Source organism: Nicotiana tabacum, chromosome 15, assembly GCF_000715075.1.
Source record: "Nicotiana tabacum cultivar K326 chromosome 15, ASM71507v2, whole genome shotgun sequence".
In the NCBI taxonomy this organism is placed as follows: domain Eukaryota; kingdom Viridiplantae; phylum Streptophyta; class Magnoliopsida; order Solanales; family Solanaceae; genus Nicotiana; species Nicotiana tabacum.
The window spans coordinates 122,951,201-123,021,430 of NC_134094.1; the positions used below are offsets into that span (position 1 = coordinate 122,951,201).

The 70,230-nt window shown below is 40.3% G+C and overlaps 3 protein-coding genes across 3 annotated transcripts; all 3 read left to right on the plus strand.

Annotated features, from left to right (window-relative positions):
• Nucleotides 1-9,070: 9,070 nt before the first annotated feature.
• Nucleotides 9,071-9,856, plus strand: LOC142169842 (uncharacterized). Its single transcript, XM_075231763.1, has one exon. It carries the CDS (start codon nt 9,071-9,073, stop codon nt 9,854-9,856), a length of 786 nt encoding a protein of 261 aa, XP_075087864.1.
• Nucleotides 9,857-28,651: 18,795 nt separating this feature from the next.
• On the plus strand, nt 28,652-29,412 carry LOC107807367 (uncharacterized). Its single transcript, XM_016631724.1, has 2 exons — nt 28,652-28,703; nt 29,027-29,412. Exons 1-2 carry the CDS (start codon nt 28,652-28,654, stop codon nt 29,410-29,412), a joined length of 438 nt encoding a protein of 145 aa, XP_016487210.1.
• A 27,356-nt stretch (nt 29,413-56,768) lies between these two features.
• On the plus strand, nt 56,769-57,944 carry LOC142169843 (uncharacterized). The gene is made up of 2 exons (XM_075231764.1): nt 56,769-56,830; nt 56,951-57,944. Exons 1-2 carry the CDS (start codon nt 56,769-56,771, stop codon nt 57,942-57,944), a joined length of 1,056 nt encoding a protein of 351 aa, XP_075087865.1.
• The last annotated feature ends 12,286 nt before the right edge of the window (nt 57,945-70,230 follow it).

A 70,230-nucleotide genomic window follows, 5' to 3' on the forward strand; every position in this document is an offset into this window, starting at 1 on the left:
CGTTTATATCATGAATCCGTGAATTTATGGATGAAAAATCAAATTTTTATAAAATCTTCCAAAAACTAAAATTTAAGATTTGAAGGCCTATTTGATATCGGAATTGGATAATTTTTGTATGGTTGAACTCGTAGCGGAGCGAGTGTTTGAATTTCATGAGTTTTTTCGGGATTTGAGACGTGGGTCCCACTGTCAAATATTTAAATGAATTTTGAATTTTTATCCGAAAAATTAATAAATTCATATGGAATTAATTCTTATGATTCGTATTGAGTATATCGAATTGTTTGTGAATAGATTTGAAGCTTTTGGAGATAAATTTAAAAGGAAAAGTTGTGGTCGAGTAATTGATTGGAAATTGCAAAGTGAGATAAGTGTCGTGATTAACCTTGACTTGAGGGAATAGAACCCTTAAATTATTTGTTATGTGAAATGCATGTGAACGACGTATAGGTGAGGTGACGAGTGTCTATACGTTCTCAAATTAATTGTTTGCCTACTTACTTGGAAAATCATAAATTATTTTAAATCATGAATTAATTATTATAATAATTATTTCTCTCCTATTCTTTGTCAAATATTAATCCTTGAATTCTTGCATTAATTGTTACATACTATTTGAATTATGTGTCTTAATTATTATTTGACATTTAGCATATTAAATATTAAACTGCCTATTTTCTCTCTGATTTCCATAATAACTTGCTATTTGTCATTGTTTATTTCATAATTAAATCATAATTATTGTATGCTTGTTGTCTTATAATTTTATATTAATTGTTGCATTTATTGAGGAAATTTTTTCTATAAGAATTGGTAAATGAATATATTGGAGGAACGGGTTGTACGCTGCAACAACATTGAATTGGTAATGTGTGTATATATATATATATATATTGGAGGAGCGGGTTGCACGCCGCAACAGAATTGATCGAAATGAATATATTGGAGGATCGGGTTGCACGCCGCAATAGACTTATTAAAAAGTCCATATTGGAGGATCGAGTTGCACGCCACAACAGACTTATTAAAAGTCAATATTTGGGGGATCGGATTGCACGCAGCAACAGACTTATTAAAAGTCAATATTTGGGGGATCGGATTGCACGCCGCAATAGACTTATTTAAAAGTCAATATTGGAGGATCGGATTGCACGCCGCAACAGACTTATTTAAAAGTCTATATATACTTGATTGAAATAAATATATGACAAACTTGATTAAAAGGAATATATTGGGAGAGCGGGTTGCACGCTGCAACAGAATTGAATGTGAATATATTGTGAGAGCGGGTTGCACGCTGCAACAGAATTGATGGAAATGATAATTGGTTATGACTGCTGAATTGGCTTCAATTATTATAAATGAGTTACCTGATTTATTTCTATTATTTGTTATTGTTACTAATATTGCGTACATGTTAATGTAAGTGAACCGCCTTAGCCTCGTCACTACTTCGTCGAGGTTAGGCTCAGCACTTACCAGTACATGGGGTCGGTTGTACTAATACTACACTCTGTATTCCTTGTGCAGATTTCGGAGTTGGTCCTAGCGGCGTACCATAGACTTGCTCGGATTTCAGCTACTCAGAGGAGACTTGAGGTATAATTGCACGGCGTTCGCAGTTCTGAAGTCCCCGTCTACTTTACTTTAGCTGTGTGTTTGTTTTCAGATAGGTTTATTTTATTCAGACCTTTATTTGTATTATTCTAGAAGCTCGTGCACTTGCGACACCAATTCTGGGATGGTATTTAGACACCGTTGTTTTTAAGGATTATTCACTACATTTCATACTTTACTTTCGCATTTGTTCTTTGTTATTAATAAATTTAAAAAAATTATTTTAAAAATAGATAATATTATTCTAACGTTGGCTTGCCTAGCAAGTGAAATGTTATGTGCTATCACGGTCCGAAGGTGGGAATTTCGGGTCGTGACAATTGCCCTCCAGAAATGCGAATTAAACTTAAGGCCTCTATCTGATATAATGGAGTGAGGCACATCATGCAACCAAACAATCTCTTGAATGTAAATCTGGGCCAACCTCTCTGAAGAATACGTAGTCACAACCGGAAAGAAGTGTGCCGACTTGGTCAACCTATCGACAATGACCCAAACTGTATCAAACTTCCGCAAGGTCCGCGACAACCCAACTACGAAATCCACAGTAATGCGCCCCCATTTTCACTCAGGTATAACCAACTGCTGGAGTAGGACACCCGGCCTCGGATGCTCGTACTTAAACTGCTGGCAATTAAGGCACCTCTCTACATACTCAACTATGTCATTCATCCGCTACCAATAGTGCTGCCTCAGGTCGCGATACATCTTCGTAGCACCTGGATGAATAGAATATCGAGAACTGTGTGTCTCCTCTAGAATCATTTCCCTCAATCCATCAACATTAGGAACACATAGGCGACCCTGGAGTCGCAGAACACCATCCTCACCGATAGTGACCTCCTTGGAACCACCCTGCAGTACCGTCTCAGATCTTTGAGAACCAACAAGTGCGGATCGTCATACTGGCGAGCCTTGATCTGCTCGAATAGTGAAGACTAGGCGACGACGCATGCAAGAACTTGGCTGGGTTCTGAAATATCCAACATCACAAGTCTGTTAGCTAGGGACTGAATGTCCAAAGCTAATGGCCTCTCCTCTGCTGAAATAAATGCCAAACTACCCATACACTCCGCCTTTCTGCTCAAGGCATCCGCGACCACATTCGCCTTGCCCGGATGATAAAGGATGGTAATATCATAATCTTTTAGTAACTCAAGCCACCTGCGCTGCCTCAAATTGAGATCCCTCTGCTTGAATAAATGCTACAAGCTGTGCTGATCGGTGTCAACCTCACAAAACACCTCATAAAGATAATGCCTCAAGATCTTAAGATTATCAACAATCGCTACCAACCCCAAATATTTACATCTTCCAATTTCTTATTCAGCCATGGGGAAATAAAAGCAACCAAAAATAATACATGCCCAATTTTATTGTCCGAAGGAGTTATTATGCTAGCAGCTTGAACGGCATATTAGAGATGCCAAGTCACCTTCTCCAGTCCCTCAATTATATATATATATATATATATATATATATATATATATATATATATATATATATATATACACGCACACATTTTGTGTATAATTCATAAAAGCTAAACTTGATGAAAGACAAAGCTTAAGAGCTTGCTTGTTGTTCAACATCATCGTGCACCTCATAACACCTCTCAAAATCTCCACTGGTTGATCACTGGTTACTCAAGTCGCCAATGATTTTAGTAAGCGACGGGAGTAAAATCGGTGTATTAAAACTAAGTTCGCTAGTCAAAGATAGTATATATTATTTATCATCTTTACGGGGAATAGATTAAACAATGTTCAAATAAATATCTGGCTTGTCGTTATTTAGGATGAATCAAAATAATTACTAACTACGATTAACTATTCAATTTAAAGTAATTAACAAATTCGATCACAAAGAACTAGAGAGTTGCGCTGAACGGGTTGTGATTAATATGAAAATTAAGGGTCATGATATGATAGGTCCAAGACTGCTATCCTGGATCTGACATTATTAAGTTTCACTCTGAAAGTTCTATTGATTCTCACGAATTCAACAAGTTATTAGCTTATTCTTCTGATTCAGATTCCTCGTTCGATTAAACCTAAACCTTTCAAATAAATAATATGAAGTATGGTAAAAATATGCAAGAATCTGTTAGTAGGAATGGATTAAGAGAAACTTCTTGCGAATATTTCTCGATCTTAATTCAAACAGTAGATCACAAAACTCTTTCGATTACTTAAAGAACCGCCAAAAAGAACTAAGACATCATTGCAATAATATTCAATATAATGTTTCTCTTCCGACTAAACAAGATAACGAATAAACTCACAACTAGAATTAAAGTTCTTCCAATAAATTCAAACAATTAAACAATAATCAAATTTACAAATAACAACTAAGTCACTAAATCATGTCAAATCCTAAGACAAACTACTCTATAGTCATAGACAAAGTCAACACCAATAAAGTTATAGAATAAGAAAATATTAATCAAACGTTACAATTCAAACTCTCGTATTGAATTAAAGGAAGGATGATGAATTCTTGTGTCTTCGAGCCTCTAATGCTCTCTAAATTCTCCGTAGGTAAAGAGTCCTTTAAAAATGTGTTTTGAACTAAAATAATCTTAATGGGGCGGAATAAAACTAGAGATCTTTACACAAATAGCCGGTCATACTTAATATTTACTTTTTTTAAACATATACATAAATTATATATTGTTTATATATAATTATACATATATAATACATAAAATATGTATATATTGTACTTTTACCGATTAATTTTTGTTTAAGCGGTTGGGTAAGCTGATACACGTGTCAATGGAAAAGTTCTGCTTCTTTACATTTTGCTGCCTAACAGTAGCAATTCGGCAGCCCACCACGTGAGCCACGTCGACACCCACTGCGTGTCAATGAAATTCTGCAAAAGCCTTGGAATTTTGGATGCCTTAGGCAAACACCTCCTAGCTCACTACGGGCCACACTAGGTGTTAGGGCAAATTCTGTCTTTGGATATTTTTCTTCACTTTTTCACTTGCATACTCGATCCTCGACCTCCTAGAATAGGAATAAGGTCTGCGTAAACATTATCCTTCTCAAACTCCACTTATGAAACTTTACTAGATTGTTGTTGTTATACTCGATCCTCGACCTCTAAACTTGATCCCGACTTAACTTTTGAACTTTTACTCAGATTTTAAAATTGTCTTTTTATGCAATTTATCTTCATAAATTTGTCTTACTCCGGATTTTCAACATATACAACAGAAAATATGTAATGAGTATAAGTTATTTGTATGGGTCAAAATTCGCCTAAGAGCACTCGACGCGAAGTGGTGTTGTTAAAAGTAATTTGGCCGAGGTCAACTAGTAACTAATGGGACTCATCGTCGAGGAGCCAATCATGGCCGAGGTCAAGTATCAGAAAAAGCAGTAATGGCTAGTCCAGTAATAGGACCTTTAAGAGAATATTCCGTTGGATATTCTTTATACTTGTATTTTTAGGGTTAATTGGGGGCATGTCCCTATAAATAGAAAGGGAGAATCCATGATAAGGGCATTGGGAAGAAAGCAGGCTCTCTCTAGATAAATACAAATACTACCTTTCAAAAGGGATTCGAGGGTTGATGACTCTACACCTTTTACATCAGATCCAAGATAGACCCTGATATTTTAATATGTGCCGGTCATTTACCATTGTCAAAAGGAGGAATCATCCACCTCATTTAATGTTGGGTGAATCATTCTTCTTATGGAATGATTGACGTTCCTTTTCCATTATTAGTATTGGAACATTAAACGTACATCGTATTTAATTATGTTTCAACGCCGTTTAAACATTATCCACATAGATCGATTATAGATATGAAGTTATTATTATTAACTAGGCTTAACCCCTCATCACCTAAAATTAATCAGTCTTACCAAAGGTTTATAATTAGTCGATTATATTTTTTGGTCAGACAGTTTGGCGCCATATGTGAGGATTGTCTAGTTAAGTTTTTAATTTCTTCTAGATCTATAACTGACATAGTTCACAAAGAAAAAACAAAGCTCCTACTTCCTTGTACACACGGATCTGACATGGCATGTAATGGAGAAGAAAGGATGAAGGCAGTGGCCGATCTCACCACCAACCTCTTAAACACCATCAATGAGGTTTCTAAAATAGAGGGTGAAGATGTAACGCCAAGTGCCTCTCCCAGGCGAAGTGGCTCACCCCTTCCTCATGGTAGTATCACAACGTCCCACGGTAAGGGAGCTTCCACTTTCGCAATAGAAGAGGCGCCACCGGCAGTGAAGAAACTGCTCGAGGCTTGGCTGACAAATACGTTGACCAGCATCCTCGACAAACCCGCCCAAAAGGCGGTCAGAGAAAATGCAAGAACTTGCGTTTCACCAATAACGGTCGAGCAACACGACCCTCGAACTCCCATAACAAGTATTACTCACAATGTTAATAAGGCAGATGGCGATACCTTCATAGCCATTCTGAGGAAGATGGAAGAAATGGAAAACGAAAACAAAATGCTTCTAGACCAAATGAAAGAGCATCAAGAAAGGGTAGACAAAATATCGGGCGCCCCAAAACTCTTACCAAAAAGAGATGCGGTCGGTTCGTTGAACAACTATACAGTAATGAAGCCGCCCCACATGCCATACCCAAAACCTTCAAAATGCCGCCATACCTGAAAATATACGACGGTACAACCGATCCTGAGGATCATATGACTCTTTATGTCACCGTAGTAAAAGACAACGACCTCGTTGCGCCGAGGTCCGTGCTGACGAAGACGACATAAATGGACCAACCCAACGGTTGACTTCAGCACAGGCCGGGTCCAGAAAAGATCGAAGAAACGACACCAGAAGGGATCTAGCAGTTCCACGTCCCAACCGAGAAAGGCATCAGCCATATATCAGAAGCGCCATCATGCCGCCCTCCCGTCACGAAGAAGGCCCGTCTAAACCAAGGGCAGGGACTCTTCGGAGCGATAGAGGTATACCCCCTTTACTATCTGCTCACAATTTTTATGTATCACCTTCAGAAATAGTCTACACATTGGAGAAGCTCGGCCCAAAAGTGAAGTGGCCACAGAAGATAAGGTTTGACCCAAACACCAGGAAGTCGAATGCCCTCTGCGAATTCCACCAGGAACGAGGTCATAAAACCGAGGATTGCATCGCCCTAAGGCAGGAGGTCGTGAACATCTTCACCAATGGCACTTGAAAGAGTTGCTGAGAGACCGAGGAAGGTCTAACTTCGCCCGAGGACGTGAACAACACTAGGGGCCGCCAAAACCACCTTCACCAACTCGCATCATTCAAATGATCATCGGGGGTGGCGATAACGTATCGATCAACATCGTAAAATTCACCACAACCCGCAAACTCAAACGGTCGATCACTCATGAATGGTATGACGAACTCAAAGAATGTATCATCTTCGATACATCAGACACCCACGGTTTGGTTTTCCCTCACTATGATGCTCTAGTTATCACGTTACAAATATTAAATACAGATATGAGATGCATTATGGTGGACGATGGGAGCGGCGCGTGCATTATCCACCCTCGAGTGCTTGCACAGATGAAACTCGAGGATAAGATAGTGCAACACTGCATCACACTAATCGGTTTTAACAACGCAGTTGAACGAACATCTAGGGAAATCACACTCCCTGTCCTGGCTGACGGCATCACTCTGGAAATGACATTCCACATTATGGACCAGGATACGGCGTACAATGCCATAATAGGTCGACCTTGGATACACGCCATGAGGGCTATCCCCTCCAGCTTGTACCAAATTATCAAATTTCCAACCCCATAGGGAGTATTCATCATACGAAGAGAACAACGCACATATCAAGAATGCTATCGCATCTCTCAGGATTGTACATATACCTAACAAATGAAGGGCAAAGCAGAGGATGCATAGCAATTAATAGGGTCGAGGTCGAGCAGTGATGAAAATGTGGACGCCATCAGAGATCCCGAAACAATAGATGCCACGGGATCAACTGTAGAAGACCTTGACCCCGTCTAATTTGATGATAACGACCACAGCAAGAAAGCCTACGTCGGCCGCAAGCTTCAAGAACCAGGTAAATTCCGTCAATTCTTAACTGCTAACGCAGATTTGTTTGTTTTTTCCCATACAGACATGCCATATATCCCGAAAGAGGTCTCCACACACAAGTTAAACGTCGGCCCATTCTACCCCCCGGTAAGGCAGGTTAGGCAGAAGTTCAATTCAGCAATAAATGATGCAGTCCACGAGGAGGTTGAAAAATTGTTAGAAAGCGGCTCCATCAGGGAATCAAAATATCCCCAATGGGTCGCCAATGTGGTCATGGTAAAATAGAAAAATGAGAAATGGCGGATGTGCATAGACTTCACAGATTTGAACAAGGCATGCCTGAAGGACTCATTCCCACTACCCCATATCGACCAACTCATCAACGCAACAGCCATGCACGAATTGCTGAGCTTCTTAGATGCATACTCGAGCTATAACCAGATCCTCATAGAAGAGGAGGACCAAGAGTAGACCATTTTCATCACCCACCAAGGAACGTATTGCTACAAGGTGATGCTTTCGGATTGAAAAACGCGGTGGGCAATATACCAAAGGTTGGTAACAAGAATGTTCAAGGACCAGCTCGGCAAGACCATGGAGGTCTACATAGACGATATGTTGGTCAAGTCAAAAAGGAAAGAATATCACATCGACCACCTGAAAGAGGCCTTCAACATACTCAGGCGATATGAGATAAAACTGAACCCTGAGAAGTGTGCGTTCGACGTAACCTCAGGAAAGTTCTTGGGCTTCCTGGTATCACAAAGAGGCATCGAGGTCAATCCCAACCAAATCAAAGCCATAGAGGGAATACCAAAACACTTAACCAGCAAGAATCAGGTTCAGAAGCCGGCCAGCTGCATCGCCGCCTTGTCGAGATTCATCTTGCGATCATCTGATAGATGTCACAAGTTTTTCGACATGCTCAAGAAGGAGAAGGGCCTCCTATGGACATCTGAGTGTGTTCAAGCCCTGAAGGAGTTAAAAGCCTATCTATCATCGCCGCCGTTGCTCGCTAAAGCAGAACTGGGAAACGCCTACTCGTCTACCTTGCCATATCCGAAGTAGCGGTGAGTGCAGTCCTGGTCCAAGAAAACAAAGGTACGCAATCTCCCGTCTATTACATTAACAAAACCCTAATAGACGCCGAGACGAGGTACCCCCACCTCAAAAAATTGGCCTTGGCCTTGGTCATAGCTTCACAAAAGCTTAAACCCTACTTTCAGTGCCATCCGATCTCGGTAGTCATAACTTTCCCCGTGAGAAGTATCTTGCATAAGCCCGAGTTATCGGGAAGATTAGCTAAGTGGGCCATAGAATTAAGTGAGCATGATATTACATACCAACCACGGACGGCGATAAAATCACAAGTCCTCACCGACTTCGTCGCCGACTTGAGCGCAAAAATAATGCCTGAAGTCAAAGAAGAGGTCGCCAACGCTTCTCCGCAAGCACAAGATCTATGGATTTTGTACACCGACGACGCTTCCAACGCATCAGGGTCCGGACTAGGACTCGTGCTCGAAGTCCCAACAGGCGAAGTGATTCGCCAGTCCATAAAATGCCCAGACATGACTAACAATGAGGCCGAGTATAAGGTTGCGATTGCAGGATTAAGGCTAGCACTCAAGTACGGAGCGAGGAGAGTTAACCTACGCTGCAATTCTCAGCTCGTCGTCAACCAAGTCATCGAGACTTTCCAAATCAAAGAACAAAGGTTGCAAAAAGACCAGGCCAAAATCCGTAAGATATTTCTCGAGTTTGATGAATGCCAGCTCGACCAAATCCCTCGGGTGCAAAACACCAAAGCCGATGGCCTCGCCAAATTAGCGGCAACCACTAAAACCATAACTGGGGAAGGGAATGTGGTCACCCTCCTCCACTCATCGATAGATCAAATCGAGGTAAGGACTATAAATCTAACTTGGGACTGGCGCAACCGTATTGTTACATACTTGCAGAATGGCGTACTCCCAGATGATAAAAAAGAAGCCAAGAAACTTCGGATGCAATCAGCCAGGTATAACATCATCCAGAATGATCTGTACAAGAGGACGTATGGCAGCCCCCTAGCAAAATTCTTAGGCCCGAATCAAACTTGGCGTGTCCTAGAAGAAGTCCACGAAGGCGACTGCGGGGCTCATTCCAGCAACCGAGCCCTGGTCAGATGCCTCATACGAGCAAGATACTACTAGCCTACTATGAAAAAAGAGGCCGCGGACTTCGTAAAAAGATGCGAGCAATGCCAAAAATACGGCACAATGATCCACCAAGAAGGCGAGCAACTCCACTCGGTGCTTGCTGCGGTATTCAGCTCATACCGGATAGCTTGGAAATTTCCACTCTCGCTGAACTGCCTATAGATCTCACGGTGCTTGCTGCGGTATTCACGGTACTTCTTCTCCATTTTATTGAAAATAGTTTTATGCCTCTCCTCTCGGCGATCACTCTCAATCTCCAAGATAATGGTCTAAAAAAAGAGAAGAAAAAGAGGAAGAAAATCAACCTATCCAAAATAATGTGCAAGGCATAGAAACTAGAAAGGTCGGAAGATTTACCCTAAGGGCGAGGCCGGCTATGCTCGACAAACAGGGTGGAATCATTTAGCGATTTGAGGGTCATGCCCTCCGCATCGGAGCAAAGGAGACCCAAGGAAAGGACCACATCTTCAGTGTTCACCAGCAGGTCGTGATCCATGGGGACCACGATGGTACGAGTGGACCCTTCCAACCTCACTTCCACCCGAAGGAACCCCTCGCTCAGCATCCGCACCTCATTAGGGTCAATATCAGAGCCGATTTCATAGCCGTCCTCGGCAATACCTTTTCCTCTTACCTCGGCCAATGAGGTAACATCAACCGGTACAGAGGATGATGGCTCACTCCTCAATACACTGTCACCGACCTCCACGGACGGCCCTCCAACTTCAACCCCTATTTCAGGAAAGGGCGCACCTTCCACTACTCCAGTTGATAGTGGAACTCCACATGATGAATTCGCGTCACTTTCAGGTGCAGCAATGGTCGGCTCATAGTCGTCCCTTGTAGAGTCTACTGCTCGAACTGTACCGCCGCCAACATCCACCGATCTCCTTTTTCGTGGATTCAAGTCTTCCCCGCTCGGTGACAACTCATCTACTAAATGCAGCATAGGAAAAGCCGACATCCCAGATGCTGAGGCTGCCGATGGCTGAGCTGATCTTGCCAAAACCGGAGGTCGAACGGAGGAAGATGATCGGGCAGGCTTGATCGCGGTTGCAGCTGGAACAGATTCCGTTGCGGCGATTGCCTGGCAAAATACATGAGTAAGAGCTCTCGGGTTCCTTGGACCTCCCCGTGCTGACAACAAAGGAGAGAAAAAAGGTCGGGTTCAACCCCCGCAAAGATAAAAGGCGACCTAAAAGACGACCTATCAGAAAAGTTCAACGACGAAGACAAGCAAACTTATCAAGAAGCTTCGGCCCGAATTTATTGCGGAAGGCCGACCATTCGTGAATCTCTACTGTATGAGGAAGGACTCGGCTAACCCACTCGTGAATATCCTCGACCAAAGGAGGGGGTACAGCTTCCGCTACGTAAAAAGAGAAATAAGATACAGTACAACCAAGGTCGACCGGTACGAAGTGCAACAGAAGAAAAAGGAAGGTGCTTACGAGCATAGTTCCAAAGCTCGGGAAACCCGTTTGCATTTGCCACCACGTCTTCAGTTCTGACGAAGAAGTAGTTGAGTCAAAACTGGCGGTTGGCTATGTCATCCAGTTTTACCACAAGACACTTGCCGCCCCGATAGCGAAGATGTAAAATCGTCCCCCTGTGAAAACTGGGGGCGAAGAGATGCATTAAGTGACGGATGGTCACCTCAACCCCGGCCAACTCCGCAAACTTCGAAATCATACGGATGAGCTTGTAGATATAGGGGAGAGTTGAGCCGGGCACACCCGGTAGTAGCGGCAAAACTCTTCGGCCAGGGGAAGGATAGGAAAAGAATAACCTACGTGGAAGGGGTATGCATAGAAGGCGCAGTACCCAGGTCGATGTATTTACACCACGTTGTGCCCCGTAGGGATGAGGTCTATGTGGGCGAAGATTTTGAATTTAGCCCTAAACTCAACGATTATATTTTTTGGTCAGACATTCTTCATATTTCTAGCTCAAACACATTAATAGGTGTAATATTGCCAAAAATTTATATTTTTAGCCTACAATCGGCAAGCAGTTAAAGTCAAGATGCAACGTGTTTTGTCTGATGTTTGCCAAAATTAGATATAGATTAAATAATTTTAAAAAAGTAGATGCGGTGTAAATAACCAAGTCTAAATAGGCACACCATGATTTGTTTATCGTGACAACTTTTGGTAAAATTTTCAAGGAAATTTACCTAAATATAGAAAATTAGAAGTCTAATGTCATTATTTGGGATATTTTCACTTAATTACCTAACATAGCGAAATTTTCAAAACATTACAACTCTTTAATTTTAAGCTCCAATTTTTCTCATTTTCTCTCTCATCAACTTGGGTTTCTGTTTTATATTAGATCCAATCGTTTGGCAATTAAATAGGAAAAATGACACTTTTTCGGCTACCAAATACATCTAATTTTTGACGCATGCTAAAAGTAATAATACCCCAATTAAATACTTCGGTAACAATTGAAGACTCTTTTATCTTTACCCCTAATGCCCAAAGTGAAGATCATTATGGTCCTCAAGCATTAAGGCCAATTTTCATGCCCGAAAATTATTTATATTTAAAAAAAGTAGATAAGATAAATTTTAGAATTGTTTTACATTGAGAATATTTGAAGTACTCATTGCTCAATTGGTGACGGGTATGGTATTTTTTCTAGTGGTGGTTCGGTAGTGAAATAGTTGTAAGTTTGATGTATAGCAAATATATGTTACTTGTATGTCCAAATATCATTGGACATTGGACATACAATGACATCCAAACTTCTTTGGGACTGAGGAGTGCGAAGTGTGCTAATGTTCTTTGAAAAATGGTTAGGAAGTAAAATGTGGAAAGGAACTTTTAGCTGAAATTTCTTTTCAGCCTGGAAATATTCCACCTTCTTATTTTTTTTGATTCTCTTTAGTAAATGAGAGGGGTGTATCTTGTATACTATAATAGTTATTATTTTCTGCAGCTATCTTGTACTCTTCAGTTTTGATGGTGCTTCGAAGGGAAACCCTGGACAAGCTGGTGCAGGAAGTATTATATGGACATGACAGAAGTTTGGTAATAATCACAAACTTTGGAATTTTACTTTTATTTTTGAATCTTACTTGTATTTACCACCTCCCTATTAATAGACCTACAGGCTACATGCGGGTTTAGGAGTGGCAATGTCACGACCCAAAATCTCACCCGTCGTGATAGTGCCTATCTCAATACTAGGTAAGCCGAAAAGCACAATAAACCACAATTTCTCTCAAGATTAAAAATATAATATTTAAATACAATACAAACACTCCCCAAAACCTGGTGTCACTGAGTACATGAGCATCTAATATGAATATAAGTCTGAAAAATATAGTCTATATTAGTCTGAGACCAAATACAGTGAACAAAGAGATAGAGAAGGAGAGACAAGGTCTGCGAAACATGACAGCTACCTCAAAATCTCCTGAAAATCAACCGCACGAAAGGATCAACACCCGCTATGTCCGGAAATACCTGGATCTGCACACGAAGTGCAGGGTGTAGTATGAGTACAACCAACTCAGCAAGTAACAATAATAAATAAGGAACTGAAGATAGTAACGAGCTACACAGTTATGGTTCATTTCCAGTAATTCCAGCAAAAGAATAGACATGCTATCAAATCTGGCAGTTTAATGTCAAATCAATTTTTTTATACAGTTCTTGTTCATGTAATCCGTATATCAACAATCTTTCAGAGATTTCACAATAATGACAGATAGCAACTAAGTGCAACAACAAATGAAAATCAAGTACAACCTCTTAGGACAACAATCACTCACTAGGGCTCCCAGCCCTCCTCACTCACTGGGCTCCCAGCCCTCATCACTCATTCTCAATGGGTACCCGCGCTCACTGGGGGTGTACAGACTCATGAGGGGCTCCTACAACCCAAATGCTATAAGCACGGACAACTCACGTGCTGCACGGACAACTCACGTGCCATAATATAATTGTCTGGATCCGCACGGCCAACTCACGTGCTGCACGGCCAACTCACGTACAATAATAATATAAGGATCCGCATGGCCAACTCACGTGCTGCACAGCCAACTCACGTGCAATAATAAGCCAATAAGGCCTGCTGCAGGCGGGCAGCCCCGATCCATAAAATATCCACACAATCAGGCCCTCGGCCTCCCTCAGTCATAAATATCTCCAGTCTCTCGGGCTCTCAATAATCATGAAATCAGCCCAAACAATAATGATATGATGTATCAATAATAATAACAGAGACTCAGATAAAATGTGCAAGTAAAAATTGAGACTGAGTAAATATAGCATTTAGCAGGCAATTCAACATGTACACGACCTATGTGGGTCCCAACAGTACCATCACATAGCCTAAGCATGATTTCTAACATGATTTACAGTCAAATTTTATCAACACATAGAGGGCATATAGCTAACAACAAATTATTCAACTTTACAGTTTCCCGGGACGAACCAAGTCACAATCCCCTCGGTGCACGCCCACATGCTCGTCACCTAGCATGTGCGTCACCTCCAAAATAATCACATGATACCAAAATCCGAGGTTTAATACCCTCAGGACCAGATTTAAAACTGTTACTTACCTCAACCCGTGTAATTATTTATTCCGCTATGCCCTTGCCACGAGAATTGGTCTCTGAAAGCCTCGTATCTAGCTATAATTAATTCAAATCAATCAATATAAATTATTGTAATTAATTCCATAAGGAAATACTAATATTTCCAATAAAATCCGAAATTAACTTCAAAAATTGTCCGTAGGGCCCACATCTCGGAACCCGACAAAAGTTATGGAATATGAACGCCCATCCAACCACGAGTCCAACCATATTAATTTAACCAAAATCCGACACCAACTCGACCCTCAACTCTTCAATTAAAGTTTATGAAGATTTCTACCATTTTCAACCCAATCCTTACCCATTTGAACTTAACAATCTTTCCACAACCTTATTGGTATGTATATATGATACTCTACACCCAAGAATCATACTATTAATCACCCATCTTTACTCCAAACCCGAAATTGAAGAACTAGAGAAAGAATTTCTTACCTCTTTGAAGCCCTAGCAAGATCCTTGTGAAATCTTCAAACCTTGAACAAGAATTGATGAATACATGACCAAGTCTTCACTTTCTCTCTCTAAAATGCTCTCACCTCTCTCTAAAATATCAGATTTTGGCTAAAAAATGAGCTTCAAGGGCTATAAATCGAAGTTGGGTCGGGTCAAATATTATAAAGAATGGAAGCTCCGACGCAGTTATGCGGTCGCATATGCGATCGCATAACAGGTATGCGGTCTGCATACCAATCGCATAATTTGGCCTCCAAAGCTGGGCGTTATTGACCTGTTCTGCGGTCATTATGCGGTCCGCATACTTATTCTGCGATCGCATAATGTACCGCAAAACAGGTCTGAGGTCGCATAGTGCGCCGCAGATTTTCCTCAAATCTAGCCCTCCTCTTGTTCCACTTTGCGACCATTATGCGGTCCGCAGAGTGATTCTGCGACCGCATAGTGGTCGCATAAATGACCATTTTTCGATAAAAATTTTCTTTATATTTCGGTGCATTGTTCAACCAATAAAGTCCGAGCCAATCTTTGTACTAATTGATCTACCTCAGCACCACCAAAACTTAATTTCCTTAACAAAATTTCTCCGAGGTCATTACATATAAGTTAGCATCCGGTCAACCTTTTCAACTTAAATTCTAAACTTTGTAACTAAGCGCTCCAAATCATTTCAAAACCTCACCGAACCCAAACCAATTACCCCGGCAAGCCAAATAACAACTGTAATTCATAATATGAGCAGTAAATGGGGGAACGGAATTGCAATAGTCAAAATGATCGGCCAGGTCGTTACAATCTCCCCCTCTTAAACAAACGTTCGACCTCGAACGGGCTTAGAATCATACCCAGAGTCTCAAATAGATGCGGATATTTGCTCTGCATCTCCTCCTCAATCTCCCAAGTAGCTTCTCTGACTGGCTGGCCTCTCCACTGCACCTTCACTGAAGCTATGTTCTTTGATCTCAACTTTTGAACCTGCCGATCTAAAATAGTTACCGGCTCCACATCATAAGTCAAATTACCGTCCAACTGCACTGTACTGAAATCCAGAATATGATACGGATCCCCGACATACTTTCGGAGCATGGATACATGGAACACTGGATGAATACCTGATATACTAGGTGGCAAGGCAAGTTCATAAGCCACATCTCCAATTTTCTTAAGTATCTCAAAAGGGCCAATATACCGAGGGCTTAACTTGTCTTTCTTCCCGAACCTCAACACACCCTTCATGGGTGAAATCGTGAGTAGAACCTTCTCCCCAACCATGTGAACAACATCACGAACCTTCCTGTCGGCATAACTCTTCTGTCTAGACTGTGCCGTGCGAAGCCGTTCCTGAATTACTTTAACCTTCTCTAACGCATCCTGAACCAAGTCAGTACCCAATAGTCTAACCTCACCCGGCTCAAACCAACCCACCAGAGACTGACATCGTCTCCCATATAAAGCTTCATACGGAGCCATCTGAATGCTTGACTAGTAGCTATTATTGTAAGCAAACTCCGCGAGTGGCAGAAATTGATCCCAAGAACCCCAAAAATCAATGACACAAGCGCGTAGCATATCCTCCAATATCTGAATAGTGCGCTCGAATTGTCCGTCCATCTGAGGGTGAAATGTTGTACTCAACTGAACCTGTGAGCCCAATTTTTGCTGTACTGCCCTCCAAAACTGTGAGGTAAACTGCGTACCCCGATCTGAAATAATAGACACCGGCACGCCGTGTAGGCGAACAATCTCGCGAATATAAATCCCAGCCAACCGCTCCGAAGAATAATTAGTACCAACTAGAATAAAATGCGCAGATTTGGTTAGTCGATCTACAATCACCCAAACAACATCAAACCTTCTCAAGGTCTGTGGGAGCCCAACTACGAAGTCCATGGTAATACGCTCCCATTTCCACTCCGGAATTTCAAGTCTCTGTAGCAATCCGCCAGGTCTCTGATGCTCGTACTTTACCTGTTGACAATTTAAACACCGAGATACAAACCCAACTATATCTTTCTTCATCCGCCTCCACCAATAGTGCTGTCTTAAATCCTGAAACATCTTCGCGGTGCCTGGATGAATAGAGTATCGCGAACTGTGAGATTCTTGGAGAATCAGCTCATGCAAACCATCTACATTAGGCACACATAGCCTGCCCTGCATCCGTAATACACCATCATCTCCAATAGTGACTTCATTGGCATCACCGTGCTGAACCGTGTCCTTAAGGACAAGCAGATATGGATCATCATACTGGCGCTCTCTGATGCGATTAAATAAAGAATACCGAGAAATTACACAGGCCAAAACTCGATTCGGCTCGGAAACATCCAATCTAACAAACTGATTAGCCAAGGCCTGAACATCCAAGTCTAAAGGCCTCTCTGCTACCGGTAAGTATGCTAAGCTGCCCAAACTCTGCGCCTTACGACTCAAGGCATCAGCCACCATATTGGCCTTTCCGGGATGATAGAGAATGGTGATATCGCAATCCTTTAGCAACTCCAACCACCTTCACTGCCGCAAGTTAAGATCCTTCTGTTTAAACAAATGTTGTAGACTCCGATGATCGGTATACCCCTCACACTGGACACCGTACAAGTAATGCCGTCAAATTTTCAAGGCATGAACAATATCTGCTAACTCAAGATCGTGGACTGAATAATTCTTATCATGTACCTTTAGCTGTCTGGACGCATAGGCAATTACCCTACCGTCTTGCATCAGCACTACGCCGAGACCAATACGTGATGCGTCACAATACACAGTATAAGACTCCGAACCTGTAGGCAACACCAATACTGGAGCTGTAGTCAAAGCTGTCTTAAGCTTCTGAAAGATCTTTTTGCATTCATCCGACCACCTGAACTGAGTACCTTTCTGGGTCAATTTAGTCATAGGAGATGCAATAGATGAGAAACCCTCCACGAAGCGACAATAATAACCGGCCAAGACGAGAAAACTCTGAATCTCAGTAACTGAAGATGGCCTGGGCCAACTCTGAACTGCCTCTATTTTCTTTGGATCCACCTTAGTTCCTTCACTGGACACTATATGTCCCAAGAATGTCACCGAACTAAGCCAGAACTCACACTTAGAGAATTTGGCATAAAGTTTCTCCTCTCTCAACCTCTGCAATACAATACCCAAGTGTTGTGCATGCTCCTCCTAGCTATGTGAGTATACCAGGATATTATCAATAAATACCATGACAAATGAGTCAAGATACGGTTGAAATACACTATTCATCAAATGCATAAATGTTGCTGGGGCATTGGTTAGCCCAAAAGACATCACAAGAAATTCATAGTGGCCATAACGAGTTCTGAATGCCGTCTTCAGTATATCCGAATCCCGAATTTTCAATTGGTGATACCTAGATCTCAAATCAATTTTGGAGAACACCATCGCTCCCTGAAGCTGGTCAAATAAATCATCAATACGTGGCAAGGGATATTTATTTTTGATTGTAACTTTGTTCAACTGCCTATAATCGATTCACATCCGCATAGTACCATCTTTCTTTTTCACAAACAGAACCGGTGCACCCCAAGGTGACACACTAGGCCTAATAAAACCCCTTTAAAGGAGTTCCTAAAGTTGCTCTTTCAATTCTTTTAACTCAGCTGGTGCCATACGATACGGAGGAATAGAAATGGGTTGAGTGCCCTGCGCCAAGTCAATACCAAAATCAATATCCCTGTCGGGCGGCATACCCGGCAGGTCTGTAGAAAATACATCAGGAAAGTCTCTCACTACCGGTACTGAATCAATAGTAGGAGTATCTACATCAACATCTCTCACAAAAGCCAAGTATGAAAAACACCCCTTCCCAACCATACGTTGGGTTTTCAAATAAGAAATTACCTTGCTAGGAACAAAATCTAGAGAACCTCTCCACTCAACCTTTGGCAACCCCGGTATGGTCAACGTCACGGTTTTTGCATGACAGTCCAGAATAGCATAACAAGGAGACAACCAATCCATACCCAGGATTACATCGAAATCAACTATACCGAGTAATAAAAGATCAACCCTAGTCTCCAGTTCCCCAATAGTTACCACACATGATCGATACACACGGTCCACATTAATAACATCACCCATCGGTGTAGATACACTAACATGTGAAACTAAGGACTCACAGGGCATATCCAGATAATGAGCAAAATATGATAATACATATGAATAAGTAGAACCAGGGTCAAATAATATAGAAGCCTCCCTGTGGCACACTGAAACAATACTTGTGATCACTGCATTTAGAGCAACAGCATCTCGCCTGGCAGGAAAAGCATAGAATCGGGCCTGACCGCCACCTGATCGGCCTCCCCCTATTGGGCGACCCCTAGCTGCCTGACCCCCACCCTGAGTTGGTTGGACGGGTGGTGTAACTGCTGGTGCTGGTGCCGTTGGTCGAGAACTCTGCTGTGGAGCCTCACTCAACAGCCTAGGACAATCTCACTTGAAATGACCCAATTCTCCGCACTCAAAACAACCCCTCCTCTGACGGAACTGCTGCTCCTGATAACCCGAAGAATTACCTGTAGAAGCCTGAGCAGACAAGGCATGATGAGAACTCTGCGCTGGTATTGCACTAAATGAAGACTGACATGAGTGAGTACTGTAAGAACCGTGGCTAGCTGATGCACTACGATGAACTGGACGACCTGCCTGAGCGTGTCTGTAAGAACGGCCCCTACCACGGTAAAACTGACCCCCTGAAGGAACACCACTGTAATCACCTGTACCACGAGGCTTCTTAGCCTCTCTCTCTCCACGTTCCTGGCTACGAACTATCTCTATCTGCCGAGCAATGTCCACTACCTCATCAACAGTAGCACCAGATACTCTCTCCCTAGTCATAAGTAATCGCAGCTGATATGTGAGGCCATCAATGAACCTCCCAATCCTCTCCCTATCAGTAGGAACCAACCAGACTATATGATGAACCAACTTAGAAAATCTCATCTCGTATCGCATCACGGACATATCACCCTGGCGAAGCTGCTCAAACTGTCTTCGCAGCTCTTCTCTATGGGACTGAGTTACAAACTTCTCCAAAAAGACCACGGAGAACTGATGCCAAGTAAGGGGTGCTGCGCCAAAAGTCCTACGTCTCTCGTAAGTCTCCCACCATCTGAGTGCCGACCCAGAAAACTGAAAAGTAGTGAATGAGACCCCACTGGTCTCCAGAATACCCGCTGTCTGAAGCATCCGTTGACACCTATCCAGAAAATCCTAAGCATCCTCTGACTCAGTACCGTTAAATGGTGGAGGTCAAAGCCTCTCAAATCTCTCAAGCCTCCTCTGCTCATCATCTGCCATAACAGGAACTACCGGGGCCTGAGCAGCTACAGCCGGTTGGGCTGGTAGCGCTCCTGGTATCTGAAGTCCCTATACTACCTAGTCTGGAGTACGGGCAATAGGGGTGTGAGTACCTCCCCCGGCCTGAGAAGTGGCAGGTGAGTCCTGAGCCGAACCAGTGCAGGCTGCCAATATCTGGGCCAAAGTCTCCTGAATGCCTGCAATCCCAATGGGCACAGCTGGTGCCTGAGCTGATCCTGTCGGCTCAACTATATTTGGAATCTACTCCTGAGCTGGAATAACTGGTGGTACTACAGGTGCTGTTCCAACTGTGGTACGAGCTACGACCTCTACCTCGGCCCCGGCCTCTACCACGGCCCCGACCTCTCGCAGCCCTAACTGGTGGCACTGATGGTTGACCGTCGATCCAGTAGTACGTGTCCTCACCATCTGTGAGAGAATAGATTAACATAAATTTAGTTTCCGGAATCAACAAATTCGCACGACGGAATACACGAAAGTGAAGTTTTCCTACGGTTTCTGCAACCTCTCGAAGATAAGTACAGACGTCTCTGTACCGATCTGCAAGACTCTACTAAACCTGCTCATGACTCATGAGACCTATGTAACCTAGGCTCTAATACCAACTTTTCACGACCCAAAATCTCACCCGTCGTGATGACGCCTTCTCAATACTAGGCAAGTCGAAAATCTCAATAAACCACAATTTCTCTCAAGATTGAAAATATAATATTTAAATACAATACAAACACTCCCCAAAACTTGGTGTCACTGAGTACATGAGCATCTAATATGAATACAAGTCTGAAAAATATAGTCTATATTAGTCTGAGACCAAATACAGTGAACAAAGAGATAGAGAAGGAGAGACAAGGTCTGCGGAACAAGGCAGCTACCTCAAAATCTCCTGAAAATCAACTGCGCGACAGGATTAACACTCACTATGTCCGGGAACACCTGGATCTGCATTCGAAGTGCAGGGTGTTGTATGAGTATAACCAACTCAGCAAGTAACAATAATAAATAAAGAACTGAAGATAGTAATGAGCTACACAGTTATGGTTCATTTCCAGTAATTCCAGCAAAAGAATAGACATGCTATCAAATCTGGCAGTTTAATGTCAAATCAATTTTTTTATACAGTTCCTGTTCATGTACTCCGTATATCAACAATCTTTCAGAGATTTCACAACAATGACAGATAGCAACTAAGTGCAACAACAAATGGAAATCAAGTACAACCTCTTAGGACAACAATCAATTACTGGGCTCCCAGCCCTCATCACTCACTCTTAATGGGTACCCGCGCTCATTGGGGGTGTACAGACTCATGAGGGGCTCCTACAGCCCAAGCGCTATAAGCACGGACAACTCACGTGTTGTACGGACAACTCACGTGCCATAATATAACTGTCTGGATCCGCACGGCCAACTCACGTACAATAATAATATAAGGATCCGCACGGCCAACTCACGTGCTGCACAGCCAACTCACGTGCAATAATAAGCCAATAAGGCCTGTTGTAGGCGGGCAGCCCCGATCCATAAAATATCCTCACAATCAGGCCCTCGACTCCCTCAGTCATAAATCTCTCCAGTCTCTCGGGCTCTCAATAATCATGAAATCAGCCCAAACAACAATGATATGATGTATCAATAATAATAACAGAGACTGAGATAAAATGTGCATGTAAAAATTGAGACTGAGTAAATATAGCATTTAGCAGGCAATTCAACATGTACACGACCTCTGTGGGTCCCAACAGTACCATCACATAGCCTAAGCATGATTTCTAACATGATTTACAGTCAAATTTTATCAACACATAGAGGGCATATAGCTAACAACAAATTATTCAACTTTACAGTTTCTCGGGACGGACCAAGTCACAATCCCCTCGGTGCACGCCCACACGCTTGTCACCTAGCATGTGCGTTACCTCCAAAATAATCACATGCTACCAAAATTCGGGTTTTAATACCCTCAAGACCAGATTTAAAACTGTTACTTACCTCAGCCCGTGTAATTAATTATTCCGCTATGCCCTTTTCACGAGAATTGGTCTCCGAAAGCCTCGTATCTAGCTACAATTAATTCGAATCAGTCAATACAAATTATTGTAATTAATTCCATAAGGAAATACTAATATTTCCAATAAAATCCGAAATTAACTTCAAAAATTGTCCGTAGGGCCCACGTCTCGGAACCCGACAAAAGTTACGGAATATGAACGCCCATTCAACCACGAGTTCAACCATATAACTTTCACCAAAATCCGACACCAACTCGACCCTCAAATCTTCAATTAAAGTCTGATGATTTCTACCATTTTCAACCCAATCCTTACCCATTTGAACTTAACAATCTTTCCACAACCTTATTGGTATGTATATATGATACTCTACACCCAAAAATTATACTATTAATCACCCATCTTTACTCCAAACCTGAAATTGAAGAATTAGAGAAAGAAATTCTTACCTCTTTGAAGCCCTAGCAAGATCCTTGTGAAATCTTCAAACCTTGAACAAGAATTGATGAATAAATGACTGAGTCTTCACTTTCTCTCTCTAAAATGCTCTCACCTCTCTCTAAAATATCAGATTTTGGCTCAAAAGTGAGCTTCAAGGGCTATAAATCGAAGCTAGGTCAGGTCAAAAGTTAGAAAGTATGAAAGCTCCGACGCAGTTATGCGGTCGCATATGCGATCGCATAACAGGTATGCGGTCCGCATACCAACCGCATAATTTGGCCTCTAAAGCTGGGCGTTACTGACCTGTTCTGCGGTCATTATGCGGTTGGCATACTTGTTCTGCGGTCGCATAATGCACCGCAAAATAGGTCTGCGGTCGCATAGTGCACCACAGATTTTCCTCAAATCTTGCCCTCCTCCTGCTCCACTTTGCGACCATTATGCGGTCTGCAGAGTGATTCTGCGACCGCATAGTGGCCGCAAAAATGACCGTTTTCCGACAAAAGTTTTCTTTACACATCGGTGCATTGTTCAACCCAAAACGTCCAAGCCAATCTTTGTACTAATTGATCTACCTCGGCGCCACCAAAACTTAATTTCCTTAACAAAATTTCTCCGAGGTCGTTACACATAAGTTAGCATCCGGTCAACCTTTTCAACTTAAATTCTAAACCTTGGAACTAAGCGCTCCAAATCATTTCAAAACCTCACCGAACCCAAACCAATTACCCCCGCAAGCCAAATAACAACTGTAATTCATAATTTGAGCAGTAAATAGGGGAACGGGATTGCAATAGTCAAAACGACCGGCCGGGTCGTTACAAACTCCCCCTCTTAAACAAACGTTCGTCCTCGAACGGGCTTAGAATGATACCTGGAGTCTCAAATAGATGTGGATATTTGCTCCGCATCTCCTGCTCAATCTCCCAAGTAGCTTCTCCGACTGGCTGGCCTCTCCACTGCACCTTCACCGAAACTATGTTCTTTGATCTCAACTTTCGAACCTGCCGATCTAAAATAGTTACCGGCTCCACATCATAAGTCAAATTACCGTCTAGCTGCACTGTACTGAAATCTAGAATATGAGACAGATCCCCGACATACTTTCGGAGCATGGATACATGGAATACTGGATGAACACATGATATCACCCGGCTCAAACCAACCCACCGGATACCGACATCGTCTCCCATATAAAGCTTCATACGGAGCCATCTGAATGCTTGACTGGTAGCTATTATTGTAAGCAAACTCCGCGAGTGGCAGAAATTGATCCCAAGTACCCCAAAAATCAATGACACAAGCAGGTAGCATATCTTCCAATATCTGAATAGTACGCTCGGACTGTCCGTCCGTATGAGAGTGAAATGCTGTACTCAACTAAACCTGTGTGCCCAATTCTCGCTGCACTGCCCTCCAAAACTGTGAGGTAAATTGCGTACCCTGATCTGAAATAATAGACACCGGCACGCCGTGTAGGCGAACAATCTCGCGAATATACATCCCAGCCAATCGCTCCGAACAATAATTAGTACCAACTGGAATAAAATGCGCAAATTTTGTTAGCCGATCCACAATCACCCAAACAACATCAAACCTTCTCAAGGTTTCATGGAGCCCAACTACGAAGTCCATGGTAATACGCTCCCATTTCCACTCCGGAATTTCAAGTCTCTGTAGCAATCCGCTCGGTCTCTACTGCTCGTACTTTACCTGTTGACAATTTAAACACTGAGATACAAACCCAACTATATCTTTCTTCATCCGCCTCCACCAATAGTGCTGTCTCAAATCCTGATACATCTTCGCGGCGCCTGGATGAATAGAGTGCCGCGAACTGTGAGCTTCTTGGAGAATCAGCTCACGTAAACCATCTACATTAGGCACACATAGCCTGCCCTGTATCCGTAATACACCGTCATCTCCAATAGTGACTTCCTTGGCATCACCGTGCTGAACCATGTCCTTAAGGACAAGCAGATATGGATCATCATACTGGCACTCTCTGATGCGATTAAATAAAGAAGACCGAGAAATTACACAGGCCAAAACTCGATTCGGCTCGGAAACATCCAATCTAACAAACTGATTAGCCAAGGCCTGAACATCCAAGTCTAAAGGCCTCTCTGCTACCGGTAAGTATGCTAAGCTGCCCAAACTCTCTGCTTTACGACTCAAGGCATCGGCCACCTCAATGGCCTTTCCGGGATGATAGAGAATGGTGATATCGTAATCCTTTAGCAACTCCAACCACCTTCGCTGCCGCAAGTTAAGATCCTTCTGTTTAAACAAATGTTGTAGACTCCGATGATCGATATACCACTCACACTGGACACCGTACAAGTAATGCCGCCAAATTTTCAAGGCATGTACAATAGCTGCTAACTTAAGATCGTGGACTGGATAATTTTTCTCATGTACCTTTAGCTGTCTGGACGCATAGGCAATCACCCTATCGTCTTGCATCAGCATTGCGCCGAGACCAATACGCGACGCGTCACAATACACAGTATAAGACTCTGAAATCCGAGTCCAACCATATAAATTTCACCAAAATCCGACACCAACTCGACCCTCAAATCTTCAATTAAATTCTATGAAAATTTCTACCATTTACAACCCAATGCTTACCGATTTGAAATTAACAATCTTTCCACAACCTTAATGGTATGTATATATGATACTCTACACCCAAGAATCATAATATTAATCACCCATCTTTACTCCAAACCCGAAATTGAAGAATTAGAGAAAGAAATTCTTACCTCTTTGAAGCCCTAGCAAGATCCTTGTGAAATCTTCAAACCTTGAACAAGAATTGATGGATAAATGTCTAAGTCTTCACTTTCTCTCTCTAAAATGCTCTCACCTCGCTCTAAAATATCGGATTTTGGCTCAAAAATTAGCTTCAAGGGCTATAAATCGAAGTTGGTTCGGGTCAAAAATTAGAAAGAATGGAAGCTCCGACGCAGTTATGCGGTCACATATGCGATCGCATAACAGGTATGCGGTCCGCATACTAACCGCATAATTTGGCCTCCAAAGTTGGGCGTTACTGACCTGTTCTGCGGACATTATGCGGTCCGCATACTTATTCTGCGGTCGCATAATGCACCGCAAAACAGGTCTGCGGTCGCATAGTGCACCGCAAATTTTCCTAATCTTGCCCTCCTCCTGCTCCACTTTGCGACCATTATGCGGTCCGCAGAGTGATTCTGCCACCGCATAGTAGTCGCAGAAATGACCATTTTTCGACAAAATTTTTCTTTACACATCGGTGCATTGTTCAACCCAAAAAGTCCGAGCCAATATTTGTACTAATTGATCTACCTCGGTACCACCAAAACTTAATTTCCTTAACAACATTTCTCTGAGGTCGTTACACATAAGTTAGCATTCGGTCAACCTTTTCAACTTAAATTCTAAACCTTGGAACTAAGCGCTCCAAATCATCTTAAAACCTCACCAAACCCAAACCAATTACCCCGGCAAGCCAAATAATAACTGTAATTCATAATTTGAGCAGTAAATGGGGGAACGGAATTGCAATAGTCAAAATGACCGACCGGGTCGTTACAGGCAACAAGCAATCATGCCGAATACATGTGATTTTTTATATTTGAAATACGCATTTAGTAAAGGGTTTACAAGTAGTCGTGTTCACGGTGACTCATATTGAAGTGTGTACCATTTTATGTTAATTCTTTTTTATGAACCCAACACGTGAAAAATTCTTTTTTCATATTGGATGGCGGTTGTATTGGATAAAATACGTTACGGTACGTGGCCACCAAAGAAGGAGACACGTGGAATCAAAGCCTGGAGGATAGAAAATCGGGCACGTCTACCCCGTGTGTCACCGAGAAAGGCAGGACCATAAAGGCATTAAGCATGCTGCACCCGGTAGCATTTAATGAAGAATATTCCATAGCATTAAAGAGTAACGACTCATTATAGGAATTTGGGCTTTTATATTTACCGTTAGGTTTCCATCATCGCACTTCAGTAATTGTTATTAGTGGTGAGCCCAACCACTACGCCTACTGAGCTATAAATAATAGGCTCAACTATCATTGTAAAAGAGGATTTTCTGGACATCAAAGCAGAGATTCTAATACAACATCTTGATACTATTTTTCTCTCTCTCTAGCTTGTTAATCTAATCATCATTGTGCCCGGAGACTCTATTCTCAGGCTCATCAGATCTATAGTTCCATCTGCATTTTAAGCTAAGTATCTTGCATCCAAATTGACTGATTCATTATATTTTGGGATCAAATTGATTCATCTGTCTAGAAATCACGAACAAATTCAACTGTACCAATTTTCCGAGTAAACAGTTTGGCGCCGTGGGGACTAGACAGTCATGTGGTTAAATCGATCCTTACCTCTTTCACTCACAAGCTTTGATTGTTCTTGTCTTAACAAAATCACAGAAAATGGCAATCATTACCATTAATAACACTTGCAACTCTGAGGTTTAAGGGGGAACACCCCCATCTTGAGGACTCAATCAGCGACACTCGTAATAAGGAAGAAGATGCCACGTCGGTGTATGACGGGAAGTACCCCAGACGAGTACGGGAAGCGACTCCAGATGATGCTGACCAGGGGCACGTAGCAGACACTGTGAGGATCCTGCAAGAGTAACAAGCAATCATCCTAGGCCACCTCACACGGCAGGATAAGGTGATGAAGGAGTTAAAACATGCGTTATCAGGCGCTTCAAATAATTCAAACATGCGAGATCTAGTTCCTCCCGTTGTTCCTACGAACCAAACAACGTAGAGAATCGACAATAGCACTCCCAGGGGAGAAGTTGGCTCTGACGGGGCTGGGGGAGTAGATCTGGCCTCAACAGCGATAACGATCCATTCAAAGAAGAACTCTTGCGGTTCATGAAGGAAGTAAACGCCTGCATGGACCAAATTGAAAGGCCCTAGTATTGAAAGGCCCGAACTCGAAGAAGTACATCCAATTACCATACAAACAGAATGCGGCCCCAGAATTCATCCCAAAACGATTCAGGATGCCCGAAGTGCCAAAATACGATAGGACCTCAGATCCACAGGAGCACATCACCACTTACACAACGACAACAAAAGGAAATGATCTGGCTCCTCATGAAATTGAGTTCGTGTTATTGAAGAAATTTGGTGAGACTCTCACGAGGGGAGCCTTTACATGGTACTTATTATTGCCCGAGCATTCCATAGATTCCGTCGAAATGCTCGCGGATTCGTTCATTAAGTCCATGCCGGTGCTAGAAAGGTACAAGCCCGAAAAGCTGACATATTCAGGATCGCGCAGGGAGAATCAGAATTATTATGAAGATTCGTTAACCGGTTCCATAAGGAAAGGATTTGCTACCGGCCATCCCGGATAAATGGGCAGCCGAAGCGTTCACTAAGGGTTTGAACCCGAGGAGTTCAGATGCTTCCCGGAAGTTGAAGGAAAGTCTGCTCGAGTTTCAAGCAACAACTTGGGCGGATGTCCATAACCGGTACGAGTCAAAGAAAAGGATCGAAGACGATCAGGTTGACTTCCCGTCATCAGGAAAGGGACGGGAGAAGAACAAAGAAAAAATAAATGACGATGTCGACTCACATAGACCAGTTTCAAGGGGCCAGTTTCTTCCCTACGAGCGAATGGAAGGTCGTGACATGAGCTTCCGGACATCGGACAAGTTCACCATTGACAGGAGGACCGATCGTGGGCGGAACAACAGATCACTGCAAAATAGATAAATCTCGGGACCACGAGGTTCTTCTTATCCAAAGTTATCAGGGTATAATTTCAATGTCAGCATGGTGGAGTTAGTGTCGGACATGAGAGATATCAAATAGGCATGATTCCTGAGACATATGAGGTCTGATCCCAGCCAGAGGGACCCAAATGTATGGTGTGAATACCACAACACTAATGGCCATCGGATTGGGGACTGCTGGCACCTCCGGGAAGAAGTGGCAACGCTGTTAAAGGATGGTCACCTTAGAGAATTATTAAATGCCTGAGCCAAAAACAACTATGGTCGGGACAGGGGCGAAGCGCAAACCTCAAAACTAGGAGAGGAACCTCCACGCCAAACGATCAATATGATCTTCGGATGGGATGAGATTAATGGGATCACCTTTTCGTCCGCAAAGAAGACAACAATTTTAACAACCCATAGCAAGAGGCTCCGGGAAGACGATATCACGTTCATAAATGAAGATACATACGGACTACTACTACCACATAATGACGCACTGATAATCTCTTTAAATGTGTTAAACTTTAAAATTAAACATATTTTAGTGGATCCAGGAAGTTCCACTAATATCATACAATTGAGAGTTCTGGATCAAGCTAAACTCGCCGGGAGCATCATATCGGCGACAAAGCTCCTTGCTGGATTCAACCTCGCAAGCGTGACAACCCAAGGGAAAATTTTACTGCTCACAAATGTCCAGGGCGTAATAAAGACGGATCTCTTCGAAGTAGTAGATGGAGACATGAGCTACAATATCATCCTGGGAAGGCCATGGATGCACGAGATGAAAGTTGTGCCTTCAACGTACCACCAATCGCTGAAATTTCCAACACCTGAGGGGATTAAGAAGATAAGAGGTGACCAACCGGCAACAAGAAAGATGAATGCGATCTCAGTCTCCCATAGTAAGGGAAAGGAACCGGCGGCATAACAGTTACCGAAACCGACTTCCAACCTCGAACCAGAAGAAGTTTCCCCGGGGGCAGGAAAGTCGGAGCAATATCATTTACCAAAGTAATTTTAGGTATCGAAAGAGATAGATATAATGAAATCCACGACAGAAGAGCTAGAGCATGTTGCATTGTTCGAAAAATTCCCAGAAAGGAAATTCTATTTGGGAACAGAACTACATATGGAGCTCAGGTCAGATTTTATTGAATTCCTTAAAATTAACGTCGATTGTTTTGTATGGTCGCATGAGGATATGAAAGGAATCCCAACAGAGATAGCCGTGCAGAAGTTAAGCTTGGACCTGAGCATACCTCCGGTAAGGAAAAAGAAGCGCCTTATTGCCGAAGCAAGGAATAAATTCGTCATAGAGGAGGTAACCCGTCTACTTAAGATTGGTTCAGTCCGAGAGGTAAGATATCCAGACTGGCTAGCTAATATGGTAGTAGTTCCTAAGAAGAACAACAAATTTCTCATTTGCATAGGTTATAAAGATCTTAATTAGGCATGCCCGAAGGACTCGTTCCCATTGCCAAATATCGATCAAATGATCGACGCTACGGCCGGGCACAAGTTAATGAGTTCCCTCGATGCCTATTCCGAATACAATCAAATCAAGATGAACCCGAAAGACCGGGAAAAGACTTCATTTATAACAAATTTTGGTACATATTATTACAACATAACACCCTTTGGACTAAAAAAATGCTGGAGCCACTTACCAACGACTCGTAAATAAGATGTTCGAAAAACAAATACAAAAAACTATGGAAGTATACATAGACGTTATGCTCATTAAGTCTCTGCATTCAGGTAACCACTTGAGGCATCTACAAGAAGCATTTGACACATTGAGGGAGCATAATATGAAGCTTAACCCCGAGAAGTGTGCGTTCGGGGTTGGTTCAGGTAAATTCTTAGAATTCCTGGTCTCACAAAGAGGAATTGAGGTGAATCCCGACAAAATCAAGGCCATAGAGTACATCCCAGATCAACTATTCAATGTTAAGGAAGTACAAAGACTCACAGGCATATTAGTAGCTTTGAGTAGGTTCATTTCATGATCATTAGAAAAGTGTCATCGCTTCTTTGCACTGCTCAAAAAGAAAAACAACTTCGTGCGGACGCCAGAGTGTCGACAAGCCTTGAATGAATTGGAGAAATACTTGTCAAGCCCTATGTTACTCTCGACACCTAAAGAAGGAGAAGCATTGTTGGTCTACCTGATGGTCTCAGAATTTGCGGTAAGCGTAGTTTTGGTCCGGGAGGAAAACGGTACGCAATTCCCCACATATTACGTTAGTAAAATTTTAACGGGAGCAGAAACTCGCTACCCACATCTGGAAAAGGTGGCCTTAGCTCTCGTGGTAGCCGCCCGGAAGCTGAGGCCCTACTTCCAATGCCACCAGATAGCGGTGGTGAATGCTTTTCCTCTGACGAACATACTCTATAAACTCGAGTTCTTGGGTAGATTAGACAAATAGGCCGTTCAAATGAGCGAGTTTGACATAGAGTATAAGCCAAGGACTGCGATTAAGTCACAAGTCTTGGCTGACTTCGTAGCCGACTTCAGCCCTGGGTTATTGCCCCTAGCTGCCAAAGAAGCAATAATGGTGTCAGAGCCGGCATCGGGGTTAGACGGAGCTTCTAATGTGAAAGGGCCCGGGCTCGGAATAGTCCTGGTCACACCATCGGGGGAAACCTTAAGGCAAGCCACAGGACGGTTACTTTAACTAACAATGAAGCAGAATATAAAGCTTTGATTACAGGGCTCGGATTGGCCCGGGGGCTCGACTCTAAAGCCATCAACATCAAATGTGACTCGCAACTAGTGGTACATCAGGTCTACAAAAATTTTGAAATCAAAGATGAGCGAATGCAACAATACGTGGTAAAGGTTAATGCCTTATTGTCACGATTTCGGGAGTGGTCAATAACCCACATCCCGAGGGAAGAAAATGCAGAAGCAGATGTATTAGCAAATCTGGGCTCATCAACAGAAATCTGAGGATAAGAGTCAGGTACGGTAATATAACTGATAAACTCAGCCTTAGACACAGATGGTTACTACGAGGTAAATTTGACTAGTCTGGTCTGGGACTGGAGAAACGAGATAATTAATTACCTCGAGCATGGAAAGTTGCCCGAAGACCCCAAAACAACGAGAGCGTTGCGCGCCAAAGTCGCATGCTATAGCTTCAAGAAAGGCCAATTGTACAGAAAATTCTTTCAAGGCCCGTTGGCCCGGTGCTTAGGTACATCAGAAGCCAATTATGTCATGAGAGAAGTCCATGAAGGAGTATAAGGCAACCACTCGGGCACGGATTCTTTGGTGTTGAAATTAGTCAGGGCAGGATATTATTGGCCCCGTATGGAACTAGATGCCAAGGACTTTGTACGAAAACGTGATAAGTGTCAACGCCACGCACCACTAGTACATCAACCAGCAGAACCACTATATTAAATTCTGTCCCCATGGCCATTCATGAAATGGGGGATGGACATCGTCGGACCGCTACCACCGGCTCCGGAAAAGGTAAGATTTCTTTTAGTTTTGACTGACTATTTTTCCAAATGGGAGGAAACAGGTCCTTACCAAAACATCGGAGAACGCGAAGTGGTCAACTTCCTGTGGGAAAATATAATATGCAGGTGCGGAATACCGAAGGAGATTGCATGCGACAACGTGCCACAGTTTATCGGCGCAAAAGTTACAAAGTTCCTTGAAAATATGAAGATAAAAAGGATTACTTCTTCACCTTACCATCCGAGCGCAAACGGACAAGCGGAGTCGATAAACAAAATAATTGTGCAAAATCTAAAGAAAAGGCTTGAAGCAGCAAAAGGTCGCTGGCCCGAAAAGTTATCGGGGGTACTATGGGCCTACCAGACAACGGTCAAATCAAGCACAAGAGAAACCCCTTTTTTCCTTGTGTACGACGCAGAAGCTTTGATACCGGTGGAAGTAGGGGAGCCCACTTTAAGGTATTCCCAGGCAAATGAAGAATCAAACAACGAGGCAACACTAATCAACTTAGAACTGATCGAGAAACGTAAAGACCTAGCACATGTAAGAATGGCAGCTCAAAAGCAGAGGATGGAGCGGTATTACAATCAAAGAACCAACCTTCATTATTTTAAAGTGGGGGACTTAGTCTTGAGGAAGGTGACTCACAACACCCGAGAACTCAACGCTGGCAAACTAGCCTCTACATGGGAAAGCCCTTACCGTGTTTTGGCTATCATCGGTAAAGGGTCATACGAGTTGGAAAATCGCAACGGAGACAAGTTGCCTAGCAACTGGAACGTAGCTCATCTAAAAAAACTTAATGTTGAGAAACAACACTCAAACGGAAAGTTTGTGTTGCACTCTTTTATCCTTCGTTCTGCTTTTGTATCCCAATTGGATTTTTTCAAGCAAGGTTTTTAATGAAGCAGCGACCACAAGCATACTACAAAAACAGCAGTAATAAGACCTTTGATGACAAGGCAAAAAAATAAGTCTCCACTCGGCGACGATAAGGTAATCTTTGCTTCGGTAGCAAATTCCCACCGGGAAGTTAAGTTTGCTACCAAAAAAAGGTTACATGATCATTCACGAACATACACCACTAGAGGATTGTTAGGTATTCTTTCGCTCAACAGCATGAATTCCTAAGGGGAAAGCTAAAAACGTTACCAAGCGAAGGGTTACGCAGCAATTCATCGGTAGAACCTTTGAAGATACAAGACTTCAAGTGCTCCAACTCACATTTTTCCATTAGAACACTGGGGGGATAATGATATGATTACAAGGCAACATTGAATGACACATCAACCGGGAACAAAAATCCGACAAAGCAACACTAAATGCCATATCAACCGGGAACGAAAATCTGGCAAGGCAACACTAAATGCCATGTCAAGCGGGAACGAAAATCTGGCAACAAAACACTGAATGCCACGCATCATCAGGACCGGGGACTGCACAGCCAGCCCCGAAAAAATAAGTTATACAAGATAGCCACAAGTCATGGCAACTTCTTTTCTACATAGCAAAATGCCTATGTAAACTATGAAAACAGAAGGAATAAAATAAAATCCTTTTGCTCTTATCTTGTTTCTTGTTTGTACGATGAGCTAATTTTGTCATTTGAAAGTTAAACAAGTACTTCAAATGTTAGTGATGTTAGTGCCGCAATGAACAGGAAGCGTCCTCTTCAAGAGCACCGTAAACATAAGAGGGCCCTCTTATAAAAATCCCCCTGTTAAAGGGTTAGTTTCGGAAGAATATATCCCCGGAACCAAAAATGCTATCGGAAAAAAATACACTCGAAGCCACATATGAAAAAGACGCAGAAATCAAACTTGTGCAAATACTTATAAAAACCCTCCTGTTAAATAGTTAGTTCCGGATGAATATATTCCGGAAACCAAAAATGCTATCGGAGAAAAATACATACGAAGCCACATATAAAAAAGATGGAGAAACCAAACTTGCACAAATACTTATTGAAACCCTCATGTAAAAGGGATAATTCTCGGAGACAGAAGTGCATTGAAGAAAATGCACCCAAGACCACATACAGGAAAATATGCGCAGGCATTCAAGCAAAAGTAAGACTCGATCAAACATTTGAGCAAAAATATGTCTTCATTTACAAGAATGCACCAAAAGAAATACAAAACAGGGAAAGAAAAAGCTAAGCTACAACATCACTGGAATCGGGAGGAAGAGAATTATCCATATCCCCGGGAGAGTAGCCGGTTCAACCGATGACTCAACATCTTCCCCAGCTTAATTTTCGGCATCATCGCTTTTCGATTCCTCTTCGATGTCTGAAATCTCGGAACCAGAATCAGAAGAACATGGAGCATCAGACCACGCTAGGAGCCCTTTCTTTGGAGCCAACTCAAGCTCACGTGCCTTAGCAATTTCAGCATCAATATAAAAAATGCCAACTTTGGCTCCTTGCAAGATCTTTCTCCTCATGTTGTATATGGCGTAAGTTTTTTCAACAACGAGGGAAGCCTCTAGACGCCTGAGTTCTTCTTTGAGTTGAGCGATCTCGGCAGAAATATTATGCCGAGCGAACCTGGCAGATCAGAGACTGACATCGAGATCATGGACAGTTGAATTATAGAGTCTGTTATGCTCGATAGTTTTCTTATACTTCTCCTCTAACTGGGCATGTCTCGCCCCCGCGGCAGCAAGTTCTTCGGCCATAGAATTTAAGGTTGCTTCTAAATTAGTTACCCTTTCAGCAGCAGCAGCCTCACGATCATTGGCAGCAAGAATGACATTCTGGATCTCAGCCCATTTAGCCTTGACTTTATCAAAACCGGCCCTTAGCGGCCCAACTTCCTGGCTGATGGTTACCACTTCTTGCTTACCTTGCTACAAATGGGCTTCCAAAACATCGACCTCAGTAGCCCTGGTTTCCAGTTCCGAGAGGCGAAGAACAGTCCGGTCCCATTTCGCCAAAAGCTAATCCCGTTCAGAAGAGAGCTCCTCCTTCTCGCGGATTAAAATTTGTAGTCCCTCGAAAGCAAGAAAATTGGCTTGTGAGATAAAAAGAGGTAAAGCTTAAAATGCACTTATTCAGAAGCTAGACAAAATAGCAGTGAAAGAAAGAAGAATACCACTGCATCATTATGCATGGCATTGTTTAACAAACACTCTCACGAGAGTGTCTGAATCTTTTTCCAATCCTTCTCTAACGCCAAGGGCTTCAGATAATGTGTAAGTTCCACCGGCCGGGAAATGAGGTTGCACCCCGGTAGAGACCAAGAGGGTAACATTCCTCCTCCTCTGATAATCTTCAGAAGGGGCAGCATAATTTTCCCCCAAATACCCATGAACAGGAGACTGTGGAAGAGGAACGCCTTCAGCACGGTCAGGTGCGGCCGTTGGAGATGATGTTGTTGGGGGAAGCGAGGATTAAGATGTAAAAGAGGTACCAGCTGGTGGTGGCGAAGAAGGTGGTGATAAAGCTGGTAAAGGAGAAGAGCGTAAAACAGTTGCATCGAAAGCAACACTGGTTGTTGGGTGCTCACCAACCGAGGAAGGCAAAGACCCGGTACTCTGCCTCACAATACCGGGCACAACAATTGGGGCCCGAGAGTGGGAGTTGGCATTTTTCACCAAATCAAACTCTCCAAAGTGCCGAAACATCATCCTCAGAGGATGTGACTGCATCAACAGGTTGAGCATCTTGTTGAGTGGATAAGGACCAGTGTCTTCTATGAAGAGAAGCTCCCTCATCACCAGCTTCTTCATCATCAATCACTACAGTGTCTATGACTGGCCCGGAGGGAGGACCGGCCAACGTCGCCACCTGGGATGATTCGGGGGCATCAACCTTTGCCCTCTTATTCTTCTCCCCGACCGCAGAGGAACGCCTTCTTTTTGGTTGCTTGTTCTCTCGCCGGGGACCCCGTGAGGAAATATTTGTGCGCAAAATAGACCCGGAGACACCCGTTCGAGCAAGCCCCTCCTGGAGCAGCCTCACCGCATCAGCAGGGTCAACCAAAATATCCTCTTCGGGGACCTCGACTGAGCTCGGGGGTAGACCTAATTTGACAAACAAGTCAGAAGATTCAGCCAAATTCCACATATACAAAAACTAAAGCAAAGCAAATTATAGTTACCATGATTTTGTGGCCTTTCAGCCGTATTTGATGGACAGTTCTTTCTACAAGCGGATTTCGGGCGTGGTGATATCCAAGATTTTTTGAACCGACCTGTCCAAGCCTTCTATCACCGATGTGACCCATCGTGTCGCTATAATATACAGAAGTTAAAAGATCAATACATGCGTAAAAAAGCATTTAGGAGGGGAGAACGTATTGAAAGAAACATACAGGAACGGTTCCAAGCAACCGAAAAGGATGAGGCCATTGTTGGAATAATGTCACCGGAGGCAACTGCAACAAACCATTACATCCATCCTCAGTCATTGTCATCATCCATGCTGGATATCAAAGCATGGTGACCACGCTTGCAAAGATTTATCATCCTCCCGCGGAAGATCTTGGGGGAGTACAGATTCATCATGTGAGCAAGGGTCAGCTCTTCTCTAGTTTCAAAGCACATGCGCTGAAGGAAGGAAACCATCCTCCACACAGAGGGGCTTACGTGTGCCAAACATACTTGGTAGCGGAGATGAAATTCCGCTATTACGGAATCAAGCTCCCCACTCAAAGAAAACATACCCAAGGTAAAAGGGTACGTGTAGAAATATGTGAAACCTTCTCTGGGAAGGGTCACTCGCTCAGATAGGTTGGGAGCGATGATATCCAAATTTGGGCAGCATCAGTCTTCTTTCATAGTAGGGATACTGGAAGGATGAATGAAAGATGGGTACCTGCTAACCGCCCATGTACGGGTGTTATCAGTGGAAAATTTCTCCTCCAAATCTTTCAGAGTACTAAGCCTCTTGGGGATTATGGAACTTACTGTTGACGGAGCAGAATCTTCATTTTTGTTCTTATTCTTCGAAGAACCAGAATATTTAGATGAAGAAGCCATTGGAAGAGAGGAAGAAAAAGTTTTGTGTTGGGAGAAAGTTAGAGAAAAGATGCAAAACAGGAATGCAGTTTGGAAGCTCAATCAACTGGTGAGACCCAAAGGAAAAGGAAGTTGATACGTATAGGTAAAGTTTTGGGCAGCTAAAATACTTAGCTTCAATTACCTCGATAACCGTCAAAAGGCGTGCTAAATCATAGGAGGACGCGTGTTCAAGGAATTAAATGAAGAGACAGGCGTCTAATCAACCGTAAGTAACCTTCAAAAGGAATTATAGTAATTCCCGCCAAATGAAGATTCTCACCAACTTCCTGGTAACACAAAGTTATGTTACCGGAAAGTAGGGAGACTATCTGTATTGGGTAAAATACATTACGGTACGTGGCCACCAAAGGAGGGGACATGTGGAATCAAAGCCGGGAGGACAGAAAATCGGGCACATCTACCCCGTGTGCCACCAAGAAAGGCAGGTCCATAAAAGCATTAAGCATGCTGCACTCGATAGCATTTAATGAAGAATATTCTATATCATTAAAGAGTAACGACTCATTACAGGAATTTGGGCTTTATGTTTACCGTTAGGTTTCCATCATCGCACTTCAATAAATTGTCATTAGTGATGGGCCCAACCATTGCGCCCATTGAGCTATAAATAATAGGTTCAACTATCATTGTAAAGGAGGATTTTCTGGATATCAAAGTAGAGATTATAATACAGCATCTTGATATTATTTTTCTCTCTCTAGCTTGTTAATCTAATCATCATTGTGCCCGGAGACTCTGTTCTCAGTCTCATCAGATCTATAGTTCCATCTGCATTTTGAGCTAAGTATCTTGCATCCAAATTAACTGATTCATTATCTTTTGGAATCAAATTGATTCATCTGTCTAGAAACCACAAACAAATTCAACTGTATCAATTTTTCGCGTAAACAGCGGTGATACTCGAACCCAGGACCTCTGTCTTCTCTGACTGTCTGCTCTGACAGCATGCATGCTGAAGTGTGTAACCATCTGTGATTCAACAACTCCAACCTTGTTTCCCTTTGTGATTCACTGCAGTATTAGAACTTGTCACATTTTGTTATACTTTTAGTATCTTAACTATGTTCGAGTTAATTCCTTAGATGGTCACCCAACTTATGGGATATCCTCTTAAAGTCATTTTTGTATCTTTTAGGACAAGAAAATCACCCAATAATTGTCTGTTCACTCAGAAAATTAAAAAAACACTTATTAACCCATTAAAATTCTATTTTTTAATAATAAAATTCGTTTTGCCTGTAACTCTTTTCCATCTAATTAACCCACCCAATAAGAAAATGGATTTACTATTATATAGGTGAAAACCGATCATAGCTGCTATTTCATTGTCTCTGTTGGAAGATGATTTAATTTATTAATATAAAATCTTTCCAAAGCAGTACCAATTACTTTCTTTTCAAACATTGATGTTAAGAACTTTTTAAAACAATCACAATTACTGTTTTCAAACTACCGGCAAATTTTGTAATGTTGTAATCTACAGATTTGGAATCCAATTAGGAGGAGTAAGTTAATGTAATTAAGGTTGATTAACCTCTTGACTGTATTTGCTTACATTTCTAAATGCTTGTTCCGGGAGTAAATTTATTTCATAAATTCTTTTATTTTAGTTTGATGCCCAAATGCTACTATGCATAGTTACGTTCTTGAAAATATGGTCGCAATTCAGGACTTAAAAGTTTACACTTTAGTTTCATTGTAATTTTAACTAAACCATAGCAAAAGTTAAAATATATAAACACATACGTCAAGCCGTTAACACCTTAACTTGACTAATTTTTCTGGACATAATGAGAAGTTTATCAATATTATAAGAAATATATGTCATTAGTTACACGTTGATGCAACATAAATTTAAGATTTTTTTATAACTGTGTACGGTCAAAACCAATTCTCAGTCATATAGACCGGTCGAGACAATGACGTTTCAATCGAAGGATATCCACATGACAAGCTCGGACGAATTCCCAAGTAGGGACGTCGAGCTTCGAGCTATAAGACCAATCAACGGTAAAACTCGATATCATTATCGAGCCCGTGTCCGAATTGGACTACGGGGCAACACCGATCAACACAGGCCCCGAATATCGATGACCCAAGGCAGAATCGAGCTCGAACCAAGACTGGGGGTTCGATCTAACACCGAGCTCGAGCCAGTGCCAAGCTCGCAGACAAGAGCCGTTACAACCGCACCGAGGGAGAGAATCTTGGCGAGAATCAAGGAAGAGACAAACCATCATGGGTCCTCCACTATATGTATTATTTTATTATGTTATTATAGATAAAGCAGTGATCCTCTACTATAAAAGGGGGGATAGACTACAATAGACGCAGGTCCTCCAAGAGACATTAAGATTTCATTGTGCTTGTTTTTCTAATACATTTCAGTCTTCCCGTCCATCATTCTCATTTTACAGCAAAAATACTTGTATTATCATTTTGTATCAAAGGAATTTGCATACCCTTAGAACCATATCTAAATTTAACGTTATCCAATTTTTCGGGTAAATAGTTTGGCGCACACTGTGGGGCTAAGGGTAACAGTAATTGTTTGATATAAATCTACAGTACACTCCAGCTTACAACTTCAAATCAGCAATGGCTCTACCTATCGACCTCGAAGCCGGCCTTCAAGATGAAACCAATAACTTGGCACCCGAGGCTCGAATCGAAGTACCCGAAATTCAAGCTGAAATACCATTGGATGTCAATTCACAAATAGCTTGGGAGGCGAACCAGCGTTCCATACCGGAAAGAAGCACTCAGGGCGGTACTCGATCCGTAGCCCGAGACACCCAAAACGCGGGGGAAATCGAGGCCAGCTTATGTATGATCTTCGAGATGCTGCAAGCCCAACAAGTAGCGATAGCTCAGCTACAGAGCCAAACTTGCGCACAAAGTAGGCTAGATTCCAATCCACTTCGAGAAGTCACCCCCAGAACAGAGCCCGCCATAGTGAAATCTAACGAGCAAGAATCGGGGACTACTCCCGGAATTACTAAATTTCTCGAGGAACTCACAAAACGAGTCGAAGCCAACGACAAGAGGGTGAAAACGTACAATGCTAGGGTCGATCAAATCCCGGGGGCTCCACCAATGATAAAGGGGCTTGATTCGAAAAAATTCATACAAAAGCCTTTTCCCTCGAGCGCGGCCCCAAAATCAATCTCCAAAAAATTCCGTATGCCCGAAATTCCCAAATATAACGGTACGACCGATCCTAACGAACACTTCACCTCCTACACATGTGCCATCAAAGGCAACGATTTGGAGGACGATGAGATCGAATCCGTGTTGTTGAAAAAGTTCGGAGAGACCCTCGCAAAGGGAGCAATGATCTAGTATCACAACTTACCACCAAATTCCATTGATTCTTTTGCCATGTTAGCAGATTCGTTCGTAAAAGTACATGCTGGTACCATAAAGGTTACAACAAGGAAATCAGACCTCTTCAAAGTAAAACAAAGGGGTAACGAAATGCTGAGGGAATTCGTATCCCGATTTCAAATGGAACGTATGGACTTGCCACCAGTCACAGACGATTGGGACGTTCAAGCTTTCACCCAAGGACTGAACGAGCTAAGTTCGACAGCATCACATCGGCTGAAACAAAATTTGATCGAGTACCCAGCAATAACTTGGGCAGATGTACACAACCGATACCAATCAAAAATTAGGGTCGAAGATGATCAATTGTGAGCTCCGTATGGGCCCTTACGTCAGAACCATACAACCACTAAAAATCAGAGGGAAATCAACAAAGAACAAAGGTCGAACAGAGACCGATACCAACCGTACGACTCAGATCGGATGAACAACGGTTCAGCACATGATACGGTTCGGAACAATCGAAGAACTGATCGGGGGCAAAATTCTCGGGGACTTATGAGCAAGAGTATCTTTGATAAATATGCCGATCCTATAGAAGTCCCTCGATTATCGGAGTATAATTTCAACATTGGTACATCCGCCATCGTATTGGCCATCGGACGCATCAAAGACACTAGATGGCCTAGACCCATGCAGACCGATCCTGCCCAAAGGAATCCCAATCAAATGTGCGAATATCATGGAACCCATGGCCACAGAACGGAAGATTGCAGGCAACTAAGAGAGGAAGTGGCCCTCTTATTTAACAAAGGACACCTTCGGGAATTTCTGAGTGATAAGGCGAAGAACCATTTTAGCAACAAGGAATTCGGCAAGCAAAACGAGCCAGAAGAACCACAAAACGTCATTCACATGATCATCGGCGGCGTCGATGCCCCTCAAGGACCGATGCTTAAACGCACTAAAACATCGATTGTGAGGGAAAAGCGATCTCGAACTCAAGATTATACACCCATAGTGACTTTGTCCTTCAGTGATGAAGATACAGAGGGAATCATCCAACCCCATAACGATGCACTGGTAATATCCGTACTCATGAATAAAACTAAGATTAAGCGTGTTTGAATTGATCCAAGTAGCTCGGCCAATATCATCAGATCGAGGGTCGTAGAACAGCTCGGCCTACAAGATCAGGTCATACCCGCAACTCTAGTTCTAAACGGATTCAATATGGCATGTGAAACCACCAAAGGCGAGATTACCCTACCGATAAACGTGGCCGAAACCATCAAAGTTTCACGTGATCGAAGGTGATATAAGATATAACGCCCTTTTAGGAAGGCCATGGATCCACAGCATGAGAGCCGTACCCTCGACCCTACACCAGGTCCTCAAATTCCCAACATCAGGAGGTGTCAAAATAGTGTACGGAGAACAACCGGCCGCAAAGGAAATGTTCTCCGTCGAAGAAGCAAAATCAATATCCTCGTCTTCGCCGATAAAAGGATCAGGTTCAGAAGGAGACACAATCGGAGAGCAGAGCACCAAATAGCAATCACAAACATCGGCTTCGACCCAGCCAGGTAAGCAGAGCATTGAAGAAGATGATGATGATCGATGGATCCCTCGATCCTTCGTAACCCCCGATGATTTCAATGCCACCAAATCAAAAATTGAGGAACTGGAGCAAATCATACTGATCAAACACTGGCCTGAATGAAAGGTATACCTGGGAACGGGTTTGAGCCCCGAACTCAGGAAGAAACTCATTTAATTTCTTATCAATAACATCGACTGTTTTGCCTGGTCCCATCTAGATATAACAGGGATCCCGCCGGATATAACGGCGCACCAGCTAAGCTTGGACCCTAGGGTCAGACCGGTAAAGCAAAAGCGAAAACCCCAGTCCGAGATAAAGCACGCATTCATAAAGGACGAGGTAACCAAACTTCTCAAGATAGGGTCCATTCGGGAGGTAAAATATCCCGAATGGTTAGCCAATGTAGTTGTAGTGCCTAAAAAAGGGAACAAACTTAGAATGTGTGTGGACTATAAGGATTTGAACAAAGCATGCCCCAAAGATTCCTTTCCACTGCCCAACATCGATCGCATGATCGATGCCACGGCCGGTCATGAGATCCTCACCTTTCTCGATGCCTATTCGGGGTATAATCAAATTCAGATAAACCCAGACGACCGGGAAAAGACTTCATTTGTGACCCGATATGGAACATATTGTTATAACATAATGCCCTTCGGGCTAAAAATTACAGGAGCTACTTATCAACGCCTAGTAAATAGAATATTCGAAGAACAAATAGGTAAAACAATGGAAGTCTATATTGATGACATGCTAGTTAAGTCCCTGCGCGCAGAGGACCATTTGGCCCATTTGCAGGAAACGTTCGAGATTCTGAGAAAATACAACATGAAGCTCAACCCCGAAAAATGTGCTTTCAGGGTCGGGTCGGGCAAGTTCCTCGACTTCATGGTGTCAAATCGGGGAATTGAGATCAACCCCGACAAAATCAAGGCCATCGAAGACATCACCATCGTGGATAGCGTAAAGCTGTACAAAGGTTAACGGGAAGAATTGCAGCCTTAGGCCGGTTCATTTCAAGATCATCATATCGAAGTCACAAATTTTTCTCCCTACTCAAAAAGAAGAACGACTTCGCCTGGACACCGGAATGCCAACAAGCATTACAAGAATTGAAACGATATCTATCAAGCCCACCACCGCTTCATACTCCAAAAACTGACGAAAAACTATACTTGTACTTGGCAGTATCGGAAGTCACCGTAAGCAGTGTCCTAGTTCGAGAAGAGCAAGGTACGCAATTTCCCATTTATTACGTAAGTCGGACCTTAGGGGAAACGGAAACTAGGTATCCGCACTTAGAAAAATTGGCACTTGCACTGGTAAGCGCATCTAGAAAGTTAAGGTCGTACTTTCAATATCACCCCATAAGCGTATTAACCACCTACCCACTCCGTAATATTTTATATAGGCCCGAACTATCAGGACGATTGGCCAAATGATCCATAGAACTCAGTGGGTACGATATCGAATATCAATCCCGTACGGCCATCAAGTCTCAAATTTTAGCAGACTTCGTGGCCGACTTCACGCCAACCCTCATACCCGAAGTCGAAAATGAACTCCTTTTGAAATCAGGTATATCGTCCGGGGTATGGATCCTTTTTACGGACGGTGCTTCGAATATAAAGGGGTCCGGGTTAGGCATAGTTTTGAAACCCCCCACGGGTAACATTATTAGGCAAGCTATTAAAACTATCAGGTTAACTAACAATGAGGCCGAGTATGAAGCCATGATTGCAGGTCTCGAACTAGCTAGAAACATGGGAGCAGAAGTCATTGAGGCGCATTGTGACTCTTTGCTGGTGGTGAGTCAAGTAAGCAAAACCTTCGAAGTCTGAGAAGGTAGGATGCAAAGGTATTTGGACAAACTGCTTATCACTTTACACCATTTCAAACAATGGACCCTACGGCATGTTCCACGAGAACGGAACAATGAGGCCGATGCTCTTGCAAATTTGGGATCGTCGGTCGAGGTAGATGATTTGAGCTCGGGGACTGTCGTTCAACTTTCAAGATCGGTAATCGAAGATGGGCACGCCGAAATAAATTCTACTAGCTTAACCTGGGATTGGAGAAACAAGTATATTGAATACTTAAAAAACGGAAAGCTCCCTTCAGACCCTAAAGATTCCAGGGCCCTACGGACTAAAGCTGCTCGATTTACGTTGGCTGCGGACGGAACACTATATCGAAGAACATTCGATGGATCGATGGCGGTATGTGTAGGTTCGGGAGATACCAATTACATCCTCCGGGAAGTACACGGGGGCACTTGTGGCAATCACTCCGGTGCCGACACATTAGTTCGAAAAGTGATCAGAGCGGGGTATTATTGGATCGATATGGGCAAAGATGTGAAAGAATTTGTTCGTAAATGTGATAAATGTCAAAGGTTTGCGCCAATGATCCATCAACCCGGAGAACAACTTCACTCGGTCCTATCCCCATGGCCATTCATGAAATGGGGAATGGACATCATCGGCCCTCTGCCATCGACCCAGGTAAAGCCAAATTTATTTTATTTATGACTGACTATTTCTCTAAATGGGTTGAAGCGCAGGCGTTTGAGAAAATAAGAGAGAAAAAAGTTATAGACTTTATTTGGGATCATATCATATGCCGATTCGGGATACCCGCCGAAATAGTATGTGATAATGGGAAGCAATTCGTAGGCAGCAAAATCACAAAATTCTTCGAAGATCACAAAATAAGAAGGATATTATCAACACCATACCACCCCAGTGGGAACGGTCAGGCCGAATCAACAAACAAGACTATTCTTCAAAACTTGAAGAAGAGATTGAACGACGCGGAGGTAAAATGGAGAGAAATCCTGCCCGAAGTCCTTTGGGCATAACGAACAACGTCAAAATCCAGTACGGGGGCGACCCCATTCTCCTTAGTATATGGTTCTGAAGCATTGATACCAGTCGAAGTCGGTGAACCTAGTCCCAGATTTCGATTCATGACGGAAGAATCAAATAACGAGGCTATGAACACCAGCCTTGAATTATCGGACGAAGGACGAGAAGCTGCCCTCATCCGATTGGCCGCCCAAAAGCAACGAATCGAAAGGTATTATAATCGAAGAACTAAACTTCGCCATTTCAAGCCCAGGGACTTAGTGTTAAGAAAATACACCATCAATACTCAGAATCCAAACGAAGGAAAATTGGGACCAAATTGGGAAGGACCATACCAGGTGCTCGAGAACGTTAGAAAAGGATTATACAGGCTCGGCATCATAAACGGCAAATAGCTATCAAGCAGTTGGAATGTATCACATCTAAAATGATACTACTGCTAAGGTATGACCTTTCCATATTCATCTAACTGACCTATGCAGAAGTCCGGACAAGAGCTAAAGAAGATCTTTCGCTTAAAAGCACGCGTTGCACTCTTTTTCCCTTAGACCGGTTTTTTCCCAAATGGGTTTTTCGGCAAAGTTTTTAATGAGGCAACCATCGATCGTGCTGCACTTTTAACAATATTCGAGGCCTCTTTGCAACCGACCTCGAATACCGGGGGGGGGCATCAGGTCCCTCAAATACATCGAGTTTAGATGCAAGAAAGTCATCTCACAACAACAGGGTTCCAACAGAAAAAATTGTAAGAGCCAAATGGTCAAAGTGAACCATGCTCATATAGATTGGCCCAAACATAAACACATGTGCAATGACTTGAGATTTATTGTGCAATCAGAATTAAGATTCAGCCTACGGGCAACTTTCATTCCGAGTTCGAAATGATCACTCGAATATTAAGCCTACGGGTTACTATTATTCCGAGTTCGAGCAAGCACTCACTCGACCATTATGCCTACGGGCTACGTTATCTCGAGTTCGAAACATGCACTCGACTGTTAAGCCTACGGGCTACTATTATTCCGAGTTCGAGCAAGCACTCACTCGACCATTAAGCCTACGGGCTACTGTTATTCCGAGTTCGAGCAAGCACTCACTCGACCATTAAGCCTACGGGCCACATTACTTCGAGTTCAAAATGATCACTCGAATATTAAGCCTACGGGGCTACTATTATTCCGAGTTCGAGCAAGCACTCACTCAACCATTATGCCTACGGGCTATGATATTTCGAGTTCGAAACATTCACTCGACTATTAAGCCTATGGGCTACTGTTATTCCGAGTTCGAGCAAGCACTCACTCGACCATTATGCCTACGGGCTACATTATCTCAAGTTTGAAACATGCACTCGACTGCTAAGCCTACGGGCTACTATTATCTCGAGTTCGAAACATTCACTCGACTATTAAGCCTACGGGCTACTGTTATTCCGAGTTCGAGCAAGCACTCACTCGACCATTACGCCTACGGGCTACGATATTTCAAGTTCAAAACATGCACTCGACTGTTAAGCCTACGGGCTACTATTATTCTGAGTTCGAGCAAGCACTCGCTCGACTATTAAGCCTACGGGATACTGTTATTCCGAGTTCGAGCAAGCACTCACTCGACCATTACGCCTACGGGCTACATTATCTCGAGTTCGAAACATTCACTCGACTATTAAGCCTACGGCCTATGGGATACTTTTATTCCGAGTTCAATAAAACACTACTCGACTATTAAGCCTACGGGCTATTGTTATTCCGAGTTTCGAGAAACACTCACTCGACCATTATGCCTACGGGATACAATATTTCAAGTTCGAAACATTCACTCGACTATTAAGCCTACGGGCTACTGTTATTCCGAGTTCGAGCAAGCACTCACTCGACCATTACGCCTACGGGCTACAATATTTCAAGTTCAAAACATTCACTCAACGGCTAATAAGCTACTTTTACTCTGAGTTTACATTAACTCAACCATTACATTACACCTACGGATTACGTTCCTTCAAAGTTTGAATCATCGACTCAACAAGCAAACCCAGGGGATACAAATCTGATCGATCAGAGAGACTACAAGGTCAACATTCGATTAAAAGTCTTCACAAAACAAAAACAAGTCGATCTCGTTATACATATATATACAAAAATTGCCTACGTGATTAATTTACAAACATGAAGAATTAGAAACTAAGCTTCCCGGTCGAGCTCTTCCCTATCCTCGGATCCGCTTTTGCTACCATCATCATCATCATCATCAGAAGCCAAGGCTTCAGCTTCCGCTTTGAGCTCTTTAGCCTTTTTACCTCTTCGGTAAGGTCAAAACCTCGAGCATGTATCTCCTCGAGGGTCTCCCTCCGAGACCTACACTTGGCAAGTTTGGCAACCCAATGAGCTCGAGTATCGGCGGTCTTTGCCACTTCCCAGGCCTCCATCTGAGTAGCCTCAGCATCAGCCCGATATACAATAATGGACTTATCCGCCAAGACTTTTGACGACTCAACCTCCGCCTTAGCCTCAGCAAGTCGTGTTTCGAGCTCCTCGATCCTCTTAGCTTGAACCAACCCCTTTGCTTGAAACTTCGAAGTTGAACATCGGCCGATAATAATTTTGTTAAGATGGTTTCTTTTTCCACTGCCAGGCGGTCGAGGGTCTCTTTCCACTGATTGCATTCAGCTCAGATTTGATCGACTTCTTCTCGAAGTAACCCGATCTTTTCGATCTTTTGCTGCAACTGAGACAATGAAGGGTTAACTTCCACGGTTGAGTCAGACCCATACTTTAACAGAACGAGGCTCACATGCTTATCGAGCTCGACCCTTTCTTCACGAACCTTAGCCAAATCTGCTTGGAGGTCCTTTATAGCCTCGTCCTTTTGGCTGCAAAGAAGCCGCATGGCATCTCTATCGCCTGAGACCTTCTAGATCTCGGCCTCACACTGGCTAAGATCGAGTCGAAACCTACTAATGGCCTGCACAGTAAGAAACACGAGTCAAGTATGAAAAAGAACAAAGAAACCAAGTATGGAAGAATCATTACCCGAGTAATGAAATGCTGAGCCTCCTCTAATAAAAGAGAAGCGTCACCAATATCGGAACCATCGTCGACTCCAGTAAAACAATCCCTAAAAGGATCCCATGCACCAGAGCCTGCGCCGATATCGGGAGTTTTCAACTCTCGAGCTTCCTTTAACGCCTCCTCAGAAAAAGATGGCAGAGAAGGCGAATGACCCATTGTCATAGCCCTGAGCAAATCATTCGTAGTACTCCAGTCGAGACTCAGGTCTTCGGGAACAACCCCGACAGGCACAGCCGCCATCAGCTCGGGAGCTTTGGCAACCTCGATGGCCTCTGTAGATCTGACTACCAAAGCCGAAGAGCTATTTTTTTCTTCTTCTTCTTCTCTCAGTCGTTGGACCAAGTCAATCTAAAGGGCAATTGCTTTTCTCCTCACCATTAGTGTTTTGGGCTTGGAGTCCTCTGGCCGAGAGGAAGCTCTTCGCTTCTTATCTTCCCCCTGTTTAGGGACTAGGGACTTGTTTCTTTCTTCATCGCTCGAAGGCCTCAAAGCGGCATCCCTGGTTACGCCTGCACAAAAGGAAATTGGTAACGAATAGAACGCAAGGAATACTTCGAAGGAAACAAAAGGCAAACCTCACCATGGTTCTTGGCCTCCTATCTGCCTTTTGCCAAATCACGCCAAGCACGCTCGGCGTAAGAGGAGGTCGAGGCTAACTTCCGAACCCAGTCCTCGAGGTCAGGCACCGCTTATGGCATCCAAGGGGCAGCTGAACATCAGGGAAGGACATCAGAAAAAATCGAAAAAGGACATGAAAAGTGAACAAAAATCACTTACGGTCAAAATTCCATTCTTCAGGGAACGGCATCTTCTCCTTCGGAATGAGATCACAGGTCCTCACTCGAATATAACGACCCATCCAACCCCGATCCTTGTCTTCATTGATGCTCGACATCAAATCCTTCGATGCCTGACGATGAAATCTGATTAGTCCTCGAAAGATCTGAGGCCGATACAGTCGTATGAGGTGGTTTAAAGAAAAATCCAACCCCCCGGCTTTGATAGAGAAGAAGCGCAATAAGATCACTATACGCCATAAGGAGGGATGAATTTGGCCAAGGGTGACTTGATACCTTTTGCAGAAATCAATAATCATCCGGTCGACGGGTCCCAGTGTGAATGGATAAGTATAAACACTTAAAAACCCCTCCACGTAAGTGGTAACACTCTCATCGGAAGATGGAATTTGCAACACGACCTCGGAACCCCAGTTGCAGTCTTTTTTGATAGCCTCGAGGTGATCCTCCGTTATAGAGCACGTATACATCGATACATGTTCACATCGACCCAGAATGGAGGAAGGATTCTCCATCTTAAAATCGGTCTTCAAAGTGCACGGGCCGGGAACATATTCATGAACTGACGGTTCCACCGGCGCCTTATCATCAGACGGCCGTGAGGAAGAAGCTTTCTCCTTCTGAGGTACGATTTTGGAATTTTTTGCCATTGATATGAAAGGGAAGAGCGCAAAGGAAGGTGAAGAAATAGACAGTACCAAAATTCTGGTATGGACGGCCCCGTAGTAGCAAAATAGAGAGGATAAATAAGAAAGTTTGGAAGAAGAGAAGGCGCAAAAGTGGTAAAGTTTGTATGGAAAGACTATTTATAGACTAAGGCATGACGGTTCGGTATCAGCGGTGGGCGACCACCGTCTGACACACATTAAATGCTTCGGCAAAACCGAACCGACGTGACAGCTATCACATACATCAAGATCGGGTTCGATGGAAACGTCAGCATAAATTTGATCGAGCCGCAGGGAAATCATATCGATCCTCGCCACATCCTTTCCGAGAAATGAGGGGACTATCTGTGTACGGTCAAAACCGATTCTCAGTCATAAAGACCGGTCGAGACAATGACGTTTCAATCGAATGGTATCCACATGACAAGCTCGGACGAATCCCGAAGTGGGGACGTCGAGCTTCGAGCTATAAGACCAATCAACGGCAAAACTTGATTATCGAGCCCATGTCCGAATCGGACTACGGGGCAACACCGATCGACACAGGCCCCGAATATCGATGACCCAAGGTATAACCGAGCTCGAACCAAGACTGGGGGTTCGATCTAACACCGAGCTCGAGCCAGTGCCAAGCTCGCAGACAAGAGCCATTACAACCGCACCGAGGGAGAGAATCTTGGAGAGAATCAAGGAAGAGACAAACCATCATGGATCATCCACTATATGTATTATTTTATTATGTTGTTATAGATAAAGCAGTGATCCTCTACCATAAAAGGGGGATAGACTGCAATAGATGCTGGTCTTCCAAGAGACATTAAGATTTCATTGTGCTTGTTTTTCTAATACATTTCAGTCTTCCCGTCCATCATTCTCATTTTACAGCAAAAATACTTGTATTGTCATTTTGTATCAAAGGAATTTGCATACCCTTAGAACCATATCTAAATTTAATGTTATCCTATTTTTCAAGTAAACATTAACTAATGTTGGTATCATTTATACTTGGTAATGCAAAGTCGAAGATTTCTTTGTGGTCCCTTTTTCTTCTTTACTTTTTTATCTTTTTGTGAAAAATAAAGTGTCCCTAGTTGGTTGTGGAAAGTCTTTTTCTACTCTTTATATTAATATGCTCTTTGTTGGATTTATAAAGAGCTAGTAAAAGAGAGTGGCCTCGCGCACATGAGAAATTAATCCTGAAGGCAAAACATGTCAATTTGCCCCTCCCCCTTGCGCGTGAGATATACGTGAGGCTTAATCCAAATTTGGTTTTGCTAAAATTATTTCTTCATGTTTTTGAGCTTACCAAAAAAGTGTCCAAATACATGCTTACTAGAATATGTCCAAATTCGTTCTCATTGAATTGAATTTTGCAACATCTGATTTATAACTCCCTGTTCAGTTCTCCTTCTTGTAACAACTCTAGCATCTTATCTATATTAGGAGCTGTTTTGTGAAGTTTTCAGACATATAAAATAACTTCATCCTCTCTTCTTCTTCAACTGATTTCTGGGCAATTATTTTGTACAAATTCCAAACTTCCAGCTCTGAGTGTACGTGTTTGGAGGTGCTGTGGAACCTTGGGGCGCGACCGGTCTTTAGCGATTTGCACCCAAACGGGCCGAAATCGCTTTCAAATGACAATGGCTTGCCACAACTATTTTTGTTTTTGTTTCGTTCTTGTTCTTGGTCAATATTATCTACTATTTTTTTTACAACTAATGTAGAATAATGAGTTTAGTATAACTCATAATGAACTTTGCCAAGACTGCTTTAAAACATTCTTAACAACAACAACAATATACCCAGTGTAGTCTCACATGTGAGGTCCGGGGAGGTTAGAGTGTACACAAACCTTACCCCTGTCTTTAATTTAATTTGAAAAGAATGTAATTGCCATTGCTTTGGAAAGCTCTTTACATTAATATATTAAATCATCCTCCAACATAGATAATGAAATAGCAGTTATGATCACAATTTTTACTTATTTGAGACCAATATTTTTATAGGGTGGGTTAGAGGTATAACGGTCATAAGTTAAATGATTTTTTATTATTAAACAAATAGGGTTTTAATGGGTTAATATGTGCGTGTATTTTCTAAGTCAAAAGACAATTGTTGGGTGACTTTATTGTCCTAAAAGAAATAAAAGTAACATTAATAGAATATTCTTATAAGTTGGGTGATCATCTAAGGAATTAATTCGCTATGTTATTTACTATTTTAGTTGGATCAATGGAGCTGTTCTGCTTACACCATATATGCTTATGGTTCTATCATAGTGACGTTTGATAATGCCCCCGACCTCGTGTCTTTGTATTGTACTTAAGAGAAATTTTCTTCTTATTCTTCTCCATATTTTAAATTACCTTTGCCTCTCAATCAGTTAAGCGAATGCAAATGCACAATTGTGTAATAAAATAAACTTTAACAACCAAAATACTCGAATTGCAACTGTGAGTTCAAATTCTCTATAGCCAGAACCCAGAAATCAGTTATCATCTCAATATTGTGAACGTAAACTTGACCAAATTGCAGGGGATTCGTTATAGTAGTGGCCCTTTATTTTGAACTTTTTAATCGACTCAACTCTCAACATTGATCTCGAACTCTCGAACTTTTTCTCTCTTCACCGAGTATTTGAAAAGTGGTTCTCAAAATATTGTGACATAAATTTATATGTTCTGAATATTCGATATTGGTGATTATACCGTAGGAGGCAATTAATGATATCAACCATATGAAAACTAATACTCCATCCGTTTTAATTTAAATCACACACTTTTTTTATTAGTTAGTTCCAAAAAGAATGGCACATTTCTATATTTGGAAATAATTTAACTTTAAACTTTTTATTTTATTAACTTTGCCCTTAATAAGAAGCTTTTATAGCCACATAAATGTCACGGCTCCATATAATTTTTGCCCCTCAAACTTATAGAACCACATGTTTCAAAAGTCTTCACTTTGTACCTTAAACTTTGTGCCAAACTATATCATCTAAATATTGGGTAGGATGTAACGATCTGGCTGGTCGTTTTGAGTGTTGTAGCCTCGTTCCCCCATTTACTGCTTATTTTATGTTCAATGTCGTTATGTGACTTGCCGGGGTAGTTGCTTCGCTTTCAGGGATGTTTCAGAATGAGTTGAGACTTAGTCTCAAGGTTGGAAGCTTAAATTGAAAAGGTAGACCGGATGTTGACTTATGTCTAAACGACTCCGAAATAGAGTTTTGGCGGGTCCGATAGCTGCGTAGGGTAATTTTGAATTTATAAGTATATCCGAATAGTGATTTGGAGGTCCGTATTTGATTTAGTCTCGAAATGACAAAAGTTGGAAAATTAAAAGTTTTGAAAATTGAGAAGTTTGAACGAGAGTTGACTTTGTGGTTACCGGGCTCGGATTTTAGTTCCGGGAGTTGGAGTAGGTCTGTTGTGTCATTTATTACTTGAGTGCAAATTTGAGGTCAATTGAACTTGATTGATAGGTTTCAGCGTCAAATGTAGAAGTTAGAAGTTCATAAGTTCATTAGGCTTGAATCAATGCACGATTCGTGGTTTTAGCGTTGTTTGATGTAATTTGACGCTTAGAGCGAGTTCGTATGATATTTTAGGACTTGTTGATATATTTGGTTGTGGTCTCGGGGGGCTCGGGTGAATTTCATATGGCTAATAGAGTGAAATTGGGACTTGGGAGACTTCTGAAGTTTGCTGGTGTTCGGGTCTCATTTCCTTTCATGCGATCGTGTGGTGGGGTCCGCGATCGCGAATGCTTGTTTTGGGCAGCTGAATTTTTACTCTACGCATTCGCGAGTTGAGGGTTGCGATCGCGTATGTTAGTGAATCGGTGAATTGTGAACGCGTGGGCTAGGCCGCGTTCGCGAAGAGGAAGTGAGGTAGCTGGGTTCCGCGTGGGTGTTATCCGTGATCGCGTAGCTGTGTCTGCGATCGCGTAGGTTTGAGGAGGCAGTGCTTCGCGTTCTCTTGGAGACTATCGCGTTCGCGTAAGGTTAATTCCTAGGCAGCTGAGTTTGTGCTTCGCGATCGCGAAGCATATTCCGCGGTCGCGATTAAGGGATATCTGTGCAGAATATTAAATCTCAAAAACGAGATTTGAGTTCATTTCACAAAATTGATTTTGGGAGCTCCGGTTGAGGCGATTCTTGGAGAGATTTTCAAGGGAGTAATTGGGGTAAGTGATTCTTACTTAATTTTGATTAAATTTCATGATTATATCTTTTATTTCATCATTTAAGTAGTGATTTGGGTTGAAAAATTGGGGAGAAATGGAGAAAACTTCTTAGGCTGAATTTTGGGGATTTGAGCGAGATTTTGGTATCGGATTTGAGTAATTTTTGTATGGTTGAACTCATGGTTGAATGAGTGTTTGGATTTTATAACTTTTATCGGATTCCTAAACGTGGCCCTGGGGGTTGACTTTTTGACTTTTGATTAAGAACTTAGCATATTTATATGGAATTGATTCCTATAGCTTGAGTTGATTGTATCGAATTGCTTGTGGCTAGATTCGAGGCATTCGGAGACCGATTCGTGAGACAAAGGCTTATTGGAGTAGAGATTTTACGGTTTGAGGTAAGTAACACTTCTATACTTGATTCTGAGGGTATAAAATCCCGAATTACGAGTTATGTGATTGGTGTTGAGGTGAGCACATGCTGGGTGACGGGCGTATACATGCACCGTAGGAATTGTGACTTGATTGATTCCGTGAAATTGTATAGTTAAATAATCTTGTCGTTATCTATATATTCTCCATGTGTTAGAGAAATTGAGTTGCAAGTCATGTTTGAAATCATGCTTAGGCTACATGCTGGTATTGTTGGGACACAGAGGTCGTGTTGAATGTTGAATTGTTTATTTAATTTTCAATAATGTACTCAGTCACAACTATTATTTTCATATCATATCTCAGTCTCTGTTGACATTTATCGATACATCATATCATCATTGTTTGGGCTGATTATCATGATTCTTGTGAGCCCGAGAGACTGGAGAGATTGATGACTGAGTGAGGTTGAGGGTCTGATTTTGAGGATATTTATGGGATCGGGTTGCACGCCACAACATTCCTTATTGATTTATGCCATGATTGTCTTATTATAGCGCTTGGGCTAGATCTGCCCCTCCGAAGTCTGCACTCCCACAGTGAACGCATGTACCTACTGAGTGCGAGTGTCGAGAGAGAATGCTAAGCGATTGGGAGGATTAAGTGAATGTGAGGATGGAGTGAATGGGAGGACTGAGTGATTGATACTCTAAGAGTATGCACATGAATTCATCACTGTTTTGTATTACAGTTGGCATACATAACTAACATGTAGATATCGAGATGTATCCTTTCTCTTTTTAGTTACACTTGACATATCTTACTTGTTTGAGCTTTAACTGTGGAACTTGAAAGCATGCCTATATTTCTGTACTATATTTCCGTAATTGGACTGTACATGTGAAGCTTGTCACTGCTTTCAGCCCAAAAGTTAGACTTGTTACTTACTGAGTTGGTTGTACTCACGCTCCACCCTGCATTCCGTGTGCAGATCTAGGTGTTTCCGGGCATGGTGGTTGTTGATCTCAGAGTTTTAACTATTCGGAGATTATCGAGGTAGCTGGCTTGGCGTCCATAGACCTTGACTCTCCTTCCCCTATCTTTCAGTTTTATTTATTCAGTTCTACTTTCTAATCAGTGTATAAGACTATGTCATTGTATAGATGCTCATGTACTCAGTGACACCCGAATTTTTGGGATATCTGTATTGAGTTGTGACGTTTTCATCTAGTTTTTATGAGATTTTTACTTATTTAAACATGTTTTTAGTATAATATGAATTTGAAAGTGTTGGTATATATGAGTTGTCGGCTTGCCTAGTATCATGATAGGCGCCATCACAACGAGTTGGGATTTGGGTCGTGACACCCAAATAAATTTTTTATTGTAGATTTTCTATCTTATTTTCACTTAGACAATATTAAAGTTTATAGAAAAAGAAACAAAAGTACAAAATTCTTATAAAAGTAGAACGAAAGGTTGTCTATTTTTAACAATAGAAATATTTAGAACTTTGAATTAAGTTACTCAAATCTTCATATTGGTAAATAAAGTTTTTTACAATAAGATCCAAGGTAACACATTATAATACATGGCTGACATCCTATTAACTTAAAATTTTTTTTACCAATGTAATATTAATATTATATTGTATATGATAACTACACTATATACAAAAATAAAGAAACAAGGAAATCAATGTAAATATTAATATTGTATTTTGTAGGATAACTACAATATAGGGGGAAAAAAGACCCTTATTAAAATTTGGCTTTAGGTCACGAATTTTATTGAGACGTCTTGTGTATCTCTTCCATATAGGCAAGCACTTCACCTAGGATATCAGTAACTTTTGTTACGTTATCCCTTCAACATGATGTTGATTATTTCCCTGTTCATTTTTAATTCTTTTATAAACCTCCAATTCATCCTTGATTGAAATAAAAAATTCTGAGATTTGTTAGTAGCATTTTAGAGCCTTTTTAGATCACGAAATACAGAGATATTCAATACATTCAAAAAAGGAGTTCGGAACCCAAATAATGTCTAATTAGACTCAAGCGACCAAACTATGGTGAAAAAAATAGGGAACAAAATAGGTATAATGTTGCATTTTTATTAAGGGATGTGAATGGAAAATGGAAGAAGCACCTCTTGGGTATAAATGGGAAATGGAAGAGGCACCTCTTGGATTGCACCTCTTTATCTCACCTTTTCATTGGGGTATGAATGGAAAATGGAAGAGACACCTCTTGGATTGCACCTCTTCATCTCACCCTTTTATTGTCTATAAATAGAGAGGCTTAGCCTCATTTTCCACTACTGAAAAATCCAAAATCTCCCCCCCTCAATTTTCTGCATACTACATTGGTTATTCAAAAGCAAAACGTAAGCATTTTGTGCGATTTGCTCCGCCATTTGAGTTCGCCAAAATTCTGTGATTTGAAGTGCCGCTATCACAGAATAATTATTTCGTTCTATCCTGGGAGAAATTAATCTGCAACCTTGGGCATTGTGAGGGGATTAAATTCCTTAAGGAAACACAAGAAACTTATGGGCTCAGAATTTTCTCCGCTTTGTTTTTTTACTTAAACTAACGTTTATTGATTTACTGGTTTTGAATACAGAGTGATTACAAGCTTAAAGAATTTAATATTTATTTATGTATTCATCTTACATTCTGTTTTGGGAGACTAAAATCTTATTGTTTTTCTTCTCCCGTTTTGGAGATTAAAATCTTCGGATTTTCTACTCCAGTTTGAGATTAAAGTCTTTGTGACTTTCTACTCAATCCGATATATAAAAAACTCGGTTGCTTGTATTCGGTTTGAAGATATAAAAATTTTACCGAGATACTAATTCTGTTTGTTAATTTCTTTTACAAAACAAAAATGACAATAAGTGCGAAACAACAGAATGGTTCTGTTGGGACTACTGCTGCAATGGCAACAGCGTCTTCAAGTCGCACAATTCCTGCACCTGCGATGGCACCGGCAGAAAAACTCTGAATGTTTTCCGGTGTGGACTTTAAGCATTGGTAGCAAAAAATATTCTTCTACTTGACCACACTCAGTTTACAGCGCTTTATCAGCGAAGACGTTCCAATTCTGGGAGAAGAAACTCCTAAAAATGAGCGATTTGTGGTCACTGAGGCATGGAAGCATTCTGACTTCTTATGCAAAAACTATATTTTAAGTTTTTTGGAAGACGGCTTGTACAGTGTTTATAGCGTCATGAAAACATCAAGTGAATTGTGGAATGCTCTTGAAAAGAAGTACAAGTCTGAAGATGCTGGACTAAAGAAGTTTGTGGCCGCCAAATTTTTGGATTTCAAAATGGTTAACGGTAAATCTGTCATAACGCAAGTCCAAGAATTGCAAGTTATTGTTCATGACCTCCTTGCTGAAGGTATGGTCAAAAATGAAGCGTTTCAAGTTGCGGCATTTATTGAAAAGCTGCCTCCGTTGTGGAAGGACTTTAAGAATTACTTAAAACATAAGCGCAAGGAGATGACGCTTGAAGACCTTATTATTCGTCTACGGATTGAAGAGGACAACAAGGCTACTGAGAAGAAGTCTCGTGGAAATTCAACAATTATGGGTGCAAATATTGTTGAGAAAGCTTCAACGAGCAAAAAGAGAAAGAAGTCGTCTGGTCCAAAGAATTACCCAAGCAAAAAAAAGTTCAAAGGTAATTGCCACAACTGTGGAAAGGTTGGACACAAGGCTGCTGAATGTCGTGCACCAAAGAAGGACAAGAAGAAAAGTCAAGCAGACATGATTGAGAAGAATGATGAAATAGACGATTTATGTGCCATGTTTTCGGAGTGCAACCTAGTCGGAAATCCTAGAGAATGGTGGATTGATTCGGGGGAAACTCGTCATGTTTGTGCTAACAAGGAGATGTTCACTTCTTATGCTCCCGCTGGACCCAACGAGATAGTTTTTACGGCAAATTCCACTACTACAAAAATTGAAGGAACATGCAAGATAGCTTTGACGATGACTTCTGGAAAGATTGTGACTCTAAATGATGTCTTCATGTTCCTGAAATGCGGAAGAATTTAGTCTCGACATCACTTCTAGTCAAAAAATGGCTTTAAGTGTGTTTTTGTTTCCGAAAAGGTTATAGTTAGTAAGAATGAAATGTATGTAGGAAAAGGCTACCTTACGGAGGGCCTTTTCAAACTCAATGTAATTGCCATTGATATGAATAAAATTTCAGCTTCTTCTTACTTGCTTGAGTCAAATAATTTATGGCATGAATGTTTAGGCCACGTCAACTTCAAAACTTTGCGAAAAAAGATTAATTTGGAAGTATTGCCTAAGTTTGAATGCAATAACTCGAAATGTCAAATATGTGTGGAATCAAAGTATGTTAAACATCCTTATAAGTCAGTTGAAAGGAATTCAAATCCTTTAGACTTAATTCACACAGATATTTGCGACATGAAGGCAATACCATCTCGTGGTAGAAAAAAGTATTTCATAACTTTTATTGATGACAGTACTAGATATTGCAATATTTACTTACTTAATAGTAAAGATGAAGCAATGAAGGCATTCAAGCAATACAAAAATAAAGTTGAAACACAACTAAACAAAAAGATCAAAATGATAAGAAGTGATATGGGTGGTGAATATGAATCTCCTTTTGAAGAAATATGTTTGGAATATGGCATCATTCACCAAACAACTGCCCCTTACTCACCGCAACCTAATGGAATTACGGAAAGAAAGAATAGAACGTTAAAGGAGATGATGAATGCCTTATTGATAAGTTCGGGTTTACCCCATAACTTGTGGGGGGAAGCTATTCTTACAGTGAATCAAATATTCAACCGAGTTCCCCATAACAAAACGCAATCTATTCTATATGAAAAATGGAAAGGTAGGAAACCCAACTTAAAATATTTTAAAGTGCGGGAGTGTTTGGCTAAAGTACAAATTCCTAAAACCAAAAGGGTGAAGATTGGACCGAAAATGGTTGATTGTATTTTCATAGGATATGCAAGAAATAGTAAAGCATATCGTTTTCTGGTTCATAAATCAGAAAATCCCGACATTTATATTAATACGAAAATTGAATCTAATAATACTGAATTCTTTGAAAATATTTATCCGTATAAAAATGAATGTGAGTCGTCTAGTGAAAAATCTAAGCAACCTCGAGAAGAAGAAAAGGAAAGTACGTTTTATGAGGAAAATCCCAGACGTAGAAAACGTCAAAGGACAACTTCTTCCTTTGGACTAGACTTTCTGACATTTTTGTTGGAAAATGAGCCTCAAATGTTCAAAGAAGCAATGTCTTCCTCGGAAGCACAATATTGGGAAGAGGCAGTCAATAGTGAGATATAATCCATATTAAGTAATCATACTTGGGAATTGGTTGATCTTCCTCCGAGAAATAAACCTTTGGGTTCTAAATGGATTTTCAAAAGGAAAATGAAAGCTGATGATACTATTGACAAATATAAGGCAATATTAGTTGTTAAAGGGTTTAGACAACGAGAAGGTCTTGATTACTTTGACACATACTCGTCGGTAATAAGGATTACATCTATCTGGGTGTTAATAGCGTTAGCCGCCGTGTATGGCCTTTAAATCCATCAGATGGATGTAAAGACAGCCTTCTTAAATGGAGATTTAGAGGAAGAAATCTATATGGAACAACCTGAATGGTTTATAGTTTCCAGAAAAGAAGGTGTGTCGACTTGTTAAGTCACTTTACGGACTAAAACAAGCACCAAAACAATGTTGTCAAATGGTTTCAAGATCAATGAGTGTGACAAATGTGTTTACATTAAGAATACTCCAAATCAAATAGTTATTGTTTGTTTATATGTGAATGATATGTTGATAATGAGTAACGACATTGCTAACATAAATGCTACTAAGCGCATGCTTACTAGTAAGTTTGATATGAAAGACTTAGGAGTTGCTGATTTAATTTTGGGAATTAAGATCCTTCAAACTCCTCAAGGTCTAGCTTTGTCTCAATCTCATTATATTAAAATGGTACTTGAAAAGTTCAAATATTTGGACTTTAAAGAAGCAAAAACACCAATTGATTTAAACCATACTCTTGTAAAGAATAAAGGTCAAAGCAAGTCTCAATTGAAATATGCTCGAGTGTTGGGAAGTTTGATGTATATTATGAATTGTACACGACCTGATATAGCTTGTGCGATAAGTTAAGCTTGGTCGATACACAAGTAATCCCAACCAAGCTTATTGGACAATAATGAAACGAGTTTTGGGATATTTAAAATATACCCAAGACTATACATTGCATTACAATAATTATCCCGCAGTTGTTGAGGGATATAATGATGCAAATTAGATCACCGGATCAACGGAATCAAAATCCACAAGTGGATACGTTTTTACCATTAGTGGAGGAGTAGTGTCTTGGAAGTCATCCAAACAGACATGCATCGCCCACTCTACAATGGAGTCTGAGTTTATAGCTTTAGCCAAGGCCGGTGAAGAAACTGAATAGCTCCGGAATTTCTTAGAAGACATTCCATTTTGGCCCAAACTTGTGGCACCTGTATGCATACATTGCGACAGTCAAGCAGCAATAGGAAGGGCTGGGAGCGTTATGTATAATGGGAAATCTCGTCACATTCGACGAAGGCATAATACCATTAGACAACTACTCTCTAGTGAAATTATCACAATTGACGATATAAAGTCAAATGATAATGTATCGGATCCGTTTACAAAAGGCCTACCTAGAGAGGCGGTTGAGAAGTCATCAAAGGGAATGGGACTATGGCCGAGGACAAGGCACTGTGGCGGTAACTCTACCTAGAAGACTGGAAATCCCAAGATCTAGGTTCAAGGAGATCAAACAAAGTCATTAATGATGGTTCAACATTGTCAAATAAAATTTCTTTTTGGTCCATTCTCGTGATGAGACAATGTTCAGTACCAAGAAAAAAGCATTAAGGCTTTTTAATGGTTTCTAAATTTGATACGGGGTATATCAAATAGTGTATCTATGGGATAACACACTTAGGAATCACCTATGTAAGTGTGAAGTGTAAGCCGCTTCAAGGATAATTCTGTAAGGCCAGTTCTCTATGCACTTATGAACCAGGTGGTGTTCATGGCTGAAACGAACACAATAATGAGAACCAAAGACGATTAAGGGTTGATTGTGTGACTTATGGTTGTTTAGGTATACACCAAAGTTCGACGGTTCAAAGATATCAAATCTATCGATTAATATAGTATATCCGACATAAACTCACTACGGAAAGTTCAAAGGGAAACCTACTTATCCAGATGCGATTAATCCTTAATTACGAATCACACAGTATATTCATGCATATTTTTTCACATATGTCCATTCCCCATTCATGTGGGGGATTGTTGCATTTTTATTAAAGGGTGTGAATGGAAAATGGAAGAGGCACCTCTTGGGTGTGAATGGGGAAATGGAAGAGGCACATCTTGGATTGCATCTCTTCATCTCACCCTTTAATTGGGGTGTGAATGGGAAATGGAAGAGGCACCTCTTGGATTGCACCTCTTCATCTCACCCTTTCATTGTCTATAAATAGAGAGGCTTAGCCTCATTTTCCACTACTGAAAAATCTGAAATCTCTCCCCTCAATTTTCTGCATACTGCATTGATTATTCAAAAGCAAAACGTAAGCATTTTGTGTGATTTTCTCCGCCATTTGAATTTGCCGAAATTCTCTGATTTGAAGTGCCGCTATCACAGAATAGTTATTCCGTTCTATCCTGAGAGGAATTAATCCTCAGCCTTGGGCATTGTGAGGGGATTAAATTCCTTAAGGAAACACAAGAAACTTGTGGGTTCAAAATTTTCTCTGCTTTATTTTTTCCTTAAACTAACGTTTATTGATTTACTGATTTTGAATACAGAGTGATAACATATAATACATTAATTAAATGCGCTATGTCTATTTTTTTAACGGACGTCATCTCCCTCTTTCTTTCTTTTTGACACACACACACACCGCATGAAAAGAAGATAAAGAGAATTTAATGTACTAATTGAGCAGTATGGTGCTGGGTGGTACAATGGTTAAAGGTTAGAATTAGAGCTGGGTTTTGCCCTTGAAGTCCAGGGTTCAATTCTTGCCACTGACAAATTTTGTTTTTCTATTTCATTTTCATTTTACATTTCTTTTCATATTTGGTTTAAGTATTTAGATATAAATACTTTAATATTTATAATTACTTTTCAATGTAATTAAATTAATTTAATATTTATTAAAAAATTATGGTTTTTGAATTCATTCAAAGTAAAAAAAAGAAGTAGAAGCCTTTTATTATTTCATAAAAAATATCTACCGGTATTTTTAATAGTTGTTATTTTGTATTATATGCAAAACAAAATTATTTTTTTCTCTTTTTATTTTCAAATTAGCATTATGAGTTTTATTTTATAGTTAAAATTTTCATAAGAAAAATTTAATTAATATATACAGTTTAATCTATTTCTTGGAATTTTTTTATTTTTTAGTATTTTTCTTTTTAAATCTAATTATTAAAATTTTAGTTATATTTACATTATATGAATTTTATTAATCAAAATTCTAATTACATTTTCTATATTTTTCCTGAAATGTATTTTTTATTTCTCCTTTTATTCCTTGGCTATTGTAATTGTAATATCCATTAAAATTTTAAATAAGAATATGGTTATTTTTATTATTAAATATAAACTGATTATAACCATTTCATTTTTTAAAATTATAATCCATTAGGATTATTATTAGCTAAGTAATGAAATATAACTTTTATTTTCTTATTAGGAAAACTAATTAAATGGTTGCTCATAGACTATATTTTTCCTAATAAGAATTTTACTAAACTAAACTGATTGTTACCATTTAATTTATGAACAATAATTTAATTAATTTTTCTAAACTAAACTGTATTATAACTATTTAGTTTACGAATAATCATTTTATTAATTGTCATGATAAGAATATGAAAATTATAATCCATTACTTAGCTAATAATAATTCTTGGATTGTAATTTTAATGATTAAATGGTTATAATTACTTTATATTTAATAATAAAAAATTATAAGATTTATAATTATAATTTTGATTAATAAAATTCATATAGTACAAATATAACCAAAATTTTAATAATTAAATTTAAAAGGATAATTATTAAAAAATAAAAACATTTCAAACAATAGATTAAACTGTATATAGTATTCTTTTATGGAAATTTTAACTATAAAATAAAACTATTAATTCTATTTTCAAAATAAAAATAGAAAAATATCGTTTTGCATATAATACAAAATAACAATTATTAAAAATATCGGTAGATATTTTTTAACAAAATAATAAAAGGCTTCTCTTTTTTACTTTTAATGAATTTAAAAATCATAATTTTCTAATAACTATTAAATTATTTTAATTACACTGAAAAATAATTATAAATATTGAAGTATTTATATCTAAATACTTAAACCAAATAATGAAAAGAAATAAAAAATAAAAAATAAATAGAAACACAAAATTTGTCGGCGGCCAGAATCGAATACTAGTCGGGCAAACCGCAGTCGGGTATAACCATTGTACCACCATGCACAATAGTAGATTAAATTCTTTTTATCTTTTTTTCATGCGCTGTGTGTCAAAAAGAAAGAAAGAGGGAGATGGGCCTTAGCGCCGACAGTACATAGCGCATTTAATTAATGCGTTATACCTATTTTTATTTTCTATTTTTTTAATCATAGTTTGGTCGCTTAAGTCTAATTAAATATTATTTGGGTTCCGGCCTCTTCAAAAAAGGTGTTTGCATTACCTCTACCACAACCCCCTTTATATAGAGATATTTGGGGATGACACGGTGGGTGGGTTGTAGGAAAAATTTGCGTGACATAGTTGAGAGGGAGGCGGGACAAGGCGGTGGTGTGCAAGTTTCGTGATCTTGATTGTGAGAAGAATACGTGAGAATGTGTTCCTTTAGGCACAGAGGAAAGTAGAAACAAGAAAAAATGGAAAAACAGAAAATATTTGATGGTTTTAGAATTTTGTCTTTTTTGATGTTATAATTAAGAGAAATTGCACGTCAAAAAAATAAATAAGCAGAAAATAAATTCTGTTATAAAATAAAAGCAATTTAGTAAAATATGAATAAGAAATGGAGATAGAGAGAAGGAAGGGATTTTTTTCTTCAATTGTATGTATTTTCCTATCTATTACAAGGCCTTTATATAGGCATGAAAAGTGAAGAAAAATATGTCATTGAATATATCATTAAGCATAGAAATATGTCATTGAATATGTCATTAATCATTTGAGAAGATCACGGAGGAAGAGTAGACATCCACCAAAATTTGATTTTTCTTATAACACTCCCCCTTGGATGTCCATAGATAATGTGCCTCGTTAAAACCTTATTAGAAAAAAAAAACCAATGGAAAAAAAATCCTAGTGAAGGAAAAAGAATACACATGTTTAGAAATACGCCTTTTGGTTGCCTCGTTAAAAACCTTGCAAGGAAAACCCAGTGGGACAAAACCTTGTAAGGAAAAAAGAGTACAACGCGTATTAACTCCCCCTGATGAGAGCATCAATTCACATCCTTGAGTCTTCGCATCCCAATATTGTACACTAGTTTCTTGAAGGTTGACGTCGGTAGAGATTTGGTGAACAAATCAGCGATATTATCACTTGAACGGATCTGTTGCACATTGATATCACTTTTCTTTTGAAGATCGTGTGTGAAAAATAACTTTGGTGAAATGTGCTTTGTCATATCCCCTTTTATGAATCCTCACTTCAATTGGGCTATGCATGCTACATTGTCTTCGTACAAAATTGTGGGTAGTTTGTCACACTTCAAACCACATTTGTCTCGAATAAGGTGTATTATAGACCTCAACCATACACATCTTCGACTTGCTTCATGAATAGCAATTATCTTAGCATGATTAGATGAAGTAGCCATGATTGATTGCTTAGTCGATTGCCAAGATATGGCAGTGCCTCCATATATAAACACATAACCTGTTTGAGATCGAGCCTTATATGGGTCAGATAAATACCCAGCATCGGCATAACTAACAAGATCAGGACTGCAATTATTGCCATAAAATAATTTCAAATCGGTAGTCCCTTTTAAGTACCGCAATATGTATTTGATTCCATTCCAATGTCTCCTTATAGGAGCAGAGCTATATCTTGTTAATACATTAACTGAAAAAGTTATGTCAGACATTGTAATGTTAGAAAGATACATTAGTGCACCAATTGCACTAAGATATGGTATTTCGGGACCAAGAAGCTCTTCATTATTTTCACGAGGTCGGAATAGATCTTTATTTATATCGAGTGATCTCACAACCATCGGGGTACTCAATTAATGTGCTTTATCTATATAGAATCGCTTTAAAATCTTTTTAGTGTATGCTGATTGATAGACAAAAATTCTATCTTTCATATATTCAATTTGTAGACCAAGACAAAATTTTATCTTTTCAAGATCTTTCATTTCAAATTCCTTATTTAAATAGTCTACTGTTTTAGGAAGTTCTCATAGGAGTTCCAATGATATTTAAATCATCAACATACACAATGATTATAACAAATTTAGATCCAGATCTTTTTATAAAGACACAAGGACAAATTGAATCATTATTGTACCCTTCTTTCAACAAGTATTTACTCGGGCGATTATACCACATGTGCCCTGATTGTTTCAATCCGTATAAAGATTTTTGAAGCTTTATTTAATAATTCTTTTTTTTTTTGTAAACCTTAATATGCTTCAGAACAATTTAAATCCTTCAATGATTTCCATTATACGCATATCACATTTTTCTTGTATTGCCAGATTAAAACCTGAAATGGCGACATCCACCACAGGAGAACATGTCTCTATATAATCAATGTCAGAATATTTACAAATTTTTTTGTGACACAAGTCGTCTTTATGTCTATCGACTTGACCTTTTTTTCCCCGCACAAGAACACATTTATACCTCCACTGGCTTTATACTTTCAGGTGTTAGGACTATCCGTCCAACTTTATATTTTTCAGGTGAAATCAATTTTTATTGCGTATTTTTTATTTGGACAATCATTTATCTGTCCAAATTTCATGATAGATTTGAGCTTAAGATTCTCATCAATATTAATAATATTGAGCGCTACATTATATTAACAATATCGTCGACGATCATTTTATATCAGTTCTATTATTACCCAATAAAGACATAACTTATTGAGATCTCTTTATCTTATTATTTTCAGGTACCTGAACCTCTCCCATGAGGTCTTATTAAGTGTTATGTCGTGGTGCTCTTCTAGAGCACTTGCCTCCTTATTATGACCATCTTAAACATTTTCTCCTCTCCTTCTTCAAGGAATTATCTTTAGAACCGATTAGTCTATTATACTTAATGCATGCCATAGACTCTATCCATTATGGACTTTATTTTATTTGGAGCATTAGCAGCTGAATATGACATTTAGCTTTGGGTCAGCAAATACGTCTAGCAATATTTTGCAAATGAATTATTACTTGAATTTCAAGTTCACATTTTCTCGTACGAGGATCTAGATGTACTCATAATAATTCATTACATGCATTACTTTCTCAACTGCCCATTTTCTTCCCCTATTATTGGGATCACCAACACATATCCCTAGCCTTATTTGGGGGTCCATCTTTGTGTATTGTGGTAGAACAATTAAATCATATAGCACATTCATATTTCTAGATGGAAATTATTTGGTTCCTGACCATGAACCGATTGTGATAGGGAGAACTTATCATAACCTAGCTAGATGCGTATAAGTGTTGTTGTATATTAAATAATACATCAAATACCAATTTTATTTTGGCAGTTTTGTTCTCATAACCAATAGTTTAGATATAATTGGAGGCATACAATTTCTGCTAAACCAACTTGGATTTAAACCAGTATTATCCAGATAAATCATCATAATTTATATTCTGGAATTGTGCTCTAATAATCTGAGCAATCAATCTTGCAAAAGCCAAATTGCAAGTTGATAACAAATGCACATGTGACCATAGAATATATGCATCTATTAAAATCATATAACAGTAAACGGTCCATATGGCAGGTGATTGGCCCATATATTTATCACCTTTTATTCATTCCAGAAATTAAGGGATTCAATTCCAACCTTAACTGGTATATCATGAGAGTAAATAACACAAGAGAATTCTCGAAGAATCTTCTATTTCTTCAATACATGCCAATGTAATTTTTTCTTAATTTCTCGCATCATAATTGAACCGGGATGGTTAACCGGTCATTCCAACTAATATTTATTTCAGTAAACCTCTAGTTTACTTGTGACATATGATTTCATCATTATGCTTATATTTGTGTAGTATAAATAGAAAAAAAATCGGGTAACGTTTTATATTTACCCATTATGATTATAGAAATATGAAGATATTCAATATTCCTTTTATTTATAGTCTCAATATGCCAACCACGTTGACTTATACATTTGAAACTCAAAAAGTTTCTTTTGAGACTTTACAATATCAATATCGTGAATAATTTTATTCATTCGGGTAGTAACAAATTAATTTTTTCGGAGCTCTTAATAATTTTTGTACTACAAGATCTTTTGTCACACCATTCATATGGTAAATGTCTCCTTCATGGAGAAAATTACATCATAATAAATTGCCATGGTCAAAATCATCATAAGCAAAATCATTTCTTGCTTTAATTTTTCCTTTAATAACTTTTATAAGACATGCTAAAATCTTTTGGCGTATTACATGTACGCGATCAATAACATATTCATGTAACCACACAATAATATTAATTCTCTTTATTTCACTCAAACATCCCTTAGAGGTGAGTTGTGCGGTATTCATCCAATTATACATTGCATGTCTTTATTCATTACTTTTATCACATATTGCTGCATTCACCTTCATGAATGGGTCTGCATTCTCAATGTTTATCACAAGTCACATTCTCTTCAAAGAATGGAGTATAGTCATAGAGACGTGCTTTATTATTTTTCTATACCAATTTGATGGTAAATATTGCCTTCACCTTTTGGAGGATATATTTTGAGAACCATTGTTATTCTCTCATTTTATAATTACCATAATAATGACTATTATTATTTTTTTATTTGTCACACCAATGTTCATTCGCCAACCACTTGTCTTCATTTAAACTTATTATGCATTGCTATCACATTCATTTCAAGAATGGAACAAATCAAGTGTGACAAGCTTTATGCTTTTTCATGAAAAATACATTATCTTATTTAGTCATTATTATATCATCAATGTGGTGCATTGAGACTTAAACCCAATGTCTTGCCTATATAAAAGCACGTTAGACCATAATGAATTGGGACTCAAACCCAACACTTATCATCATGGTACACCAAGACTTAAATTCAATGTCTTATTCTCATGGTGCGTTGGGACTTGAACCCACCGTCTTACCCTCATATAATATTTATCACCAATTATCTCATTCACTTATAGGAATGGAACATAATTTTATGTAGTCATGTAGTAAAATCTATCATAAAAATAAGTAAATAGAAATGATAAGAACTATTATCAATAAAAAAATGATGGAGTACAAACTCGTGTACTAGTATCCTACATATAAATATGTCAAAACAAAGAGTCACCATGTAGCGTTATTACTATGTGATGTGTTACTGCAAACTAATGCATGATGGTTACATAAAATATACGCAAGAATTGAAACACATCTCTAAATATACTTAACTTCAGAAAGCAAATAATCTTAAGTAATAACTATTGCTAGCATATTCTGTTTTTATACAGAAGAAGTCAAAATAGGCCAGTAAAACATAATGATATCACTTTGTCAATTATCAACATAAAAAAATATTGCATCTAATTAGATTAGGCCATCGATCTTAAAATCCTCGTTCACACACAAGATTATTCTAAACCAAATGTTACATTACACTTAACATGATCAGAATATTTATTTATTTTAAATGTTTCACAGAGATCTTTTAATATCATGGCAAATCAATAATAGCATGATGTTATAATTGTATAAGATCAATCTTAGAACTAGGAACAAAGTTAGCGGCCATATACAACCATACATGCATGAAAACTTAAAATCAAAGCTTACTGTTGTCTAACCAAAGCAACTACAAATCTTAAATTTTAACATAAGCTAAATACACAATTTATGATAATAATTAAAAATAATACTCACTGCTGGACAGTAAGAAGCAAACTAAATATTGATATGATATACGAAATGCCCAGGTTTTATTTGACTCAACCAAATTGATTCAACGTTGTCAGTTATACATAGTTCCATCATGAAATGGCTATCCTTTCAATTTGGTTATAGTAAAACATGAATAAGACATGTTGTTATAAAATAAAAGCAATTTAGTAAAACATGAACAAGAAATGGAGATAGAGAGAAGGAAGAGATTTTCTTCTTCAATTGTGTGTATTTTCCTATCTATTACAAGGCCTTTATATAGGCATGAAAAGTGAAGAAAAATATGTCATTGAATATGTCATTAAGCATAGAAATATGTCATTAATCATTTGAGAAGATCATGAAGGAAGAGTAGACATCCATCATAATTTAATTTTTCTTATAACAAATTCTAATTTTTAAAATTTATAAGTGGATGTGTCCGTCATCAAAGACTATATTGAAGACCACTAGAGCTAAAAGTAATGGAGACGAGTTGTTCCCGACCTTAATGTACCTTATTCGTTTTACAACGCATAGTTTGAAATAATTTCTTAATCACTCGTTTATAATGGACACTATTGAAAGAGATAAAATTAATAGATAATGAGCTACAACGAAGAATGGATTGCAATGCAAATATATATTGTATTTGAGCGCTTGAGGGGGACCAATAAAGTTGCACTTTTCATGCCAAAAGATCGTCTTTTTAACGTTTGCATATGAGAATCAACATATCTATTTCTTTTTTTTTTTCTTTCTTTTGTATATTTAAGTATATAAAAAGTGCTATTAATAAGGGATTTTTTCATATATGTACTAAAATAGAAACGTTTTTACTAGTTTTCTCTATGTATTGTAATTTTCAAAAACTAATTAAGTTTTTTTTTACAATATATATATAATCTGGGAAAAGAAGCCCACATATAACTTGTATACAACTTATGTACACTTATATTATTTATATATTTTGTGTGTCGTTTGTATGTATTTTGTATGTTATTTGAATGCATAGTGATACATTAGATATACAAATAACATACACCCGACATACAAACTGTTACGCGGCGCCTTCCTGAAGTTCCTTGAAAGAGCGACGTAAGGCTAAGCAACCGATGTCAGTGCGATTG

Coding starts and splice junctions, on each gene's coding strand:
- LOC142169842 (XM_075231763.1), top strand. CDS start 9,071: ATGCCTGAAGTCAAAGAAGAGGTCGCCAACGCTTCTCCGCAAGCACAA.
- LOC142169843 (XM_075231764.1), top strand. CDS start 56,769: ATGACAATAAGTGCGAAACAACAGAATGGTTCTGTTGGGACTACTGCT. Junction 56,831..56,950: donor ACTGCTGCAATGGCAACAGC/GTCTTCAAGTCG, acceptor GACCACACTCAG/TTTACAGCGCTTTATCAGCG.
- LOC107807367 (XM_016631724.1), top strand. CDS start 28,652: ATGGCCATCGGATTGGGGACTGCTGGCACCTCCGGGAAGAAGTGGCAA. Junction 28,704..29,026: donor CGGGAAGAAGTGGCAACGCT/GTTAAAGGATGG, acceptor AACATATTTTAG/TGGATCCAGGAAGTTCCACT.